Source organism: Papaver somniferum, chromosome 3 (genome assembly GCF_003573695.1).
Source record: "Papaver somniferum cultivar HN1 chromosome 3, ASM357369v1, whole genome shotgun sequence".
Classification (NCBI taxonomy): domain Eukaryota; kingdom Viridiplantae; phylum Streptophyta; class Magnoliopsida; order Ranunculales; family Papaveraceae; genus Papaver; species Papaver somniferum.
In genome coordinates this window covers 225,863,060-225,934,903 of record NC_039360.1, presented here as the reverse complement: position 1 = coordinate 225,934,903, position 71,844 = coordinate 225,863,060, and the positions used below count along the sequence as shown (strand labels likewise).

The window sequence follows — 71,844 nt, the reverse complement described above, 5'->3', positions numbered from 1 at the left end:
AAAAACGAAGCGCAGCTAGAATCTGCGTACCTGAGCAGCTGAGATATTCTTCGGTGGGGGTATAGCACCGGAACCATCCTCCTCGTCTCCCTCTACGACATCCAGGGCATAAGGAAAATTCATGCCCGCAAAGTTCAGACGCCAGGGGCAGAAATCTCCATAGCGAACAGGAGGAGATTCGCGCGGCTTACTATTCTCGGTAGGCCGCCATCCGCGGGGACCAGGAATCCAACCGTAATCCCACGGACCAACTATCTCAATAACAGTGGCGTGCCACTCGTAGTCATGATCGCGCTTGATCCTTTCTCGCGCGGGGAAGAGTTTCCGACGACTGGACGCCTCCGTGCCAGGAACATACTTCAGCTTGGCATCGCTGACCTCATTTAACAGACGAATCTCGCCTCGAGGAGCAGGGAGATTCCGAAGGCTGACACTCCACGGCTTGCGATTCCTACTATTGACGTAATCACCGAAGGAGTTATTGAAATTCTCAAGAGTATACCATTCCTTCTCCAAGGGATTGGGGACGTAGCAAGTCATCGACGTCTCCCCCTTACTCCGCAGATAGCATTCCTTCAGGGCGCGAAGATAATTCCCCGATAGTTGGGATACGGAACGGCTATGAGTATTGGTGGAAGAACCCTCACGACTAGCGAGCACGTCGTAGTAAAAGGAATCACCCGATTTGTACAAAGGCAGCATCAGACCAGCCTCGAAGGCCCCAACCGTCGTTAACAAATGAAATTCATCGAATTCGTACTTGGAGATAAGCTCATACGTAATATCATAAGAACAGGGGCAAACTAGTATGCAAGCATCAGAAAAAGTTCTTCATCACAAACAAGGAACAACAGTAGCAGAAAATTCACAAATCAACACGGCATAAAATAGTGAAATAAAGAAAAGAAAAACTCACCGGCAAAAACAGCAAGTAGAAGAAACGAACAGGGGAAGCGGGCGTGGTTAATGCTAAGATAGAGAGAATTTAAGATCACAGGTGCAATGAAGACTGACAGAATTTAAGATCACAGGTGCAATGAAGACTGACAAAGAATTTAAGGTCACAAGTTCAATGAAGGCAGGCAGGAAATTTAAAGGAAGAATGAACTGAGAGAGTGTTTAGGAAGAATGAAATTAAATTTCCTCTCTATCCTTAAAATACCCGAAAGAAAAGAGGAAATTAAGGGAGAAATAGGAAAACGTGCACGTTACATAAGCAGTTAATGCACGAATAAAAGACGTGCCCAAGTATCTAGGAGAAGTTATTAGGAGTGAGAAGAATGTGCGAAGATAGTTTTTCTTCAAGGCACCCATTAGCCATTTAAGCCCGAAGAAAAGGGGCAAATTGTGTACACATATATCTCACTATCGGACACGTGTATACAGAAAGGTACGTGGAAAGCATGCAAGCCAAAACATCAAAACATGATGCGTCACGAAGCACCAAATAAACCCCGAGGAGTTGCTTTATCTCATCCCCAGAAGAGGGGCTAAGATCAACGGTGGAGAGAAAGTTAGCTGACACGGACTGACAGGGGCAGAAGACACTTGTCTGACACGAGCAGACCCCTCAACTACCCGCATTAAACACTCTGAGCAGTGCACGTGTCGACCAACCTATGGAACGAGCGAAGATGCCTCCGCGGGATCGAGGGGGAAACGCATACCTCCGCGTGATGGACGCAAGGACACGAGAAGATAAGGTTCCAACGGTCTTCAGAGATGGGTCCCACGTTCCAACCTTATAAATACCCAATCTCCACAAAGAGGAAAGGGGATCGAAAAACATCAGGGAGAGAAGGAGAGAGAGAGAGAGAGAGAGAATAGTAAGGGTAAGTTAATCCCTTAGTGGAGAGAAACATGTAAACCCAAAGTCATTCAACTATTCGTGTAACCGTGAATAATATAGTAGAACAACAAACCCCGTGGATGTAGGCCTTAGTGCTGAACCACGTAAACCTTGGTCTTATTTACATTTCAGTACTTTACATTCATTTAGCTCCGCACGTATTTGCTTATATGTTTTGTTTTCCTTAAATACTTGTATCCCATGCATGATCGCCACGCACGGGAAAGTTGGAGAAGGCCATGATAAACCCGAAGGTTTTGAGCCAATGAATCCACATCAGGGTATCATCATCGTAATCTCTTTAGACGTTAATAATTGATTGTATGCATTCGGACCCCCACGTAGTTCGTGTGTCCACATTGTTAGTTCGGTACATAAACACAAAACAGTCTATCAACAACAATGCTCATGTATTTCTAATGGGATGGACGTAAATGTCAAGGTCAGTGCTTAGAATATGTATATGTTCATAAAATATTCCAAAACTAAAATCTTGACAGTAACTAATAAGCTAGTTGGAAATATCAACAAAAGTGGGCACTAGCACGAACCTAGGATGTCAATATGTTCCGCCTTCCATTTTCCCTTCAAGCTAAGGAGTGTATAACCATCACACTAGATCTAGTTTTTGTCCAAACAAAAATAAAACAGTTAGCAATCTGGCAAAAATAAAATCTTATCCAATTTGAGAGTAAAGTGGTAACCTTGTTCATAGTCAGTCCTAAAATTTCTGAAAACTGAGTTGAGGTCTGCTTATTCTGTTGTTTGCTTGACATCCAATACCGGCTTCCGAGGAAGACTGTAATTGATTAGTTCGTGCTCCCATGGCTTTGAAACATCAATGAAAAGCCCTATATAATCGACAGTGTGATGATAATTGAAGCTTGCAAGTTGCAACCAATCGAGGTTTATCTGCTAGCCTTAGTTGAATTGATCAGATTGATGGAGATGTATTATCTTCAATTTAACAACAAATAAGAGATACATGAATTAATCTAATGATACCAGTTTTTAGCAGAGAAAGTGAGGGAGAAGGAGATAGGAAAAGGAGAGAGCCATAGCGGCGGAGATCAGAAGATTGAATTAGGATTTTAAGTTTGTTTTTTTTTCTTTTTCTTTTTTGGTATATATAATCGTATCTTTTAGTGGCCATCTCAGTGATAACCTCAACTAGATCTAACGGCTCTAATTACTGATACGTGCATTCCGCACATCCCCTAATATTTTGTAAAGTCCTTATTTATGATTTTCATTTACTTCCGGATTAATATCTAGAAAATAAATAAAATTTCAATAAAAAACTCCGGAAGATAAAATAGATTTTGACAATCGATTTTTTCATCCGCAGCGGTTTTGATAAGCAACCATTATCTTATCTTCTAAGCTAGCTTGACGGTTTACTGAAAAACCCTTATGCTATAGACAATATAGTTGACAGTTCATAAATGTCACTGTATAGTAGGTATATTGTAACAGTTTATAGATATGCCCGTCACAGTAATCACTACCTGTGACAGTTTATACAACCATCAGGATTTATGGAATTAATTAATGACGGTTCTCAGGGAAGCGGTCACCTAACTTTTTTTCAGCGATATATAGTGACGTTTTTCACTAAAACCGTCATGAAATAAAATTCTGAACCGTCACCAAATCGCACATTTGGCCTAGTGCATATCTTAATCCTATTGTTTAACTAGAACCTTCTTTTCATCATCGTTAACTATAAGTACCATCAAAATTAGCTGAAAAGTAAGGGAGTCCATGTAGATCCCGTTCCCATCAATTTTATTAATTAACTGATGCATCTCATTCTTCTCAGTGCATGTATACACCTTTAATCCGAGGAGTACTACTATGTACATATTCCACTGACTAGGTTCAAATCCACCGGAAACTTCTGGAAGATATCTCTCGTCAATGCTATCAGTATGTTGTGTTAGATTCGCAATGTTTCTTTCGTAACTCTACTTCAGATGTTCATCTGTATGGATACTGCAAGGTTTTCTCCACCTTTTTTTTTGGACAGAAATACTGAACTTCCTGATGAACCTAGCTCAAGTGAAATTTCAAGTCGTTTCTGTAAGGAAGCTATCTACTAGAAGTTGTACACGTATCTACTTGCTGAAGATTTAAAGTTTGAAAGAAAATTAGGTTGAGTTAGAGGTAATGCTCGCCGTTGTACTAAACCAATGCATGAGAAATGTTTGAACAACAAAGAAACTGTGGCAAGTAAATTATAATCTTGGTTTTTCCTGTGAATACATTTTTTAATAATTATGTTGAACATTATTCTTAAGAAGTTCGGAAGCATTAATTTGATTGTTGAAAACACCAAATTCTTTACCGTTCAAAAGAACAAAAACTTCACCTGTTCAGTTCCGGTTCCAGTTCCAGAGTCGTTGTTCTGATAGTTACTACCAACAATATCAGGGTTAGTAACGAGAGCAAACCCGTCATCAAATATTCATTCAACTACAAGTTTAAAGTGTGTCAGCACAACACATTCTTCCGTGCCTGGTGAGTCATATCGATGTGTTTGGCGGCGCGAAACAATAGTTAAATGAAGGTGTATATTACTGAAAACAGTTGAAATATCTTTTGTTAAAAAGCATGGATTGATTAGATTTTCTTGACATCAATAAAACAAAACAACAAACTTAAACTAATCAAAGTTCAACAATCTCCATGTTCTTCTTGATCGATGATGATATAATACTTGATTCCGATCAAACAAAAAATGATTTAATACTTGATGATCAATGTTCTTCCTTTTTCTTTCAATCAATATATATATATACGTTTTAAGGATTTGGAGATTTTCCTAATCTACGGAGTGATGCAATCAAAATTACATTTGATTCACGGCATAGAAAGAGAGATCTTTTCACCATGCGTGCAAATTAACACCGCTGACTTTGAACCCTGAAACCGTTAATCAACTGCCTATAACCACCATTAATAGCAGACCTAACGGGTGAATCAGTCATAACTGAAATTTAGTGTAATTCCAATATGTACGGGTCAAGTAAATAGGTAATACTATTGCTGATTGCTCTATCGTATCTTCTTAGTTTAACAATATATTTTTTCAACGGTTGTAAGATTTGAGATGAACAGAAGAAAAGGGAGAAAAATCGTTTTATTAAGAGAATTTTTTTTTTTTTTTTTTTTGAAGCAAGAGAAATTTTTTTTTAGCCGACAATTGTTTTATTTTGAACCGTTGAATGGAAAGTGGAATTAATGATTTGATTTTGTAACGGTATTTTAACTCTCTAACTATATCAAAATTTTAACTAAAAAACTTGAAGCAAACAATAATTTTTTACAACGGTATTGTAATTCTGTGTCAAATTTTAACTATAAAAACTGAAAACAAAATCCATCGAGTGATTCTACGTGGACAAAAAGAAAAAAACGGGAAAAATCCCGTGAGGGGATCGGAAGAACGGAGAAAAGCTCTCATCATAGGGATAATAAATGGGCAGATTTGCCCCCGGCTTGAGTGGCAGTGAAAATCCCGGGATTTTCTTCCGGAATGTAAAGCATTTTCGGTGATTTAAAGTATCATCCCACCCAGTTTTTTTTTTTCACAAATTTGGTTAAAAAGACCAAAATCAATAATTTCTGAGTGAAAAAGATATTTATATTTTGATACTTTTTAAATGGACAAAAATGTAAAAATAGTCAGGATGTAAACAGTTTTATCTTACTCATTTTCAAATATTTCTTTTTATTTTTAATTTACATCAAGATGCATCCAGTTTCATCCTCGCTATTTTTTAAATTTAAGCCAAGATGAATCCAGTTTCATCCTTGCTATTTTTTTGGTGTCCATTTCACTCGTACTAATTTTTAGTAGTCTATTAGAATAATATTTTAAAAATATTTGAAAAAATGATCCATTTTCCGTTTTTTTTCTTTTAATCATAAAAATTTGGTGTCAGACCAACTCATGTGACAGGTACCATCATCCCAAGATTTGATGCAAGCCTAGGGGTAAAAGTGAAAAAGTAAAATCACAATGGTGAACAACATAAATACGGTTGCCTATCACAGTAAAGTCCTTTCCCTTTTTTCTTTTTCTTTTTACCACAAATAAGTTACAACTTCCATGTATTGCGTTTATACAAGAAAATTTGCGAAACAAATGTCCAGCTTCACTTACCATAAGTCTGCGTATAGAATTAGATGACACAAAATTAATAATGTGTTTCCATAAGTGTATCAAACAATATATGCAGGGGCGTAGCCAGCCCATTGCAAGAGTGTGTATTTGTATCCTCTGCCCAGCTGGTTCCAAAGCCCGTTTTAAGCCCTTTAAGATTTTTTTTTTTATAATTTAACCTGTTTTTGCATTTTTCCACCCTCTGAAATTTTTGGTTGCACCCATAGTAAATTTTTGCATCCCCTTCCCATGATTTTTGGCTCCGCCCCTGAATATAAGAGCAGGTTTCATCTCCAAGTCAAATGTGAAGGTCATGAAAAAAGGATAACATGGCTAAGTAGAGGTAAAGTAATCTAGACTGACCTTGGGCTTAAAGCAGTGGCGGAGCCAGAAAACAGTATGGAGGGGTTAAAAAAAAATTATTGAAATTTGGGGGACTAAATACTAATATTTGGCGGGTTAAGTACTAAATACAAGATAAAATTGAGGGTGTTTTTGTGGTTATCAAGATATTTTTATTTTTATTTTTTTGGGGTGGGGTGGGTGGTCAACCCGAGCTCCGCCACTGGTTTAAGATGCACATCATCATTTGTTTCTGAATTTAAACAAATTTGTTAGATAAGACCTTAGAAGTTGAAGATGAACTTTAGGTGAAATTTTTTATCTTTGAATTATTTTGTTTTTTTTAGTAATGACCCACCAAGAAAAACATTAATAAAACCTCTACACATGATGATCTTAAGAACATCTCCAATGGTAGGAGTGAAGGTTTTAAAAAGACATGACACCTAGGATTTAGCACTTCTCTAACCAAAAATTTATCTCCAATGTCAAGGTCAAGGTAAAGATATAAACATGACGTAGTTGTCATCTCATAGGAAAGGGTAAAGGAGAAAGTCATATCTTTATCTTCTCCATGACCCAAGGTCTTTTGACACATCATCAATTCTTTGTTCCAAAATTAATTTCATTCTAAGTTCTAGGATAATAATACCTTGGCATTGAAGATGAAATTTTAGGTAGAAAGTATAACTTTAACTTTTTTTAGCCACATAGGAATGACCGATAACAAAAAGGTATTAATAGGACCTCCACCTAGTATTACCTTCACCCCTAGCATTGGAGATGCTTCAGTTTTGTGATACTCTTAAGGTAAGATCGAATGTACTGCTTTCTAAGCTGTCACTCTTATGATTCCACATTTTTTTATTTTTCTTTGGCATCGAAGAATCTTTTAATACTCGAGGAAATACCAGTTTTGTCATTTATTAAAAGGCTATTTCTTCTAAGACCATGGGATATCATTCGGATATGATCAAAATTAATTTAAAAAAGACTAAATCACTGTCTCTGTTTTTCTTTTTTCTTCTTTTTTTCCTTTGATTTTAGATCCATTATCTCTTTAATCTTCCTTAAATCTATTTTGCTTGCCTTTTATTTCAGTCGGGTTTTTTCTCGGAATCTTTTCCCTAATAATTTTTCCTACTAATAATTTATTTGGTATTTTCTTAAATCATTTATTTTATTTTTCTTTCACATGAGTATCCTAATTTTTCTTTCTTTTCCTTTCGAGAATCAAATGTGGTAATGGTGAAGAAAGTAGTAGTAATGGTGGAAAAGGTGGTAAGTTTTGTTGTACATAAGAAAATTAGGCTCAATTAAGCACAAAACTCGTTGCACTCATCTTTAACAATATTTTCTCTTAAAATCTAATAAAATTGTTGTGAATTCTTTGATTTTGAAGAAGTTAAAAAATGAATTGTGATAACGAGACTTATAATGGATTTTTATAGAAAATAATTCATTCCATAAAACAAACCGCAGTAGAAAAAATTCAAAAGAATTCATGCTAGAAATTAAACTATAAGTTAAAAGAAAATGAAAAACAAGAAATCATATTGAAAGATAAATTGCAATAAAAAACAGTTCATCATGGAAAATAAACCGACATAAAAGATTTTATTTAGCAAAATGAACAATTAAATTATACTCTTATTTTATCTATCAAAATGAATTATAATTTTACCAGTTACGAAAATAAACATAATTTTATCATTTTCTTTTTCTTTTGTAAGCATGCATTTTATTATGTTAAACATAGACTACACTCGGGAATGTTAAACTACTATTTCCTAGTTCATCTAGCAAAACTATTTGTCATCTCTCGCCATAACTATTGACAATTAATCTATCCCTACGTGATATATTGACAAAAACATTAAGTATGGAAAGAGTACTTGCAATTCTCTTTAGTTTTTGATTAAGATTTGATTAAGATGTTTACTGCAAATATTAGATCACCCCACTTAGTTTGTCTATAAATACTTTGTTCTCTCATAACGAAACTCATCCCAACCCAACAAAAGCTTTCAAACCCAAAAAAGAACAAAGGCTTTCTAAGATCATTGATTCACTAGTTGCTATTGATGGCTCCTCTTAAAATGTTTCGACAAACCTATTCGTATTTCTTTACCTTCTTTTCAGGTCTCCTGTTCTTCATTAGTTATTGCTCCTGTTTCAATCCAAAACTGTTGGATGTGTCACTAGTTACTGAGTCTGGTTTCTTATCGGCGGGAGCTACATGGTACGGAGGTCCAAATGGTGCTGGCAGTGATGGTAAGTCATGAGGGAGTGGGAAGTTTGTATATGCACGTTAGAAACACTCAAGTACGTGCATGTACAATGTCATAGTGATACATTTGGGATTTTGGTCATCCGGAGTCATATTAAAATATTGTACCTGATCATTTTCTTACTTCCTTTTTACTCTTTTTTATCAACTTCCAAACTGAAAACTAAAATCTAAAAACTTATCCTTTTATGCATACATTTGTACCAGTAATATGCCATATTATTGCCGAAGATTATTTTAATTTTTATCTTTTATGTATTTAAATGGGTGAATTCTAGGCACTCTGACAAAACAATCTGGAAAAAATTCCGAAAAAAGATTGTGTGGTGTTTGGCATGCCCTTATAACTTTAGGATTATAAATGGTTAAAGTTAACCCATTCTCTCGGAGAGAAATTTGTCAGGGTATATTGTTGGTGCACTTGGCATTTCCATATTTAAATAAACAAATTATGAGAGATAAAAAATATTAATATATGTATTTTTTTTCCGAGTTTTATAAACTTCCTTTGTTACTTTCTTGGTGGTTATTATTTTGTTACTCGTTTCATAGTAATTTATAGAATTGGTACCAATTCTTCTTCCTGACATGGGGGAAAAATACGATCAGTTTAGATTTTGATTTAGTTTAACGTAAAGTGGAAATACTAATGATGTAGGGAAACCACCTTTCTCTTCGATGATATCAGCTGGTGGCCCTTCCCTTTTAGGTCGGGCAAAGGGTGTGGTAACTGTTATCAGGTGATGCATTTATAAATGCATTGATGACTGATTATTTGGTATATCGTCTTGATTTTTCATTGAACTGCATCAATAATAATAAATAGTAAAATTTTGCGTATATATAATATAGGTGAAATGTACATCACATTCATCTTGCTCAGGAAAACCAGTAACTGTGGTGATTACAGACGAGTGTCCAGGTTGTGTCTCACAATCAAGCCATTTTGATTTGAGCGGTACTGCTTTTGGAGCCATGGGTCTTTCCGGCCAAACGCAACAATTGAGGAATGTTGGCGTCTTGCAGATACAGTATAAACGGTCAGTGTATAGTTTTGTTTATGCAAGCTAGTTATTCCAAATGACTCCTGATTAAGGTATTAACTATATGTTATATCTGGATGGCAGAGTGGCATGCAACTACCCAGGCACCAATATAGTATTTAAGGTTGATGCTGGTTCGAACCCTAACTATTTCGCTACTCTGGTTGAATATCAAGCTGGACAAGGCGATATTGCTTCTATTGATCTTCAAGAAATATCAGTTTCTTCTAATTGGCGACCAATGCAACAATCATGGGGTGCTGTGTGGAAGTTAGACTCAGCAACCGCATTGAAAGGTTCATTTTCCCTACGTTTGAAGTCTGGTAACGGGGAAACGATTGTTGCGAAAAACGTCATTCCAGCAGGGTGGCGAGCTGGTGTTACATATCGGTCGAACGTCAATTTCAATTAAAAATAGCAAGAAACCTTGCTACTTATTGGATGAATTGTATGAAATCTATTTTGTGATATTATCTGTAATCGTGTGATCTATATTACTTATCCATCAGATAAACCATACTTACAATCATCACAAGGAGGGTTTGTTGCTTTAAGATTTTCTATTATGTATTATGTTATCACACCTATTAATGAAGTTCTCGTTTAATTAAGAATTGGGGAAGCGCATGTTTTCTTATTTTGTTTACGGCTAGGATGGGTCCTGGAGGGCGCTTGCTCACCCCGCCCTTTTTTGATTTTCTTACAAACAACCATTTTCATGATCCATTGTCCGCGCATCCATATAAGGAGGATAACTCATTCTTGTTCTGCTCCTTCTTACAATACTAAAACATATTCAATTACTTTAGTCATCTTCTTCTTCAAATCTAGATTTACTTGGATTGAATCTGATATATCAGATTTTACTAGTAAATTAGGGTTTCTAATTGTATAATTAACTTTTCATGCTTTCAATAAAAATCACTTTGTGATTGTAGGAGTGAGATATCGCACATTTTAGTAAATATGTGAAGTGAAGACTATATAACTTAAACGAGGGAGATTGCACACAGAAAGGTTGAGATGACGTAATGGATGATGTCAGCAAAGTCACGAGTAAAGTGTGAAGATCAGTGAGAAGTATGGCCTGTGCGAGAACGAGTGATTGTACATGAGCGAGTGTATCGCATAGAGATTCCGAAAATAAAGGATCTCTTAGTTGTCATCCACTATGTAAGATCTTATATAAAGTGGAGAGCTTATTACTTGTGGGGGGTTCTTTTGGTGAGTATTAGTTAAGAAATCAGAAGAGAGAAAGTACATCTAGGAGCAAGTAAGATTGTTGTAATACTTGTATCCATCTTGTAAAAAACCGAATTAAGTCTTGATAATCAATGAAGAGTTTAATGATGATTACCTAATATTGATTATAGCTATAGTGGAATGTGGTTGTGAGGAAACTTGCAACTATATTTTTGGTGCTAGAAACAGGGTTGGGGTGATAAATCATGTTAGTAAATCCATTGAATCTTGGAAAAAGCAAGATCTGAAAATTGTGGAATTTTTTTTTAATTCTTTGAAATTAAAGATGGTGAGAATCGGATATACTATTGAGCAAGGAACAACGGCTAGAAGGAGCAATAGAATCGCAGAAAGAAGAAGAATGACAAATCTTGATCACCAAGAGGAAATAATAGAAGAAACTCAAGAAAATGAACTCCAACATGAACCTCAACCCGAACAAGAGCGGAACAATGATATTAATTATGATAGAGTGAGTGTTCATACTTCTCAAACAAGTTCTATTGGAGAAGAAACACAAAGGACTGGAATACCAGGAAGAATTGATAGAAATGAAGAAGATATGACAATTGCAGAACTTAGACAAAGATTGATTACAGAACGGAGAAGAGATGACGAAGAGCGTGCGAATTTGATTCGTCAAAATGATGATCTGAGAGAGGAAAATCTTAGGTTACATGAACAGAGATCAAGAAGTGATACAAGGTCAAGATCAAGGTCAAGCAGAAGTTCACCAAAACAAAGTCAATCTAACCGTGAAAAAGATATGCAAAGACATCGCATGGAAGTTATTGAAGAAAATTCGCAAGAAAATAACAATTCACAGGATCAACAGGAGAGAAGACGTACAATTCAAGATCGAGGAACGAAACGATATGAACATCCATGTGAGCTTCTTCGTCGCACACATCATAATCTTGAAAGAGAGAAAGATGATCCAAGACAAGAGCAGATGATGTTACATGGAAGAGAGGAATCAATATGAGCGCGAAGAGGAGATTACACGTGCGAGAGATGAAAGAAATAGACAGAGAACAAGAGAAGAAATTGAAGAGAGAGAATTGCAGGAAGCGTTACGTCAAAACAATCATGACAATAGATTAAGACGACGCGAACGTTATCGCATGGATGATACAGAACAAAGAAGATATGAATAAGAGAGGCATGATAGAGTGCATAATGATATGAACATTGAGAGAGAAGGTGTAGGCGAAGAAGAGAAGAAACTTAAGAATGCGAAATACATGAGGCAGTACGTTAGAATAATCATGAGAATAGACTGAGGCAAGAAAGATTAAAAAGACCAATGCGAGAAGATTTAGATCAAACCTTAAGTGAAGAAATTTTGAGAGAAATGGCAGAATTAAGAGACATGATGACTACACGAAGAAATGGTGGAAGGAGACAATTAGAAGAAGCAGTATAAGAAGCTAGAGAAACTCCTTTTACAAGACAAATAAAAAGGGAAGCAATACCGTCCAAGTGCAGCTTACCAGTGTTTACTAGTATATTTGATGGAAGTGTGTGTAATACAACATGTGAAAGCCTACACCCGATCTCTACTGAAATGGGAAAATAATGATGCAGTCATGTGTAAATATTTTGCTGCGAGTTTGGCGGGAGAATCTTTGAGATGGTTTGAAGGGCTACCAGTAGAATCAATTGGGTCATTTCACCATTTACAAAACGTCTTTTTAGGATAATACATCAGCAATAATATGTCAAGACCAGGGATTGAGACAGCATTCAGACTTCGCAGGAGAACAAATGAGACTTTGTGTCATCTAAAAACACGCTGGAGAACCATATGTAACGAAATGGGAAGACGAATAGATGAGCGACACCTTATTCTTGCATTTATCAATGCGCTCTTTGCTACAGATTTATTGTATACACAAATCTTTCGGATAAAGGATATGATAAAAATGTCAGAATTGCACGAGTTTCAAGAAGAGTACATAGCATTTGGAGAGAAACAAAGAGATATGGAGTCGTACCCAGTTGTAATAACAGATGCGAAGGGTGGAAAAGCAAGTTTACTTCCAATATTGACAAATACTGTTGTGAGTACATCGCAAGGGAATCAAGGAAGGAATATTGCAAAAATGGAACAAAAACTGGTAGCCATGGGTAGTGCAGATCAAGCAGAGTTTGAAAAGCAACATCAAAATCGCGGAGGTACTGATACGATTCAACCAGGAAGTTCTGGAGGTCCACAAACACATTATAATAAAAAAATTGGAAGAATAGTGTTGGGGCAGATAAATTTACCAAAGTTGAATACCACCGTGGATAAGTTATGGGAAGCTACCATCCTAATGGAAGATATTCCAGAACCACATAATGCAGGAGACGAACCACCACCAGGGAGGAGGAGTAAATAATTTTGTGTATATCATAGATTTCACGGTCACACAACAATTAACTGCAGAAATGTAAGGAAAATCATATTAAGGATGATTGAACAGGGAAAGTTGAACCATTTCTTAGCACAACTAAAGAATTTTCCACCACCACCATCAAGGGGAAATGAGTATAAAGCGGATAATGGAAAGAATGTACATATAATTGAAGTAGGTTCGAAAGCGAAGAACTTGTATTGTAATTCGATTATACATTCATTCAAGAATATAGAAGATTTCCATGATAATATCTTAAGTCGGGTGTATGCGAGAGATGTTGAAGGCAAAGAGATCCTAAATCTTGTGAAAGTATCACCATTAAAAGAGTGGCAAAAACAAGTTATCTCATTCAGTGCGGAAGAAACACTAGGCGTAGGAGAATCACATGAATGTCCATTGGTGGTAAGATTAGGAATTAATCCAAATCCGAAAGTAGAGAATGATGAAGAGGATGAGGCAAATACATGGGCTATGAATAGAATTCTAATAGATACTGGGAGTTCTGTTGATATCCTTTTTTATCACATATACAAACTATGGCCGGAAGATATGACGAGTTAATTCCTTCAACATACAAAATTTATGGATTTAATGGAGTTGCAAACAAGCCAAAAGGAGAAGTGACAATGCAAATTCTCCTACATAACCTATCAGCGGACATTGTTTTCTGTGTAGTGGATGTCGAATCACCTTATAATGCTTTAATTGGTAGTCCATGGTTGCACAGTTTACTGGGGGTGGCATCGATATTTCATCAATGCATAAAGTTCCCTTTGCCTAATGGCATTGGAATAATCATAGGAGATACAATTGAAAGTAGGAACTGTCAAGAAATCGACATTGATAAGTGCGGAGAAAGAGAAAGTAAGCGAAGGAATTGGAAACAACATATCGCAGAGAGTCAAAGAGATGAGAAGTTAATGGTATATGCAACATATAAAGTTGAGGAATGCACAAACTTTTACAGAAATTAAAGATGAGAAGTTAATTGTAAACAAATAACCAGAATACTGAAGCAGAATCTTCTGCGAATAACAGTGCTAAGCGAATTAGACATATTGCTTCTATAGAAGAAGGAAGCATGCAGAGTCAGAAGTTCTATTTTCAAGACAAAAACAAAGGATACTAAGAATCTCGCATAGAGAACTCATATTCTGCAAAAAAATTGCAAGCTTAAGGAGAGAAAAAGAGTACTATGAGGAATGCACATGCTTTCCTTTATGCGACACAAAAACAATAAAAAATATTTGTACTAGAGTTGTGAAAACTCAAATATTGGAAATATGGAATGGAAAATTGAAATTTCATATAGTGATATTACATCAAAGAAAAAAGAAAGAGTTAAATCTTTAAATAAGACCTTAAAATAAGGCAACAGAAATGATATTTATTATCAGATAGACTAGGAATATGAATATGGCGTGCAACGTAGTTCGCATACATGCAAGAGGCAGAAAAGTAAGACCTACCGCACGTCATAGTTGGAGAAACCTAGAAAGCATGACTCAAGGGAAAGCAACACCGACCCTGGAACTTGAGTTATGGAGATTTTGGGTGAGAATAAACAAAAATACCCATGCGAGAGAGATACCTTAAATTTTCAGTCTAAGATAATAATCTTAGATTGAGATCCTAAGGTGATAAAGTCTCTCTCAAGGAGTGCAGAAACTCGATCAGGGCGCCGAGGTACCCGGTTGAGTCAAGAGTGCCCAAGGCGTCTGGAGCGTACCTTGCCACTCTTAACAAATCCTGACTATGATGCACTCGGTCCGAAGATACCCCACCTAGGGTGGAGTCTCGCAACCATAAACTTCATCGGTAGTGTATGCGAGACTGCGAAATCAACTGGTTGTTGAATTACCGGATGGGAAGAGCCATAACCTTAACCTGATAGAGGTAAGCTTCCTTGAAGGGGCAATCAGAGGGGAAGATAAGGACGGCACCCTCCGTTAGGGAGATGAATTGTGTCAAAAGACGTAAATGTCATGAGACTTTTTACTCACGGGAGTATTAAGACTTGTCATATTTATGCGATAAAACCTGAAGAGGTAATAATACAAGAAAAGGGTAAGACGAGATCAATGGGTCGATACACTACAGTGTAAAGACTACCTGCGATCTCGTCGCTCAGAAATACGGCAGCATAAGACCTTTACATAGGAAGGCAAAATAAGACCTAAGAGAAAAAATTATTGAAGCTAATGCGATAATGTTAGCACAAGAAGAAGTTTATGATAAATGATATAAATCATACTTGGCCTATCAAGATGCGTCAATTAACAAGAGGCAAGAATGTGAATGCAAAGGAAATGTTGATTGCCCTATTTAATAGTCTTATATACATGCGAGAAATAATATTTTCAGCATGAACACGAAGAAAAAAAGATTTGCATTAAAAGGATGAAAGTTAATATCTTCAAGATATACAAAAATAAAGAAGAATTTACAATAAAGGAATTTGTAACAATAAAAAAATGAAGGATTAATTTTCATTCCTTCATGTTCTCGCTCAGGATCAAAATCACTAACTTCTTCTTCAGAATCTTCATCTTCTCCATCACTGATTATAATATCAGGAATAGGTACATTTTCAGGAATCTCTGGAAACTTATACTTCGAGACAGGGATATTATTCTATAGACAGACTCTTTTAACAACAGCTATACGAGCGCGATTAGCGCCATTGCTGTTGTATGAAACCATACGAGTCCAGTTTTCCTTCAATTGCTGGTACCTGAAGTTGCGAGTAGAAGATTCTTCTTCTTTAGCAGTTAAGCGAGTTTCTAAATCTCTAATTCTCTCAAGATAATCCTTCTCCTTCACTGTTAAATATGAGCAAGCAAGTTAAAACGACGTAAGATGTTATTCTTGAAGTATGAACAAGCGTTAAAGAACAACAAATGACCATCATAATTGGAAACAATGTCTTCAACCAATGCGGAATGCTCAGTCTGAAGGCTCACATTTACACCTAAATTATTCCTAGCATCATTCAGAACTCTAGCATCCCAACTAAATTCAGCTTCACTCTTTATAAGCAGTTTAGAACGAATTGAATTTCTTTCTCCAATGAGTGTGTTCCTTTCGCTCAAAGCTGAATCACGTTCTTTCTTAACTTCAATAAGGGATTCTTGGAACTTTTCTAGTGCTTTCGCACCATTAAGAGTGATCTCATCTTTTTCAGTAATAAGTTTATTCCTCTTCGCTTCCAATACTCGAACTGTTTCTCAACTTTCATAAAGACGATGTTTAAAGCTATTGAATGAGGTATTTATATGGCTTTGCCTAAGGGTAGCGTATTTCAACCTTAATTCTTCCAAGCTAAGGTTCTCAAATCCTTGAGTGGGATAATTATTTAGTGAAGAATTGAGATGCTCTAAGAGAATTTCAGCATCAGGGAGATTAGCTGCTTCATCTGAAAGGTTATACAAGTCTGTGAACATAATAAAGTAAGAAGTGCGAATTATCGCATAAAAGAAGAAGAATGAAGAAAATAATAATTACATACCAATAAGTTCATTATTTCTTTCTCGAGCCTGGCGAATCAGTTTAGAATTAGTTGAGTTCTCATCTTTAAGTTTGGCATTCTCATTTTTCAGCTTGAGAAGCTTCCTTTCATAATCCACAGAAATTGCATAAGACAAACAAGCTCCCTACGAGAGTGTAAAAGAAGCATTATAAGTAAAAGGAGGGGATACTAAGGAAAAGTTAAAAATAAAATTACGAATATTACCATGGCGTTAAGTGTAAATTGGAGATCTGGGTTTATCGCAGAGGAAATTCCACGAAGAGATAGATCCTCCAAGTTAGGAGTGATACATACATTTGAGGCCATTTTAAAGGCACGATCCAATCCTTCATGATCAATAGTAGTCATCATATCCCTAGAAAAAAGGTTTGATAATTCTTTCGCATAAGAATCAATTGATGAATCTTCTTCAGGAGCGAGAATGTCATCATTAATGGATTCCGAACTTGAGGAAGAATCATATCTTTTGCGCTTTTTAGAGAGATCATCCATGGACGAAGTCGTTTTGGATGCAGACTTAGGCACGGTTTTCTTCAGAACGTTCTTACCATTCCCAAAGTCTTATCACCCAAAGATTTCACCTACGCGAATAACCAAGATAAGAAACAGAGGCAACAATATTGTTAAAATTAAAAAGGACGTTTCTTACTTTCTTATTCTGCGAAGGTGATGCATTATGTGAAATTTTGGCCTTCCTAGCAGCCTGCAGAGAAAAATACAGGAAAAGAAGAAATTAGAAGAAAGGTTATGCGAAATTGAGAATGCTTATGCGAAAAATTACATACCACTTTCTTTGTCTCACTCTCGGACAATGCGAACTTCCAAGGTTGATAAGAAGAAAGATTATCGGGAAGCGGAATATCAGAACCATCCTCAGCTTTACCAGAAATGTAGGGACCTTCTAAAATAGTGGGACAATTAAGCCAAATTGAATCATTAAATCTGCGAGCACTGTTATTGGATTTGTCATTCCAGTCAACGTCTCGCATGATTCTGTTATCTTCAGTAATGCCATTTTTTCTTCTTAAGCGAACGGCCCATTTGGTTGAATTACTTTTCATAAGCCCAACATAATAATGATTGAAGAAATTATCAAGAGTATATTCAGTGGGATCAATAACTTTATCGCGATACAATTTGTTTCGGACGTCATAAGGGTAAGAGGACTCTAATCCAGCTGCGCGACGAGAATATTCTAATGCTATTCTTATCGCATCACCACTCATTTGAAATATTCCCCGTGCGAATCTCTCATCAGCAAGAATTTTATAGAAAAGAGAAATTTCAGGGTTATACAGGGGAATTGGAAGAATTTGAAGGTTCCCTAATGAAACAATGACTCTCTGACTACTCCACTGTTCAGAGTTGATCAAATCAAAATTAAGTTTGGAGGAATAATCAGTTGATGGAGGAAGAGAAAGTGTATAACCTTTCGAATGAAGTTCGTCATTTGATTTGGTAAATTCTGTCTCCATATTTTTACCAGCAGGAGTCATTAAAGAATGGGAATGGAGGTTATTTGATAAAGAACAGTACCAGAGAAGACGTAGAAGAGTAAAAGAAATAAAAAGAATGGAAAAGAAGATAAAGGAAGATATACAGGGAAAGTGTGTCCCGTTTTTCAAAATTTCTTCTCATTAATGCGAGAAAATGAATGGATAGAAACAAGACGCGTCAAAAAATGAATGGTTAAAAAGACACGCGTAAACAAGGGAAGAAGGAATTCCGGAAAATTGTCGGCAAAGCAAAATATGAAAAGAAAAGCATATGCTATAATATAGGGTGAGAGTTTCTCATATCGCTCACCCTGTAGAATAAGCGAAATGAGAAGAGGCAGAATGTAGGAGTGAGATATCACACATGTTAGTAAGTATGTGAAGTGAAGACTATATAACTTAAACAAGGGAGATCGCACACAGAAAAGTTGAGATGACGTAATGGATGATGTCAGCAAAGTCACAAGTAAAGTGTGAAGATCTGTGCGAAGTATGGTCTGTACGAGAACGAGTGGTTGTACATGAGAGAATGTATCGCATAGAGATTCCAAAAATAAAGGATCTCTTAGCTGTCATCCACTATATAAGATCTTATATAAAGTGGAGAGATTATTACTTGTGGGGGGATTCTTTTGGAAAGAGAAAGTAAATCTAGGAGCAAGTAAGATTTTTGTAATTCTTGTATCCATCTTGTAAACCGACTTAAGTCTTGATAATCAATGAAGAGTTTAATGATGATTACCTAATATTGATTATAGTTATAGTGGAATGTGGTTGTGAGGAAACTTGCAACTACAGTGATTTTGTGTTTAGGTTTTAAAATTTACTTTTATGTTTCTGTTCTTCTGTATACAATGGTTATTTCATGCCTTGTAATACTTTTAATTCTAATCGCCATTAAGGCGTTTTATCATAGCCTCTGGGCTTTTATATTGAATTCCAAAGAGATACTCAAGTATATCTTTGAAGACGATCAATACCGAGGTGATGATGATCATGCTTTATACAAAGAATATCAATGGCTATCGGAATGGATTGTTTCTATAACGGATTTTATCTTACCGAAGAAGAAACCTTTAAATGGTTGAAGATCAATCGAAACACCATTACTCAGATTAGTCTTTTTCATTTTTCTTGGTTTCATGTAGATCAAAAAATTTACATTGTAGATTGGTTGTATCAGCGTGCAATGTACAATGATGAAACATGAGAGTGTGTTTATCTACCACTTCTGTCATGTAACAATCCAAACCTCAATTTGAATGAGGTAATCTAATAAATAAATCTAGGGGTTTTCCAAAGCCCCTCTTTCCACCAAAAAAAAAAATTACTTTAGTCATATATATTACATATTATTTGCGAACAATGTAGCTCTTCTAAGTTCACTCCAATTTTCTGAAAAATGGCTAAAATATAGTTTTTGGCTCTGAGTCTACTCTGGATGAAGATTAGTCTCTTTGAAAATTTTCTCTAATATTTTAATATTGTTTAATTATTTCCCTTTGATACTCAAGGGAAAGCATCTGGTCATCAATTTTCCAGTATCGAATCTGGTATCGAATCATATTCTTACATATCCTAGATGTTTGCATATCTTTAGTTGCTATGTTCTTTCGGACTTTTTCGAAATTAAGTTTTTCTTGAAGAACAAATGTCGTATTCATCGATATAAATATTAAACTGAATGATTTACGAATCTCGAGACTAACTTAACTTTAACGACCAAATCAATCATTTCTCAAAATTTAGGACCAGAGAAATTTCGTTGGATCATCCGTACATAGATCTGAAGTAAATGGAAAAGTTTACATTTTTATTAAAGATAAAGTAGGAATTAGAAATAAAAGTATATCTACTGTCCACTAATTTTTACACATGTACGGGTACTTCAGGTATTACAAAAATTTCTATTGGTAAGACCCAAAATTAAAAGTTTCGGGCTTTGAGAGTAACAATGTTTTAAAAATGAGGTGTTCGGAGGAAAGGATCCATTTTGTCATATTGTAGAGTCTATTTCCCAAAAACCCCTAAAGATCAGTGAATGCTAAGATAGTAATCCAAAACGGCTCTCTCTCTTTCTTCAAAAAAAAAATTCGTCTAAAGTTTTTCAAAACTCAACCTCCATGGCTGAGTAGTTTCTTAAGATTAGATCAAAAGTAATTCATAGGTTTATGAGCAGTGGGTGGGATGAATAAGGTGATGTAACTTAAATAAGACTTTACAATTGTGATTTGGTGCTAGTTCAATCTTCGTATTCGGCAAGGACTTATCTTCTCATAGCCTGCCTATTTTGCTCATCTCTTTATCTCTTCGTTAATCTTCAACGATTTTTTATCTTAGTTTTTTTCCCCTATTAATGGTCTTTAAAGCTTTTTGATCTTGGTTGGGTTGAGGATTCATTAAAGTTTCACCTTGTTGTTGATTTGTTTTGTTGTTAAGAATATTGGCATTTTATTGCTTCTATGTATTTCATTTAGGATTCTCCTTCCTATTCATTCTTGTTTTGTTTCTTGGACTAATATATGGTTTCATTTTGGATAGTCAACTTCTTTTATGTTTGCATCTTGTATCCGTTTAATTCAAGACGACCCTTCATTTCTGATATCTTATCTTTCAATTTTCCAAGTTCTTTGGTAATTTCTATATCCTCTTTTGATTTCTCTAAGTTTTAGGTATCTAACTTATTATATCTTCAGTATGATTGTGTTTTGTTTAACTCTCCTAACATTATCTTATGCCATGGTTGCTGTTCCTTAAGATTAAGGCTGTCATTGATGAATTATTTAAAAATCTTCTACTATTTCAGGGTTTGGATGTTGTCGGTTCGGATCTTTGGTTGATGCGCAAGTACCTAACGGGTTTTCCGACCACTGTACCGGTTCTTGGGTTGCCCCATTTTATCTTATTTTCTTTGTTTTTTCCTTGTTGAGTTATCGCTTTAAAGAATTGGTTTGTATTTGACTTGGAAATAGTTTCATTTGTGTTATCGGAGGCAAAGATAATAATGACTACTTTGTGTTCACTGAATTCAAACAAAATCCCCTAGTGTATTCATCTACTCATAACAAATTTGTATTCCCTTTCTTAGCTTCCTTTTTAGTTTCCGTTTTAAGTATATTTGTATTCCAACTAGTAAAATTCTCAAGATTTAGAATCTAGTTTAATCTACATTGATAACACATCTTATCATGGGAAATTGACAGCTCCTGTGAAACAACATGATATTGAAATCAATGTTAGTTATGGATGGTTGTTAGCATACGGGCATCCAACTCAAAACCAATTGGCTATAAGTAGAGAGGCTCTAAGGATTATAAACCGCGGGATTTTAGATTTCTCAGACAATGTGGGACTAATAATCTCAACACGCCCCTCACGTGAAGCCTCGTTGGGTTTAACGCGTGGACACTTAAATCGGGTGACGCGGAGTAAAGGCGCGGTCAAATGACTCGTCGCAAATATCCTGCTCTGGTACCATGTTGGAATACGGGCATCCAACTCAAAACCAATTGGCAATGAGTGGAGAGGCCCATATGATTATAAACAACAGGATCTTAGATTTCCCAAAACAAAGTGGGACTAATAATCTCAACACGCCCTCACACGTGTAGCCTCGTTGGGTCTAACACGTGGACAATTAAATCGGGTGACGCTGAATAAATGTGCGGTCAAGTGACTCGACATAAATAGCCTGCTCTGATACCATGTTAAAGTCTGAGGGCATCCAACTCAAAACCAATTTTCAATGAGTGGAAGCGTCCTAAGGATTATAAACCGCATGATCTTAGGTTGCCCAGACTATGTGGGACTAATAATCTCAACAATGGTCTCCGTACAGTTTTATAAATCATTGTCCAAAAAGTTGTATTATTTTCAGAGTACAATTTATTTGTTCCATTATCATTAAGATGACTTCTCTTTCTTGTATAAGCCTTATTGAGAATTCTATTATCATTCATGATATTTGAAGAACTTACGATCCCATCTTGATAGTTTTATCACGAGCGAAGACGTTCAATTTCTACAACTTATTTGTATCGAGATACATGCTATAATCATTACAAGAAAACTCATTGGGTACTGCAGAAAAAGAAGAGTTTCTATGTCTTAAAAAATTATTGATGTAATTTTACTTTTTTACAGGTCATTTTTTTTTTTTTTTGCATTCCCCTTGAAGTTAATGAAGAGTGTAAGACTCACATTAACTAATTGATTGTGATTGTAATTACAAAAACGTTTATTTAATGAAAAACTTGCCTTTCCTAATTAAAGTGATTAAATATCGGTTATATTTTAAAGTGATTGGCTGTGATGTCGTTGGATTATAAATGCTCAAGTAGAAGGCGAGCAAAATATTTTCTTATAGTTTGGTGTTAGTGTCTTGGTGGTATTTCTACTTCATTTGATACCCGGCCCGTCCCGGCCCAGCCCATCTCAACTCTCTCACAGATATAATCAATTCCCCCCTCATTTTCTCCCTAGCAACAGAGAGAACTTATCCTTAAGACTCAAATTCATCAAACGGTCGAATATGATTTTATGTATCGGTTCTTCATTGATTCAACAACCCATCAAGTTCCATAAACCCTTCCTAAACCCTCCCAATTTCTTCATCAAAACCCCTAGAACCCTAACTTTGATTTGTAGAGCAGAATCTTCAGAATCTAATAACCCTAACAAGCGTAATCCATTAAAGGGTAAAGAACCATACAGGAAACACCCCAGAAGATCAAAATACGGAACTTCAAGAAGATCAATTTTGAAGAAAACATTGAATCAAGAACAGCTCATTTTCACTACCCCAATTTCAGATGACCCTGTTGTTGCTATCATTGGTGGTGGAATGTCTGGGTTGATTTGTGCACTCGATTTAGAGAAAAGAGGAATCAAGTCTACAGTTTTCGATACCGGGGTTCATGGTTTGGGAGGGAGAATGGGTACCAGGATAATTGATACTCAGCCACTGGTTTTTGAGCACGCAGCTCAGTTCTTCACTGTCAGTGACTCTCGGTTTGCCGAATTGGTTAACGGGTGGCTGGATAAGGGTCTTGTTCGGCAGTGGGATGGAGCAGTTGGAGACCTTGAAGTAGGTGGGAAGTTTACTCCTAGTACATCTTCAGCTCCGAGGTATATAGGTGTGAAGGGGATGCGCCCTCTTGCAGATTCAATTCTGTCTCAGACAAGCATGGTTAATGTAGTGAGACCCTGTTGGATAAGTAAAATCGAGGCATTTAATGGAAGGTGGTACTTGAGTGAAAATGGGAAGCCTCAGGGTCAGTTTGATGCAATTGTTATTGCGCACAATGGTAAATGCGCAAATCGCCTGCTTGGTACGTCAGGTTTGCCAATGATAGCAAAGCAAATGAAAGCGCTGAATCTGAGTGCTATCTGGGCACTTCTTGCAGCATTTGAAGATCCTCTTCCTATACCCTTTGAAGGAGCTTTTGTGAAAGGAGTCGATTCGCTGTCATGGATGGGGAACAATACCAAGAAACTATTCCCCTCTCAGAGCAGTGGCCCTCAGTGTTGGACCTTCTTCAGTACAGGCGATTTTGGAAAACGTAATAAAGTTCCACAGGAGAATATCCCAAATGCCACAGCAGAGAGGGTGAAGGAAGCTATGATTGAAGGTGTTGAGACTGCGCTGGGCGCACCCAAAGGATCGCTTCAGAAACCCTTTTACACCAGGGTGCAGTTATGGGGAGCAGCTCTTCCTACTAATACTCCAGGAATTCCCTGCATCTTTGATGCTCAGGGAAGGGCAGGAATATGCGGTGATTGGCTACTTGGTTCAAGCTTAGAGGCTGCAGCATTGAGTGGGATGGGTCTTGCAAATCATATTGCAGATTACTTGCAAAGTGGGGGATCCAGTCCTGATGAGTTTTCTGTTGGTTTACACGAGGAATTTCAATCAATTGAAGGGTACGATATCGGGCAATTTCCAAGTGTAGAGACTAAAGAACAAGTAAAAGAGCCTCTGGCGTGTTAAATAAAAGTTAAAACCAAGTTTGATATCATACTTGGAGTTGGATTTGCATCAATACTCGGGAATGCTAAAGGTGGAGATGGTAGACGTGCACTTCATTTTGCTGCTGCAGCCTGCAGGAGGGAGATTAGATGTTCCTTAAGTACTTGATTGAAGAGATGAAACTTGACATTGATGTCAAAGATAATTCATTCAGGTATAATTAATTGGGGGTATTTGTTTTAACTCTTTGTTGTTGTAGTTACAAACAGTTTATATTAGTATCAAATCCAGTTCTAGGGGAATCATAGGTGCGTGTTGGTTGTTGTTGGTGTTAGGCGGTGGTGGCGGCCAGCAATCGTTGTTGTTTGTGTTGGTTGTTTCTGGTGGGATGGTGGTGGTGGACCAACTACACTTTTAATTGGTCAATCAATATAATTTATTTTCGTTTCTATTTGTTGATTCTGTTTCTGTATTAGTCATGTTATGTGTTTTCTAAACTTTCAATTCCGCATTAGTTGGTTTCTGGTGATCTTCTGTTGTTGTTGGTTTCTTCTATTTTGTCCTGTTAATAATTGTGATGAAATGAGATGAGTGTTTTTTGATTGAATAGTAGGTCTTTGATGAGCATATTGCTTAGTGGATTAATCTACTTACTTTAACGGTAAGAAAAAGCAGTGTGAGTGTATAACCGCATTATGACTTCCGGAGCTTTAGTACTGACTGAAGTTAAGGTGGTTGATATTGGAAATCAATAAATATGAATAAACGTGTAGTTTTAATTTCTGGTGATGTATTTTACAGGCGACACTCCCTTGTGCTGTGCAGCAAAAGAAGGACGTTTGAGCATTGTAGCATATCTTCTGAAAATTGGGTGCCAATCCTGAAATACCAAATGATACAGATATGATTCATATGAATCATTTGAATCATGCCGCTATGAAAGGTAGCTTGTAAATCAATTGATCTGGTAGACATCCCATATGTGTTACTCGGTCCTCTCAGAGTAGTCTAAATGAAGCCCTGATGCTTTTTTGTGTTGCAGGACATAATGGTGTCATATCCTTGTTACTTTCAAAAGGGATTAGCATAGATGTTTCAAATGGTTTTGGCTCGCCCCTGCACCTTGCTTGCGCTTTTGGCCAACACGATACAGTTAATCTTCTTCTGGACCACAATGCCTGTGTGAGTAGCATTTATTATTCTTCCCGAACAGTTGCGCCTTAATTTTTGCACTGTAAATACTCAGATACTAGTCTTAAATGAGCTACATCTTACGCTGATACGATGTTAGCTGCTTGACCATGACATATATTTATTTTTATTTCTCAATCAGAACTATCTTAAGTCAAAACACCTATGCTTGTTAGAATATAAAAAAAAAGAATTATGAACGTAGCCCAAAAAATACCTTCTTATCGCTGATGAGTTTTGTTTCTTCCTTCATTAAGTTTCTTTCTGCCAGCTGATTTGTTAGAATGCTAATCTGATCTCCTCTAGTGTACAAAGATACCTTCTCATCTCTTGGACAGAATAATAAAGAGCCATTTTTATCACCTGTACAGTTTTTCTTCTTTTCTTTTTTCTATAAGCAAGGGGGTCACTAAGTCTACCTTCCATTTTTTCTTTGCAGCCCAATTTGCTCTTCCACGAGGTGGCGACTTCAGTCATCCATCCTTTACACATCTTGGCAATGCGTGGAGAATTTACTCAAGGTTGAAAACTTCCTTTACGTTCTTGTTGGATTTTATTACATTTGTTTAGATTTAGACTTGTTTGGGTGATCCGAACCCGTAGTTTGTGAGTTAGTATTTGTTTGTTAAAACTATATTCAAGATATATCATTTTTCCCTGATTTCCGATGTATATTAGAGACCTTTCTTGTTGCTCTTGGTTCCATAGTGGTGACGGTGTATTCGTCGCGCATAACTATCTAGGGACTTATTGGCATCTGCTTGTTGCTGTACAAGGGGGGTCACTAACTCTACCTTCCATTTTGTCTTTGCAGCCCAATTTGCTCTTCCACGAGGTGGCGACTTCAGTCATCCATCCTTTACACATCTTGGCAATGCGTGGAGAATTTACTCAAGGTTGAAAACTTCCTTTACGTTCTTGTTGGATTTTATTACATTTGTTTAGATTTAGACTTGTTTGGGTGATCCGAACCCGTAGTTTGTGAGTTAGTATTTGTTTGTTAAAACTATATTCAAGATATATCATTTTCCCCTGATTTCCGATGTATATTAGAGACCTTTCCTGTTGCTCTTGGTTCCATAGTGGTGATGGTGTATTCGTCGCGCATAACTATCTAGGGACTTATTGGCATCTGCTTGTTGCTGTACAATACCTGAATAGATTGTTTATTATTGTACCTGTTTTTGGTGTGTATGTATTCCCTATATAACTTGTTCTTGTACATCTTTATCCATCTGTATAGGCAGGTGCTGATACAAATGGTGGACCAGATGGAGTCAAAGCTCTGCCACTAGCAGCTAAAGTGGGGATAATACAAATCATCAAGCTGCTAGTTGAAGCTGGTGCGGGTCCAAATTTTACGGATATGGTAAGCTATCTGTATTTGGGTCCGTGTTCATTTACTGGACCGGACTTGTTGTAACTGGCAATAATTTTAGTTGAAAGTTCTTTTGTGTTACTTGATGAGGATTTTGTTGTTATTGTGGTACGATCAAGGGATAGTCATATCTACTGCATCCTTGAGCTAGAAAGATGCAGCTTTTTTGAACCTTTGTTTAAATTTTATTGCTTTCTCCTAATGTGAGAAGTAGTGGTTTATTATGAGATTATTTATGCTACAGTTATTCCTATGTTAGTCTGGCTTATGAAAATCAACTATTTCGTGTTATAGTGTGGACTGAAGTCAGTAAAAGAAGCAGCTCTTGATGGTAACCGTCAAGGTGTTGAGATTCATTTTCCTGAACATATGTGGATGGGAGCATTGATGGGGTAATGGAGCATGGAAATTCTAAAAAGTTCAAAAAGGTAAATATAATTTGTAAATCAACTGTTAATAGCTCCTTATTTTGTATTTCATACTTTTCGTTTTAGTTGGCAATCAGCAGTTCCATTCTTTCATGCAATGGAGCTTGTAAGTGTAAATTTAATAGTTAAGTAGATATATTGTAATAAATCTTCACTATTGGCAGATGGTTCCTAAAGAGAAGATTTTTCTTGAGGCAAAATAAATGGGAAGGAGTGCATTCTGTAGGAATGATTACTGTCTGGCATTATGTTGGTAAGCAAAGGTCCTTTTCTTTAACTGAGCTTGTTAATGGGTTTAATTTATGAACGATATAGATAGCGAATGAAGGTTGAAAAACAAACACGTATGTGTTCCCCGCATGATTCTGGGAATTGCAGGGACTAAGTTCATTTATGCTAATAATGTGCCTATTTTTCACGTCATGATCTGGGAATGAAATGGGATATTAGCCTTCTTTGTTCTTTTTAGTTTTCATCGCTATATATTTAATGCACTTCTGTTATCTGTTTCATTGCACCTGTTAGTTTTATGCTTTAAAGACGTTGCCTAGTAACAGTCATAGCAAAGAGAGGCACATGTTGTCTCTCTAGTAGAGTTAAAATGAGTAAACACCCGTAGATACAATTTTCATATTGCCCTTCCCAAATTCTTTAATGGGGAAAAACTGATTTAAACATCTCTATATTCTTGGCTCATTTCATTCGAGCTGTCATGTCTTTCTGTTTTCTCACTGACGTGTTGATTGCTTAAATGATTTGTTTTACAGGCGCTGGACTATCCGACAAGAGTTTGCACTTTGTCTATTTGAGTAAAGGAGATTTTTCCTTAGAAGAATTATGATCCAGCCTAGCTATGAATTATGATCCAGTCTAGCTATAGGGTACATGCAATGTATATTCTTCGCACCAGAGCCAACTTATAACATTATTCAACTTACAGCATCATTTTTGCCTGCCCAACTCAATGTGCATTTTCTTATCCTCCTCACTATTTGGTTTCCAAGGAGTTCAAACAGTACGTATATCACTATCAAGTACTTTGCTACAACCGTTTCCTAACAATCCAAAGACACAAAATCTGCTTTGATTCGTTTGTATTTCAAAATCTGTGGTCAATTTTGAGAACAGCTGCTTCCCCCGTTCCATTCAAATCTTTGCCACCTATGCCCAATCTCATATGAAGCTAACTATAATCCCAGCTGTTAGTTTAATGCTTTAAAGCTGTTGCCTAGTAGCAGTCATAGCAGAGAGAGGCAGATGTTGTCTCTCTAGCAGAGAGGAAACACCCTGGAATACAATTTTCATTTCTTTTTTCTGTCCGCAAGTTATAACCCCAAAGGTGTCATTATCCATCCACAAAACATCCGCTAAAACAAAAATAACACAAAAATCCCAAAAAAAAACAAAATTTTGATGAAACCAAAATTTGGTTTCATCATAAAATTTGATGAAACCTCATAACATTTGACGAAACAAATTTTTGGTTTCATCATAAAATTTGATAAAACCAATTATCAAATTTGGAATTTTGTATCAATTTTTTAAAATTCAGGATTTTTATATTAATTTAATTTAAGATGGAATTTTAACAAATCCTAACCTTTAAGTGAGGTTTTTTGTACCGGTTGGTTTAGTTATTTGTTTTACAGGGCCTCGAAATTGATCCCAGTGATGCAGCTGTAGAGGAGTTTGTGCTTTGTCTCCTCCCAATAAAGGAGATTGTACGAGTGTAGGAGGAATTTTTCTTCCGATCCTATCCTTGGTGAAATTGTCTAAGAGTAAAAACAAATTAAAAAATAACCACAAGAGACGTGGCATGATCCTGACTTGGTGAGACCAGGGAGTACATACACACGAGAAGCACTAGATCCATGAAATGCAGTCTGTAATCATATTATCTCTCATCTCGAGAATAATTCTGGTTTTTTTCTTTTGAAAAAGCAGTTCAAGGCTTTAAGCATATTACTCCCTCGTATCACATATATAGGCGGACGGACCAATTCTTTTAATTAAGAAACTTTTTTTGATTTCATAAATATTCATGGTTTTTTTTTTCTGTTTTGTCCTTTGTTATATTTCCTATGTTAGATACAAATCTAATTGTGATGATAACCAAACAACATAAATAAGGGCATAATAGTCAAAAGTCATCTTGAAATTGTCATTCCGCCTATCTAAGGGTATAAAGAAAAAACAATATTCCGCCTATAAAACAGGTATGGAGGGAGTAGCTTAAGAGAAACTATGTTCTCCAACGAATAAATAAACAGATAAACAACACTCAAATAAAAGTCTGAATAGAAAACTGAGATAGGACAAAATAAACTAAAACAAAGCATAAAAACTGGGTGTTTTTCTTCCTCCTGTAAACATACATGCTGTAGGAAAGTTGTTATCCATAAAGTGCATCAGCTCATCAGCACAATCAAATTTTCTGGTTTCAGCTCCTTTAGGAATGAAGGTTTTCAGAGAAACTATGTTCTCCACTTGGGCGTGCAGCTGATAATCCATGGATGGGCAATAAATATTATCATCATCACCAATATAACGATCTAGGTCCTCATTCATCTTTGATTGAAAAACCTTAGGATAGGAGCGCGAGCATTCCACCACCTTAAGATGTTTCTCTCGCAAATTGTAGAATATAAGACGTTCCCCATTAAACCAATATAATAACACCTGATCGGAGAAAGTCAGATACGTGTAGGAGGTGTGGAAGCAGAAGTGTCAAAGTACCAACAGAGGTGAGTTGGTAGTAAACCTTTTTGATCCTTGATCTGAACATCGAAAGTCTCCTCCCTAGTCCAAACTTGCTTGTCCTTGTCCTTCAATATAAACATATGGACCTTGTAACAACAATAACAAACTCTGGTCGAAAAATTACAACGATGGCCGCAATGATCACTGTTGGATCTTATTATCGCTTCAGAACGTGCAATACATAGGTGTCCTTTAAATTCCAGAAGATGGTCCGCTACTAAATACTGAGGCTCATGAGTCGCAGTTGTCGGAGTACATTCAGTCGGGAGTCGAATGAAGTGAATCTTCTCGTTGTGGAGGTCGAACGAGAGCAGCATTTTAATCTTGTCATTATTATTACCAAATGTATTCTCCGTCCTCCAAAATAGATTACCCCCGCAAAAGGTGGCTGGTTTACATAATATTCTGGGAACTCTAGTGACCATTGGACTAGGAAAAGAAGAAGAACCCGGTGGTGGTGAGATATCAAAAGTACTAGTAATTATGGTTCTCCATGACATAGTTCTCAATGTAATGACCATACAAAGAAACTTGTTGTTGGCTTCTGAAGCAAAAATTATTACAGCCTTGTATACTTTTGATAATGAATCAAAACCAAAACCATGACACAAGTAGATGTATCCCCCGGTAGGAGTTGCATAAGAGAGGACGAGCGCTTCACACCTAATCAGGTTTAAGACAGTTATTGAACCAGAAGATATATCAGGTGCACTGACTCGTTTCATACATGCTGTAGGAGTGAGATATCGCACAAGTTAGTAAGTATGCGAAGTGAAGACTATATAACTTAAACGAGGGAGATCGCAGACAGCAAGGTTGAGATGACGTAATAGATGATGTCAGCAAAGGCACGAGTAAAGTATGAAGATCTGTGCGAAGTATGGTCTGTGCGAGAATGAGTGATTGTACATGAGCGAGTGTAACACATAGATATTCCGAAAAAATAAAGGATCTCTTAGCTGTCATCCACTATGTAAGATCTTATATAAAGAGGAGGGGTTATTACTTGTGAGGGACTTCTATGAGTGAGTGTTAGATAAGAAATCAGGAGAGCGAAAGTAAATCTAGGAGCAAGTAAGATTGTTGTAATACTTGTATGCATCTTCTAAGCCAACTTAAGTCTTGATAATCAATGAAGAATTTAATGATGATTACCTAATATTGATTATAGTTATAGTGGAATGTGGTTGTGAGGAAACTTGCAACTACATTTTTGGCGCTAGAAACAAGGACGGGTGATAAATCCTGTTAGTAAATCCATTGAATCTTGGAAAAAGTAAGATATGAAAATTGTGAAGAAAAATTTTAATTCTTTGAAATTAAAGATGGTGAGAATCAGATCTACTGTTGAGCAAGGAACAACGGCTAGAAGGAGCAATAGAATCGCAGAAAGAAGAAGAATTACAAATCTTGATCACCAAGAGGAAAGAACAGAAGAAACTCAAGAAAATGAACTCCAACATGAACCTCAGCCCGAAAAAGAGCGGGACAACGATATTAATTATGATAGGTGAGTGTTCATACTTCGCAAACAAGTTCTACTGGAGAAGAAACACAAAGGACTGGAATACCAGGAAGGATTGATGGAAATGAAGAAGATATGACAATTGCAGAACTTAGAAAAGATTAATTTTAGAACGGAGATGACGAAGAGCGTGCAAATTTGATTCGTCAAAATGATGATATGAGAGAAGAAAACCTTAGGTTACATGAACAGAGATCAAGAAGTGCTACAAGGTCAAGATCAAGGTCAAGCAGGAGTTCATCAAAACAAAGTCAATCTAACCGTGAAAATGGTAGGCAAAGACATCGCATGGAAGTTATTGAAGAAAATTCGCAAGAAAATAACAATTTACAGGATCAACATGAGAGAAGACGTACAATTCAAGATCGAGGAACTAAACGATATGAACATCCACGTGAGATTTTTCGTCGCACACATCATAATCTTGAAAGAGAGGAAGATGATCCAAGACAAGAGCATATGATGTTACGTGGAAGAGAAATGGTGAGGAATCAGTATGAGCGCGAAGAGGAGATACACATGCGAGAGATGAAAGAAATAGACAGAGAAGAAGAGAAGAAATTGAAGAGAGAGAATTGCAGGAAGCGTTACGTCAAAACAATCATGACAATAGATTAAGACGACGCGAACGTTATGTCATGGATGATACAGAACAAAGAAGAGATGAAAAAGAGAGGCATGATAGAGTGAATAATGTTATGAACATTGAGGGAGAAAGGTGTAGGCGAAGAAGAGAAGAAGCTGAAGAATGCGAAATACAAGAGGCAGTAAGTCAGAATAATCATGAGAATAGACTGAGGCAAGCAAGATTAAAAAGGCCAATGCGAGAAGATTTAGATCAAACCTTAAGTGAAGAAATTTTGAGAGAAATGGCAGAATTAAGAGAAATGATGACTACACGAAGAAATGGTGGAAGGAGACAATTAGAAGAAGCAGTAAAAGAAGCTGGAAAAACTCCTTTTACAAGACAAATCCAAAGGGTAGCAATACCGTCCAAGTGCAGCTTACCAGAGTTTACTAGTATATTTGATGGAAGTTCTTGTGCAATACAAAATTTGAAAGCATATACCCGATCTCTATTGCAATGGGAAAATAATTATGCAGTCATGTGTAAATATTTTGCTGCGAGCTTGGCGGAACCTTTGAAATGGTTTGAAGGGATACCAGTAGAATCCATTGGGTCATTTCACCATTTACAGAACGTCTTTTTAGGATAATACATCAGCAATAATATGTCAAGACCAGGGATTGAGACAGCATTCGGACTTCACAGAAGAACAAATGAGACATTGCGTCATCTAACAACACGCTGGAGAACCATGTGTAGTGAAATGGGAAGATGAGTAGATGAGCGACACCTTATTCTTGCATTTATCAATGCTCTCTTTGCTACAGATTTATTGTATACACAAATCTTTTGGATAAAGGATACGATAACAATATCAGAATTGCGTGAATTTCAAGAAGAGTACATAGCACTTGAAGAGAAACAAAGAGATATGGAGTCGTATCCAGTTGCAATACCAGATGCGAAGGCTGGAAATGCAAGTTTACTTCCAATATTGACAAATACTGTTGCGAGTACATCGCAAGGGAATCAAGGAAGGAATTTTGCAGAAATGGAACAAAAACTGGTAGCCATGGGTAGTGCAGATCAAGAAGAGTTTGAAAAGCAACATCAAAATCGCGGAGATGATGATATGATTCAACCAGGAAGTTCTGTAGGTCCACAAACACAATATAATAAAAAAACTGGAAGAATAGTGTGGGAGCAGATAAATTTGCCAAAGTTGAATACCACAGTGGATAAGATATGGGAAGCTGCCATCCTAATGGAAGATATTCCACAACCACATAATGCAGGAGACGAACCACCACCAGGGAGGAGGAGTAAAGAATTTTGTGTATATCATAGATTTCACGGTCACACAACAAGTAACTGCAGAAATGTAAGGAAAATCATATTAAGGATGGTTGAACAGGGAAATTTGAACCATTTCTTAGCACAACCAAAGAATTTGCCACCACCACCACCAAGAGGAAATGAGTATAAAGCGGATAATGGAAAGAATGTACATATAATTGAAGTATGTGCGAAAGCGAAGAACTTGTATTGTAATTCGATGATACATTCATTCAAGAATATAGAAGATTTCCATGATAATATCTTAAGTCGGATGTATGCGAGAGATGTTGAAGGCAAAGAGATCCTAAATATTGTGAAAGTATCACCATTAAAAGAGTGGCAAAAACAAGTTATCTTATTCAGTGCGGAAGAAACACCAGGTGGAGGAGAATCACATGAATGTCCATTGGTGGTAAGATTAGGAATTAATCCAAATCCGAAAGAAGAGGATAAAGCAAATACATGGGCTATGAATAGAATACTAATAGATACTGGGAGTTCTGCTGATATCCTTTTCTATCACACATACAAAACTATGGGCGGAAGAGATGACGAGTTAATTCCTTCAACATACAAAATTTATGTATTTAATAGAACCGCGAACAAGCCAAAAAGAGAAGTGACAATGCGAATTTTCCTGCAGAACCTATCAACGGACATTATTTTCTGTGCAGTGGATGTCGAATCACCTTATAATGCTTTAATTGGTAGATCATGGTTGCACAGTATACTGGGGGTGGCATCGACATTTCATCAATGCATAAAGTTCCCTTTGCCTAATGGCATTGGAATAATCAGAGGAGATACAATTGAAAGTAGGAACTGCCAAGAAATCGACACTGATAAGTGCGAAGAAAGAGAAAGTAAGCAAAGGAATTGGAAATAGCGTATCGCAGAGAGTCAAAGAGCTGAGAAGTTAATGGTATATGCAACATATAAAGTTGATGAATGCACAAACTTTTACAGAAATTAAAGCTGAGAAGTTAATTGTAAACAAATAAGCAGAATACTGAAGCAGAATCTTCTGCGAATAACAGTGCTAAGCGAATCAGACATACTGCTTCTACAGAAGAAGGAAGCATGCATAGGCAGAAGTTCTATTTTCAAGACAAAAACAAAGGATACTAAGAATCTCGCATAGAGAACTAGTATTCTGCAAAACATTTGCAAGCTTAAGGATAGAAAAAGAGTAGTATGAGGAATGCACATGCTTTTCTTTATGCGAAACAAAAAAATAAAAAATATTTGTACTAGAGTTTTGAAAACTCAAATATTGGAAATATGGAATGAAAATCTCAAATTTCATATAGTGGTATTACGTCAAAGAAAAAAGAAAGAGTTAAATCTTTAAATAAGACCTTAAAATAAGGCAACAGAAATGATATTTATTATCAGATAGACTAGGAATCCGAATATGGCGGGCAACCTAGTTCACATACATGCAAGAGGCAGAAAAGTAAGACCTATCGCACGTCATAGTAGGAGAAACCTAGAAAGCATAGCATGACTCAAGGGAAATCAACACCGACCCTGGAACTTGAGTTATGGAGATTTGGGGTGAGAATAAACGAAAATGCCCATCCGGGAGAGGTACCTTAAATTTTCAGTCTAAGATAATAATCTTAGATTGAGATCCTAAGGTGATAAAGTCTCTCTCAAGGAGTGCAGAAACTCGATCAGGGCGCCGAGGTACCCGGTTGAGTCAAGAGTCGGGGCGTCTGGAGCGTACCTTTCCACTCTTGACAAATCCTGACTATGATGCACTCGGTCCGAAGATACCCCACCTAGGGTGCAGTCTCCCAACCATAAAACTCATCAGTAGTGTATGCGAGACTGCGAAATCAACTGGTTGTTGAATTACCGGATGGGAAGAGCCATAACCTTAACCCGGTAGAGGTAAGCTTCCTTGAAGGGGCAATCAGAGGGGAAGATAAGGAAGACACCCTCCATTAGGGAGATGAATTGTGTCAAAAGACGTAAATGTCATGAGACTTTTTACTCACGGGAGTATTAAGACTTGTCATATTTATGCGATAAAACCTGAAGAGGTAATAATACAAGAAAAAGGTAAGACGAGATCAATGGGTCGATACACTACAGTGTAAAGACTACCTGTGATCTCGTCGCTCAGAAATACGGCAACATAAGACCTTTACATAGGAAGGCAAAATAAGACCTAAGAGAAAAAATTATTGAAGCTAATGCGATAATGTTCGCACAAGAAGAAGTTTATAATAAATGATATAAATCATACTTGTCCTATCAAGATGCGTCAATTAACAAGAGGCAAGAATGGGAATGCAAATGAAATGTTAATTGCCCCATTTAATAGTCTTATATACATGCGAGAAATAATATTTTCAGCATGAACACGAAGAAAAAAAGATTTGCATTAAAAGGATGAAAGTTAATATCTTCAAGATATACAAAAATAAAGAAGAATTTACAACAAAGGAATTTGTAACAATAAAAAAATGAAGGATTAATTTTCATTTCCTTCGTCTTCTCGCTCAACATCAAAATCACTAACTTCTTCTTCAGAATCTTCATCTTCTCCATCACTGATTATAATATCAGGAATAGGTACATTTTCAGGAATCTCTGGAAACTTATACTTCGAGACAGGGATATTATTCTCTAGACAGACTCGTTTAACAGCAGCTATACAAGCGCGATTAGCACCATTGTTGTTGTTTGAAACCATACGGGTCCAGTTTTCCTTCAATTGCTGGTACCTGAAGTTGCGAGTAGAAGATTCTTCTTCTTTATCAGTTAAGCGAGTTTCTAAATCTCTAATTCTCTCAAGATAATCCTTCTCCTTCACTGTTAAATATGAGCAAGCAAGTTAAAACGATGTAAGATGTTATTCTTGAAGTATGAACAAGCGTTAAAGAACAATAAATGACCATCATAATTGGAAACAATGTTTGCGACCAATGCGGAATGCTCAGTCTGAAGGCTCACATTTACACCTAAATTATTTCTAGCATCATTCATAACTCTAGCAGCCCAACTAAATTCAGCTTCACTCTCTATAAGCAGTTTAGATCGAATTGAATTTCTTTCTCCAATGAGTGTGTTCCTTTCGCTCAAAGCTGAATCACGTTCTTTCTTAACTTCAATAAGGGATTCTTGGAACTTTTCTAGTGCTTTCGCACCATTAAGAGTGATCTCATATTTTTCAGTAATAAGTTTATTCCTCTTCGCTTCCAATACTCGAACTGTTTCTCAACTTTCATAAAGACGATATTTAAAGCTATTGAATGAGGTTAACTCACTTCTATGGCTTCGCCTAAGGGTAGCGTATTTCAACCTTAATTCTTCCAAGCTAAGGTTCTCAAATCCTTGAGTGGGATAATTATTTAGGGAAGAATTGAGATGCTCTATGAGAATTTCAGCATCAGGGAGATTAGCTGCTTCATCTGAAAGGTTATACAAGTCTGTGAACATAATAAAGTAATAAGTGCAAATTATCGTATAAAAGAAGAAGAATGAAGAAAACGATAATTACATACCAATAAGATCATTATTTCTTTCTCGAACCTAGTGAATCAGTTTAGAATTAGTTGAGTTCTCATCTTTAAGTTTGGAATTCTCATTTTTCAGCTTGAGAAGCTTCCTTTCATCATCCACAGAAATTGCATAAGACAAACAAGCTCCCTGTGAGAGTGTAAAAGAAGCATTATGAGTAAAGGGAGGGGATACTAAGGAAAATTTAAAAATAAAGTTGTGAATATTACCATAGCGTTAAGTGTAAATTGGAGATCTGGGTTTATCGCAGAGGCAATTCCACGAAGAGATGGATCCTCCAAGTTAAGAGTGATACATACATTTGAGACCATCTTAAAGGCATGATCCAACCCTTCATGATCAACAATAGTCAGCATATCCCTAGAAAAAAGGTTTGATAATTCTTTTACATAAGAATCAATTAATGAATTTTCTTCAGGAGCGAGAATGTCATCATTAGTAGATTCCGAACTTGAGGAAGAACCATATCTTTTGCGGTTCCTAGAGAGATCATCCATGGACGAAGTCGTTTTGGATGAATACTTAGACTTAGACACGGTTTTCTTCAGAATATTCTTACCCTTGCCCGAAGTCTTATCACCCAAAGATTTCACCTACGCGAATAACCAAGATAAGAAACAGAGGAAACAATATTGTTAAAATTAAAAATGATGTTTCTTACTTTCTTATTCTGCGAATGTGATGCATTGTGTAAAATTTTGGCCTTCTTAGTAGCCTGCAAAGGAAAAATACAGGAAAATAAGAAATTAGAAGAAAGATTATGCGAGATTGAGAATACTTATGCGAAAATTACATACCACTTTTTTTGTCTCACTCTCGGACAATGCGAACTTCCAAGGTTGATAAGAAAAAATATTATCGGGAAGCGGAAGATCAGAACCATCCTCAGCTTTACCAGAATGTAGGGACCTTCTAAAATAGTGGGACAATTAAGCCAGCTTGAATCATTAGATCTGCGAGCACTGTTAATGGATTTATCTTTCCAGTCAACGTCTCGCATGATTATGTTATCTTCAGCAACGCCGTCTTTTCTTCTTAAGCGAATGGCCCATTTGGTTGGATTAGTTTTCATAAGCCCAACATAATAATGATTGAAGAAATTATCAAGAGTATATTCAGTGGGATCAATAACTTTATCGCGATACAATTTGTTTCAGACCTCATAAGGGTAAGAAGACTCTAATCCAGCTGCGCGACGAGAATATTCTAATGTTATTCTAATCGCATCACCACTCAGTTGAAATATTCCCCGTGTGAATCTCTCATCAGCAAGAATTTTATAGAAAAGAGGAATTTCAGGGTTATACAGGGGAATTGGAAGAATTTGAAGTTTCCCTAATGAAACAATGACTCTCTGATTACTCCACTGTTCAGAGTTGATCAAAGTTAAGTTTGGAGGAATAATCAGTTGATGGAGGAAGAGAAAGTGTATAACCTTTCGAATAAAGTTCGTCCTTTAATTTGGTAAATTCTGTCTCTATCTTTTTACCAGCAGGAGCCATTAAAGAATGGGAATGGAGGTTATTTGATAAAGAACAGTAGAAGAGAAGACGAAGAAGAGTAAAAGAAATAAAAAAGAATGAAGAAGAAGATAAAGGAAGATATATAGGGAAAGTGTGTCCCGTTTTTCAAAATTTATTCTCATTAATGCGAGAAAATGAATGGATAGAAACAAGCGGTTAAAAAGACATGTCAAAAATGAATGGTTAAAAAGACACGCGTAAAAAAGGGAAGACGAAATTCCATAAAATGTCGGCAAAGCAAAATGTGAAAAGACAAGCATATGCGATAATATAGGGTGGGAGTTTCTCATATTGCTCACCCTGTAGAATAAGCGAAATGAGAAGAGGCAGAATGTAGGAGTGAGATATCGCACATGTTAGTAAGTATGCGAAGTGAAGACTATATAACTTAAATGAGGGAGGTCGCACACAACAAGGTTGAGATGACGTAATGGATGATGTCAGCAAAGTCACGAGTAAAGTATGAATATCTGTGCGAAGTATGGTCTGTGCTAGAACGAGTGCTTTTACATGAGCGAGTGTATCACATAGAGATTCCGAAAATAAAGGATCTCTTGGCTGTCATCCACTATGTAAGATCTTATATAAAGAGGAGAGGTTATTACTTGTGAGGGACTTCTTTGAGTGAGTGTTAGATAAGAAATCGGGAGAGAGAAAGTAAATCTAGGAGCAAGTAAGATTGTTGTAATACTTGTATCCATCTTGTAAACCGACTTAAGTCTTGATAATCAATGAAGAGTTTAATAATGATTACCTAATATTGATTATATTTATAGTGGAATGTGGTTGTGAGGAAACTTGGAACTACACATGCTAAACCACTGCAAAATCCTACTAGTTCATGTGTATCCCAGATATTAAAACCAGAGAGATATTTAATTAGACAATCCGCCGTTTCTCCTAATAAACTGAATAAGTAAGTCCCTTCGATGCCACCGCCTCTCGATACATTAAGTACATTAAATACTAGAAATAATTTGCTTTTGTTTTGGATATAGTGCATCACAGAAAATCTAGAATCATTAGAGATTGAATGGGACCATAACTTACTGACAGCACACTGCTAGAGCCCGGGCCGGTAATTTCGTCAGAATATTTTCAATTATCAATTCCTCGGGAAGATAATTACTTGCTCCTCTTTCCATCACCTTCTGCTGCTGCTCCTCTTTACCCTGATCAATCTTTACTTGGAATGATATTTTTTTTAAAATTGCTCTTTTTCCTCCATTAACGCATGCAATGAAGGAATTCCAGTTAATGCATGCAGTCAAGGAATTCAAAACGGGGCGAGACATGTTAGCTGCTTTAACAAGTTGTTCCTCTTCTTCTTTATCAATCTTCTTTTGCTCTTTTAACAACAAGTTAATTGTTTCCTTCTTATTTTCAGAACTATTCCTCATGAGTTCCCCATGAGACACAGTGAAACTGATATTCAATTGTGTCATTTATATTACGCATTTACTTTCATCAATTTACTCATTATTTGCTTTACGAATTTCGCACTGGGCACTAACCATTTATGCTTCAGAAAATGGGTCATTTGTCCAAATATTTTTAAATCATGGTTCAAATGGACAAGTAAAAATTATTATGAGTGAAATGGACACCAAAAAAATAGCAAGGATGAAACTGGATTCATACTGACTTAAACTTAAAAAATAGCAAGGATGAAACTGGATGCATCTTGATATAAATTAAAAGTAAGAAAAAGTATTTCAAAATGGGTAGGATGAAACTGTTTACATCCTGGCTATTTTTACATTTTTTTCAATTTAAACAGTATCAAAATCTAAATGTTCTTTTCACCCAGTAATTGTTGATTTTGGTCTTTTTAACCAATTTTGTGTGAAGCTTCAAAGTAAATTCCTTCCCCTTGCATATCCGTTCCTTGCTTTGATGTTACTTCTGTTATTTTCTTATGTCGTATTTCGTCAAGCTCGATGCATGCAACGCCAAATGGATGTTTCCGAAGCATCTGCCTCGCTGGAAGATATTTGTGCCGAGAATCTGAACCTCGTGACCCTGAATGATTGTTATGTGGCTGAGAACGCGATTTTGAACGAGAAGCTACACCAAAACATCTAATTTGGGACGGTTGGAATTTCACCAACGCTTACATCCGTTGGAATTTCACCAACGCTTCCGTTGGAAATTGTGTGCAACCCGAAAATACGTTGGGAAAATTAATTTGTGCAACGAATAAAAACATTGGTCAACCAGTTTACCAACGTCTGTTGAGCAACGGATTCTTTAATTCGTGCAACGTTTACAATAATTTAGGCAACGTATTACTCTAATTTGAGCAAATACACGTTGCAAACTCATTTACAGGTGAAAAAAATTAAATTCCAACGATAATTCCAGCATATTTCTGCACTTCACCTTCATATACCAATGTAGATCAACTAGAAAACCGATTTTTTCATATGAACATATGGTTGGTCATCACAATCCATCGGGATAGATAATGAGAACCAAAAAATAATAATAAATTAAAGTCTGTATATTTGAAACTCCTGTATTACAAACCCCTGTTGATCAATCTTGATTTTTATAATAGTCTTACAACATTCTTTTCGGCATAATTTACATTCAAACCTAAAGGAATGCCTTAATGGTCGAAGATCAAACAAATAACTTGGAACTACAAAAATTATTACACCAAAAAAGTGCTTACTTTGCGTGAGATCCGTCCATCTGTTGTCGCATATACATCTTTTACTTCCTTGTACAGTTGGTTTAGCTTCACCGTCACCTGTTATTACACAGGGTCCATAGTTGTAGATCATATCACAAGTGAGTTGGCAGTAACAAAATTTGGCTTGATAGTAACAAACGGGTTTAAAAGTTGATTTGCCTCCAGTCAATGTTCTAACATCCTGAGGCATATATACAATGCAACATAAAATATTGTGCATGTGAACACAGAGCATTACGAGAGAAAAAAAAACGAAAATGGTTGGAAAAGTGTACATTGCTTGTTTTCGTGCGAGATCAATAACTATAATGAAATGCCGGAACAAGTTACTACCACTTACCAAAAACGAGTTGCATTTGATTCTCCACTTGTAACGATCCAAAAGGCCTGACAAGGTCTTTATCCATTAAGACAAACAAAACTAAATAATTTTACCATGGATAAGAGTACAAAGAGAAAGAAACGAAGATAAACATCCAAAATTTCTTTGTTTTAATAAAACTGGAATCTTTGAAATGGAATGAGTGTAGTTATATACCTCTTGTGCATCGTGGGAGCTGCCTTCTCAGTTTTCTTTGCAGTAGGATCGACACGGATAGTTGCTTGCATTTTATTGTAAAGAGCTTGAAGTCCCAGTGGTATGGAAACCTGCCACACGATTGTTTCATGAATTATTTTTTTTTTGAAGCACCACGATTATAAAAAGGAAAAACAAAATTTTGGTGCTCTATATTTTGAAGCACATGTAACTGGCATCAATAAAAATTGTGACAAAAGAATGAATAAAACATTATACCTGACAACAAGCAGACATGGTAGCTATACTCAACAAACTTGAAGCACGCCTGTGATAGTCCTCTAATATGACCTCTATTGCACCATCTTTTGGAGGAAGCTCAGCTACAATAGGAATTACAAGTATCCCATAAAACTAAAAAGAAACACCCAGTTGAAGCGAGTTTGGGAGAACTAAAAAACAGTACTTATCTAACCTCCTATCGTTATTGAATCCCTACAAAGACTATAAGTTTGATCCAACAGTTGCTTTTTATGAACCTTTAGCCGTCAACTTTTAACTTAGTGATCAATTATTATGAAAAGAATACAATCTTACCACACTAGGTAGATGAACACCGTCGCATGCTACACAACAATTTGTAACATAGCACATCTATCCAGCAGTCCAATCCCGGGCCTTGTCCTGCAATGCAAATGAAAACTAGCATATAAAAATTTGATCAATAAAAGAGCATCGAGAGATGGTAGACCTTAAGAAAACAAACAGGTGTTAATCAACTCAATCTTACTGCATCGCAAGGTACTTAGCCAACAACAAAGCATATTGTCTCATTATCAGCAAAAAGTTGTAGCGTGAATGTTTCATTCTCGTCGAGCATGAATCTGGTAGAGGAGGTTGTTCTGCTAGTGGTGTTGGAGTTGAACATGGTACAAGCTATGATATGTAGTGGAGGTGGTTTTAGCAGTGTTTCTGGTACTGGTTCTGGCTATGGTGCTGGAGTTGAACATGGTGGTTATTGCAGGGATGGTGGTGGTAATGGAGTGGGGGTCTGCTAATCTGCTATTGGAGGTTAATATGATAGCGAAAATAGTGGTGGTACTGGAGTTGAATAAAGGATGGTTTGCTGGTGAACATCGAAATCATTATGGTAGAGGTGGAGGTGACGATAGTGATTGTGGAGAATAATTATATATGACCTGTAAGTAGAAATTCCACAAACAATGAGCATCATCAGTTTAAATTCTAAATAATCCAAATATTATTATTAGCATTATACAAATCTAAAGTTAGTTTAGGATAAAACTGAAGGTTCAAGTACGGTCCCCTTAAGTTCCGGCCACTAACCATTCCTTACGGCCTCCCATTGTTTCATATTCCAAAGCTTTGTCCTATGTGATCGGAATATAGTGTCTTAGTTTGATTGTCTCCTGTAGGTAAATTCTGTCCATCCTCAATCGAGTTGATCCTTAGGATCCAATTTCCCATGAAAGATGCAAGAGCGGTAGCACCTCAGACTTTTTCAGCTTTAGGGACAGGACCTGCTTAGAAAAATAGATAAAATCACTAAATCCTCAATTAAAACCAACATTTAATATATGAAAATAACTAAGCTAGATTGTGCCACCATATCATGCTATACTAGTGATATACAGAGCCCACAAATACTAGTACCATTTCCATACAATTAGAGGATATACGAGATAGGATTTATTTTCCTAATGAGTACTGAAAAGACCAAAACTAACATATAGATAACATCACTAAATTAAACATAGTAAACTAGTATTTGGCCAAGAGATCGGTATTTGTGGGCCATAAGAACCATTCTAATGTAAAACTCTAAAATTAACATTTCTATACATTTAACAAGATATGTTATTTTAATCCAACCTACTTTGGAGTATTGTGGAGTGACTTCAAGTGATACTCTGGTTCTTCTTCAACAGTGTTGGACACCAGCAACAACTTATTCATTTATGGTTTACCACCTGTTAGTATTCTCCATCTAAGGCTTCCAACAACTGATTATTAAAACAAATGATGAAAATTCTTCCAGTAAGGACAAGTAGATCCTTAGCTTGTAGCTTACCTGCAGTAAATTATATTTTCTTCTGAACATAGCCTCTGACACCCCTAGTCAACTTCCTGAAGATCTGCACTACATAATACTATCAGAATAAATCAATTGCATATGTAATTCCGGAATTTTAAACCCTCTCAGGCTATTACAAACCACAAGCCATTCAGAACAGGCCTCCAAGTAAAGGACCATCAAGGTCCAACCTCGCTTCCATATGATCTCGGTCATCCTCAGGACTTCGGCCGAGAGCACAAAGCAATAGCCAATGAATAATTAATATATGTAGGATTTGCAGTTTAACCAAAAATGCTGGTTTAACCAAGGAGTTACAGTTTGAAACAAAGGTGTGATTCCCTTGGCATAACTTATTTCAATCTTCTTGCTCTATCTTTGTTTCCTTCCCTTTGAAGAGCCAATAGAAAAACTAAATTAATCAAAGACCTAAAAAATAAAATTGGAAAAAAACCCATATTTCAAAGTCATACCAGATTTAAACAGTGAAAGTACCAATTTCAAACACAAAATCAGATTAGAATGAGCTGAAACCTTAGACAGAAACCCAAATGCTGATATAGATCAAGATATTTTGAAACCTTAGATTCCTGAGAAAAATAAACTGAAGATCGAATACAGAACCAAATTAGCAAAATCAAAACACACCCCTTACTTTAAAATTACATAATACAAAAGAAAATTATCAAAACATATACATGCAGTAAGACTCCAACATCACAGAGTTAGGTCAAACAATAGATCAAAGTACAACCAACAAAATAAAAATCAAAGAAAAGCAGTAGTAAATAATGCTTTATACCTCGTGAAAATCAACAAAGCATCAACAATCAGATGAATCGATTTTCGATTTCAGGAACAAAATTGATTTTCTAGGTTTTAGATCGATATTTCTGGGTTTGATTTGATTTTATACATTTTCAACTAAAGAGATCTCTGGGTTTTGATTACGGGTGAAGGTTGTGATTCCTGAGATTTCTGGGAAATAAAAAAATCTCTAAGTTTTGAGATTTCTCGGAGAGAAATTAAGAGAAAGGGAGTGAAATATGAGGTCTGAAAATTGAAGTGCGAAAATAAAAACAAAATATTAGAAGACTAAAAAAACCAGATTACTAAAATCCCGTGAATATGCCTGATATTACGTAAATGCCATGATTGCCCAAAGTTTTAGTAATTCCAAATACGTTGCTCCAATAATTTCATTTTAATAAATCAGTGCTATTTATTTGGCGCAACGTATTTCCAGGTGAGCAACCGATATTGGCGTTGCCCCATGTTGCAACGTGTATACCGTTGCACACCCCAGAAATTGATGCAAAATCCAAGATATGGTGTAGTGAGAGACCCTCTTCTCGCAAGTGGACCGCATGTCTATTGATTGTTCCCAAACGAAGAGCTGAATCTTCATCTTCATGACGAGAACGAGAGCCTTAAGCTAGAACTTCAGAAGGGTTAACAATTACCTTATTACTTCGAAGAATCTTCATTCCTCGTCCTTATCAGCCTATCAGATACTGGAGGAAGATAACGAGCGCGTAATCGGTAGAAAAAATCAGGTTGTGGTTGATCTTCGTAAATCTTGCAATAAGATAGCTGGTTTAAACGAGGAGATTGATTGTATGAAGAAAAAGGTGAAATTTCTTCAGGATCAGGTGGATAACTCCTCACGCTCTAAGTCTGTCAAATCTTCCTAACAAACCAAGTCTGCAGATCTTCGCAAGAACAATGGTTATCTCGTCATTCGACCTAGCAAAGATACCTCGAAGTATGGCCACGGTAAAGGTTGGGATAATGCATATCACGAGCTATGTTTTCAACTCCAAGAGTCGGATCTCGAAATCTCCAGGCTGGATTATTTGCATTCTGATATCCAAGAGACTTTGAATACCACTATCTTACAAATGGAAGGTAGCTCTATGTGCAATGCGAGATACTATCGGTTATGTCAAATTTCAGGTTTCTGATAAAATCTTGTTTTGTTTTTGCAGAATAAGAAGAGCGTTACAAGAATCAAGTTCTTCACCTTTTCCACGAAAGGGATGTGTCTCGCAAAGAAGTTTCTCACCTCAAATATGAGGTTAAGGATTTGAATGTTGATATTGATGAGATGATAGAAGATTCTGGGAAAGTAGCGAAGTTAGCTCGCAAGAATACCCAGAACCACCTGGTATCTCTCTTCAACAATTTCTGCGACGAGCAAGGCATTCCTCATCCTACTTTTCTTCTGAAGGTTTTTTCCGATGACGAGCAACCAATCAACCGCGAAATTATCTCAGGTGAAGAAGAGAGTCTCATTGAGGGTGACGGGGGGCAAAAGATGAATGAGACCAAGGTCGAGAAGGAAGAGTCCAAGTGTGCCTTTGCTTCCTCGAGTTTTTCGGGGCAACCTTCGAACCTTGATGCAGATACTGGTGCTGGTTTTGGTTGGATTGGTAGTGAAATCCCTGAGACAACAGTTACTGATGGCGTTCCTCTTCAGCAACAATCTTAGTTTCCCTTCTCCCATGTTTTCAACAGTAGTTATTATAACAATTTCTTTATATGGGTGCTCCCAAGCTTGGGGGAAAAAAAACCTTGACTCCTTTCATATATTCTTAATACTTTTGTTTACTATATCGATATTATGATTTTTCATTTAGCCAAGTATATACTCGCCGAGGTAATATTTAAAAGAATAACAAATTTCAAAGTATATACTTGCCTCTTATTCTTGTTAGAGCATTTCTCGGTCGAACTCGCATGCGTTGCTATCTCAAAAATGTTTGTCAATGTTAGTGATCAAAACTATAAGTCTTGATTTCTAGTTTACTATAGCTAAGGTCTCGGACTAGGATAGAAAGTGTAGTTGAGCTCAAGAATTCAATGGCAATTATCATACAAGACGAAGGACTACTCAAGGAACTGGTGGATATTCATCGACTAAAAGGTATGTGGAGACTTGAACTTATCTATCACTCAAAAGTATATTTATCTCATATCTTGAGACAAAAGTTGTTTTGCTATATAGACTTAGATTATATACATTTGGTATTTCGAGCCGAGTTTACCTCGCCTATCTATTTATCGAAATATGTGTTGGTAAGCTTTATCTTTAGCTAAGTTCATCTTTACCTAGTGACGAAAGTCATGTTATATTTCAATCACTTTGAAAATTGCTCTCACAAAAAATGGTTTGTGAATAATAACTATATAACGTTTGCTAAGAATGTTTCAATGATTGAATTGAGAGTTTAGACTATATAACCATTTGGATGATATAAGCATTATTGTGGAAACACATATATGTATAAGTCATTATTGCTTGAACCGAAGTTTGCGAACTTTGTTGATCAAGTGAACCGGAGAAGTTCGTGAGCTAAGTATGCGAACTCAGTCCACGAAACCAGTCCGCGAACTGGCGAAGTTCTCAAACCCGACAATTTCTACTCGAGTTTGTGAACTCCATCTGGGAACTTAAGTCCGCGAACCCAGTCAGCGAACTTGAGTAGTTTATGTCTAAAAATGATGTTTAGTGAACTTATCTTTATAAACTAAGGAATGCAATCGCAAACCGGGGCTATAGAGTTCATGAACCGATTCATGTGAATCAAATCGTTTTTGCTTCAATTGTGTCTTGTGTAGTACATAAGATTTCCTTGCAATTGAACAACTCTCTAACTAGTTCATTTGAGTCATTTGAACTAGTTATGGTGAAGAAGAATATGGTTTGATATGAAAGTGATCATATGTCTAACCATTTGGTTAACTATTGTTGAACCAACTAATGTACAAGTTTGGGTATGGTTACACAAGCCCAGGAACATGCATTTCATTTGTGTATAAAAAGCTATGTTTTCGATCTAACGGTTGATAAATATTAGCTTGAATCCAAATCAGGTTTTCATATAACGGTGAATATTGAATGGTTTGTTACTAAGATAATATTGATTGCAAACCCTGATTTGAAAGACTATATAAGGGAGAACTCTAGCAACTGGGAAACCTAATCCCCACACATTTCATGTGATACTAGTTGTGCTAAGCTAGAGTCGATTCTCATTTAACCTTCGGTTTCTTCTTCTAAACCAGGTTAACGACTTAAAAACTTCATTGGGATTGTGAAGCCAGACCGATACTACTTTTCTTGTAGTTGTATGATCTGATCTTGATGTTTCTATCGTATGAGTACAATTGTAATAATTGGCTTGAGATTTTTATCTCCGATAGGCAAGATAAAAAGTAATCACAAACAGCTTCGTCTCATCGTTTGTGATTCCACAATATCTTTTTTTTGCTGCATCGATTAAGACTATTATGAGGTGATTGATAATACTAGGATGTTTTTCGGGAATATAAGTCCGGATTATCAATTGGTTCCTGTTCACCTTGATTTATCAAAATAAGGAACAAAACTCGTAGGTATATTCGTAGGAGACGGATTTATCTATTACCATAGACTTTTCTGTGTGATACAGATTTGTTTATTAAAGTCTTCGACTTTGGGTCGTAGCAACTCTTAGTTGTGGGTGAGATCAGCTAAGGGAATCAAGTACATAGCATCCTGCTGGGATCAGAGACGTAGGAGCATAACTATACCTTGGATCAGTGTGAGATTGGTTGGGGTTCAACTACAGTCCAGACCAAAGTTAGTTTGGAGTAGGCTAGTGTCTGTATCGACTTAATACAGTGTGTGTTCTATCTGGACTAGTTCTTGGGGTTTTTCTGCATTTGCGCTTTCCTCGTTAACAAATTTTCTGGTGTCTGTGTTATTTTTTTTGCGCATTATATTTGTTTATATAATTGAAATAATACAGGTTGTGCGTTGTTCAATCAATTAGAATATCCGACCTTTTGGTTGTTTATTTAAATTGATTGACACTTGGATATTGGTCTTCAGTATTATCCAAGTTTATCTCTCTTTTATTTAAATTAAGACTCGCAGTTTGCTTGAGTAAGATTTAAATCGAAAGATAGATATTTAAACTCTTTGATGTGATTTTATCTAGATTGAGTCTCACTGTCTATTTGATTCTCTAGAAAGTACATTGGAGTTTGTCCATACAGATTGCTAAGTGAAATATTTGGTGTAGTTGTTAGACCCCCGCTTTTTCAATTGGTATCAGAGCAGGCAAACGCTCTAAACCTAATAAGTTTGTATTTATTCATTCCTTAAAAATTGTCCCATGGGAAATTTATTTGGAAAACTTGCTCTTGGCATCTGTAACGCACGCCAAAAATCCTTAAATATTGCTCAAAGATTATTATGGTTAAAACCTTCGCTTTCGCCTGATAATCTCACTTTATCTAAAAGGGAAGTTTTAGATAATGAGTATCAATCTAAAGAAAAAAATAAAAAGAAGGGAAGATTTAGGAAACGTTCATCGCGCTCAAGGATATTGACCCTCACTAGATTAACTCTTTATCTATGAGGAATACTATCATAATGGATCAATTGATAAAGATCTATTCAGAGCGTTTGAAGGAGTTTTTAAATTCTTAGAAAAACTTAATTCTATTAAGTCTAAGAATCACTCCGAAAAGGGTTCTGTATAATATTGTACAACCTAGGAATTAGAAGAATATCCCTACTAGTCATATCAAACAAAAGATAGAAAGCTCTGACTACCTTGATTATCATCATTACATTGATTATATCACTGGAACTGTTCACACATATCAACCATAAATGTTGCATTAGAATTTCTCTGCACATTATGCCTCTTGGTAACAAGCCTGGCAATACCCCATGTGTAAATATCTTGAAATGGGGCAAGAAATGATTTGAGTTGTGTACAGTTTTGTTATTCAATTTTACAATACCAATTTAAGCTTTTTACTACATCCATCGTCTCTCACAATGTGTGTTATCACGGGATGCATAACCTTTGATGTGATATCGGGTGAGAACAACCCTCTTGCTTGCATGGGTCGCGGTTCACAAACGGTTCCAAGCCCATTATTGGTCTTATAAAGAAGAAGTTCGCACACCATCGTCTTCATCCCATCAGTCCGAGTACGTGAACCTCTAGGGTTTTGTTCCTTTTTCTCCATTGAAGTCTCCTTGGAGAAATTGAAATAAAGGGTATTGAAAATTCTCTCCAATTAAGTAAATTTCTCTTGTTCCTTTCAATTTCTTAGATCTCATGATGAATTCTAATGGCTCAAAAAGAAGTTCCAAAAATATCTCTAGCATGGATTTTCCTTGTGACCAAAATTCCCTTAGGATTAGGTTCGTTGATGATTCTTATGCTAGAATTTTTGAAAAGATTTCATCTAAAGGTTTTATCTTAGAAAAGAAATTGTATATCTCTAGTGGATATGAAGAGGATTTAAGTTGGTTCAAAAAATTCAAGCTTGGTAACATCTTTGATGGTCATGGTCAAGGGTTTGATTCTCTCACAAGAATTTTCTATGCCAACATTCATGATGTTGATCTTAATAAGATGGAATTCAAATCCATGATTAATATAGAAAGATTTCTTGTTGATAGAGAATTAATTTCCAAGATTACTAATATTCCTCTGGGAAATGTGCGTCTTCCTAGACCAAGTGAGGAACGTCCATCATGTGATGAAATCTCTCTTGAGATTTTTGGCAAGAAGGTAACTTGGAATCAAGGAAAGTTTCCTACTCATGATCTTAGTATTGCATTGATGGCATTTGGAAATCTTGGTATCCCCAATCTTTGTCCCTATACAATTGAGAATTCTTGGTGGAGTCATGAGTTTGCGGAATTGGTCTATTTCCTTGATTCGGGGGTTCAAAGTCTCGATATTTGTGGATTTATCATTTCTCAAATGACTTCTATGACTTCTCCCATAAAGATGTTAGGCTATCATTGCTTGATTGGTCAAATTTACCGTGATCGTGGTTTTGATTCAATCGACAACTCTCCCGGGGTTCCAAAACCGGTTCGTCCTTGTACCTTCAGGCGCATACGGGAGAATGTGTGCAAAAGACAAAAAGATGCTTCACTTAATGACTGTGATCCTACCACCTTGGGTCTTCTTCAAAAAATTCACAAGGTCTTGTGTAAAGTCAATTCTAGGGTGAAGTGTGTGCAAGAACAATTGTCATTGGTTGCAACGAAGTTTCCATAGCTCAAGGAAGAATTAAACACAATTCAAGCATCTTGGAGTATCTCCGATGAGGAAGAAGATGAGTAATTTGTGTTCCTATTTCCTAGTAAATATTCTATTTTTCTTGTTTTGTTTAGAAGAATAACTAGAGTTTGGAATATCCATTATTGTGATTACACATAACTATGTCCAACTTTTTCATTTTCATGTTTTTAGATTTATTGGTTTAAATTATAAATTTGTTTGGAAGATAATTTTTGCAGTATTAATCTTTATGGTTTTATATATTGCAATATGTTATGGGACATGTTTGTTTGCGTCCGGGAACTATTATTGTCCCATACGATGTCAAAAATTATCGCTTTCATATGTGGATATGCATGATACAAGATCGATGAACTTTTGACAAACAAAAGTTAAGCCTATTATGTCAATTCTTTTATGGAACATAGGTTAAAATCTTTTGTTTACAAGGATTAAGTCTATTATATGTCGTTATGCAAATAGTGATGGAAAATAGAATGAATCCTTATATATTCCGCAGTATTGATCTTCCCTGATCCATATTTTATGTATATACTGTGTGGCTCCATAAGTCTTCTTGTGTGAGCATTTCCAACTAAACTAATCATAAATTCGTTTGTGATTGTTTTGGTTGTGTATTCCGATTAGATTGATCATAAGTTCTCTTGTGGTTAATTTTATTGAGAATTTTTGGATAACAAAACCATTTTTTGGTTTTTGGTGTCCAAAGAAATCCTTTTTTTCTTGTAAAATTAAGTTCGTTCTTGTTGTTCTTTCGGGAATGACATCATATGGGGGGAGTTGTTTTGAACTTGTGCTTAATTGCCAAATCTTTATGGGGAGTGCGGCTGTGGAATATTTTAGAGGTTATCTTGTATCTTAATAAACTCCTTGATGAGTGAATTTAGCTTAGGCTTTATGATTGCATCTAAATAAGATGATATATGCTTTCTTTTGGTCATGAAATGTCTCTTTCGGAAATTTCATTAGGATCCTGTTCTTGTACCTTTGCCAATTTTATTGACAAAAAGGGGGAGAATTAATATGTAGTTTACACTACAAATACATATGGTTTTCGGATCATTATGTAAGGGGGAGTGGTTCCCATGTGAGATGGAGTATTGACTAATGGGGAGTGACATATCACCATAATATTGTTGTTAAAGTTGTGATACAATTGAACTTTGACGATGTGTAATGATACTATGACACTGTATAACAATGATTGAGAACTCTTGTTTTCTCATTGTTATAACTACGGATTTTCAACAACGATGATGCTAAACTTACAACCTTTGGGATCATTGGAGTACTTGGGAGTGACGAAGATTTCAAGTAATGTTGAAGATTAAGCATGTGGAATAGGAGCTACAAAAGTTTATTTATATATTTTTTGTATTCCATATGTATTGATAGTTTTGTCACTAAAATTGACAAAGGGGGAGATTGTTAGAGCACTGGTCTGTCGAACTCGCATGCGTTGCTATCTCAATCATGTTTGTCAATGTTAGTGATCAAAACTATAAGTCTTGATTTCTAGTCTACTATAACTAAGGTCTCGGACTAGGATATAAAGTGTAGTTGAGCTCAAGAACTCCATGGCAATCATCATACAAGACGAAGGACTACTCAAGGAACTGGTGGATCTTCATCGACTAAAAGGTATATGGAGACTTGAACTTATCTATCACTCAAAAGTCTATTTATCTCATATCTTGAGACAAACATCGTTTTGCTATATAGACTTAGATTATGTACATTGGTATTTCGATCCGAGTTTACCTCGCCTATCTATTTCTCGAAATATGTGTTGGTAAAGATTTCTCTTTATCCAAGTTCATCTTTATCTAGTGATGAAAGTCATGTTATATTTCAATCACTTTGAAAATTGCTCTGATGAAAAATGGTTTGTGAATAACAACTATATAACGTTCTCTGAGAATGTTTCAATGATTGAAATGACAGTTTAGACTATATAACCATTTGGTGGGTATAAGCATTGTTGTGGAAACACATACAGTATAAGTCCTTATTGCTTGAACCGAAGTTTGCGAACTTTGTTGATCAACTGAACCGGAGAAGTGCGTAAGCTAAGTCCTCGAACTCAGTCCGCGAACCTAGTCCGCGAACTAGCGAAGTTCTCAAACCCGAGAAATTCTGCTTGAGTTTGTGAACTTCATCCGGGAAATTAAGTCCGCGAACCCAGTCCGCGAACTTGAGTACGTTATGTCTAAAAACCAAGGTTAGTGAACTTATCTTTATAAACTAAGGAATGCAATTGCAAACCAGAGCTATATAGTTCATGAACCGATTCATGTGAATCAAATCGTTTTTGCTTCAATTGTATCTTGTGCAATACATAAGATTTCCTTCCAATTGAACAACTCTCTAACTAGTTCATTTGAGTCATTTGAACTAGTTATGGTGAAGAAGAATATGGTTTGATATGAAAGTGATCATATGGCTAACCATTTGGTTAACTATTGTTGAACCAACTAATGTACAAGTTTGGGTATGGTTACACAAGCCCAGGAACATGCATTTCATTTGTGTATAAAAAGCTATGTTTTCGATCTAACGGTTGATAAATATTAGCTTGAATCCAAATCAGGTTTTCATATAACGGTGAATATTGAATGGTTTGTTACTAAGATAATATTGATTGCAAACCCTGATTTGAAAGACTATATAAGGGAGAACTCTAGCAACTGGGAAACCTAATCCCCACACATTTCATGTGATACTAGTTGTGCTAAGCTAGAGTCGATTCTCCTTTAACCTTCGGTTTCTTCTTCTAAACCAGGTTAACGACTTAAAAACTTCATTGGGATTGTGAAGCCAGACCGATACTACTTTTCTTGTAGTTGTATGATCTGATCTTGATGTTTCTATCGTATGAGTACAATTGTAATAATTGGCTTGAGATTTTTATCTCCGATAGGCAAGATAAAAAGTAATCACAAACAGCTTCGTCTCATCGTTTGTGATTCCACAATATCTTTTTTTTGCTGCATCGATTAAGACTATTATGAGGTGATTGATAATACTAGGATGTTTTTCGGGAATATAAGTCCGGATTATCAATTGGTTCCTGTTCACCTTGATTTATCAAAATAAGGAACAAAACTCGTAGGTATATTCGTAGGAGACGGATTTATCTATTACCATAGACTTTTCTGTGTGATACAGATTTGTTTATTAAAGTCTTCGACTTTGGGTCGTAGCAACTCTTAGTTGTGGGTGAGATCAGCTAAGGGAATCAAGTACATAGCATCCTGCTGGGATCAGAGACGTAGGAGCATAACTGTACCTTGGATCAGTGTGAGATTGGTTGGGGTTCATCTACAGTCCAGACCAAAGTTAGTTTGGAGTAGGCTAGTGTCTGTATCGACTTAATACAGTGTGTGTTCTATCTGGACTAGTTCTTGGGGTTTTTCTGCATTTGCGCTTTCCTCGTTAACAAATTTTCTGGTGTCTGTGTTATTTTTTTTGCGCATTATATTTATTTATATAATTGAAATAATACAGGTTGTGCATTGTTCAATAAATTAGAATATCCGAACTTTTGGTTGTTGATTTAAATTGATTGACACTTGGATATTGGTCTTTGGTACCATCCAAGTTTATCTCTCTTGTATTTAAATTGAGACTCGCAGTTTGCTTGAGTAAGATTTAAATCGAGATATAGAGATTTAAACTCTTTGATGTACTTTTATCTAGATTGAGTCTGACTGTCTAGTTGATTCTCTAGAAATTAATGCTAGATTATTGAACTGTCCTCTAAGAATATAATCTAGATTATTTACTTGTTTGTAATACTTTCTTACTCATTATTGACGTTATATGCTAGATTAGATAACTTATCTGCAATACTAATGCTAGATTATTGAACTGTAATCTGTAATTACTATGGTAATATAATCATAAGCAGCAAAGCATCAACGTTGCAATGGGATGTTGTGGATTTTGATGTGTAATGGATAACCCTAAGTTAACATGTCGAACTTACGAACATGTGGTTAGGATCAATTCGATTCATAGAACATACCGGTTAGTTAACTTACACTAGAGAGCTTATTCAAAGTGGCTTGGTTGACTAGACACGAGTAGAGAACTTGTTCAACGAAGTGATTTTGGAGTTTAATGGACTTGTTGAACTTATAACTTGTCTAGAATTGTTATTAAACGTATTTTGAAGAAGATTCATGTTCACTAGTGGAGAAAGAACCCCTAATCATTCTCATCCTCATTGTTCACACTCATTTTTGCTTTGTAGTTTTTGCATTATTCATATTTTCAGAAATTAAATCAACAACCTTAGACTAAACTCTTCCGTAGGAACAAACATGCTTATCCTTATGCTACTTGTTAGTGTAAGAAGAGTAAGGAATATATTTTTGTGAGTTTGACACCTCATCGAAATTGGCGCCGCTGCCGGGGAGCAGTCGGTAGTTCTAGTTGTTATTTAATTTTCTCTTTTTTCATTCTTTGATTTTTGCTAATTTGTTTTTCTAGAATGTTATTTTCAGGTACCATCAGTCATTCTTGTCGCGTTTGAAAAATTGGAACAATAGGTAAGTCTCTAAACTAGTTGTGTGCAAGACGATTCCTTTTGAGAGTAATGCATATGGTTCACAAGACCATGCATACTATGGTGATCAATTTAACTCTCAACATTATTCTTATGGCTTCCAATATTTTGGATATGAACGATCACAGGGATGGGAGGATAGTTGTGCTTTTAATCAGTTCAATTCTAGACATGTGCAGATGCTCAATCACATTCTTTATGAGATAAAGGAAGTGGAACAACTTGGTAGACAACGAAGCGTACCTTGTTTCAATGAGTCTACCCCAACTCTTGATCGTATTTATGATCATTCACCCATTCAAATGGATGATAGTGGGCTGGAAACTATGAAACAAGTTTGGCGGAGCAATCTTTAAATAAAAAATTTGATAGTTTTGTTGAAGCTTCTGTTCCAGTGATGCAACGGTTGCTTCAAGTAACACAACAGTTTTGTGAATTTCAGCTGAGTTACAATGAATCACTCCAAGAACTTCAACGGAATATAGACAACACCATAAATGGCATGAATCAAATTCAAGAAGAGCGGAACAAGGAAGAGTTTCAAACTCATTCTAACATTCCCATGGATGCCAATATAGAGTATGATGATTCCGAAGAAGAAGAATACTTAAATGTTGATAATGATGGTGTAACTAGCTCAACTCTTGATCGTGATAATGATCATTCACCTATTAAAAAGGAAGAAGTTGAGTCTAGAAACACTAAAGTTATTAATGGTAAGACTTATATTGTGTATGAGAGCAATTATGATTATGACTTCTTTGTGAATAACACCCCTAATTCAGAGATTGTAAATACTTTGAATGAGAAGTCAACTTGTGATGAAGACCGTAAGGATTACGATGACTTACTTGGAGCAGATTTCGATTCTGATGATGAAGATTTACAAGTTATAAATATAGAAGAAACTGATGAAGAACGGTTGAATGAGAATAATGATACTTGTGATGTGGGAATTGAATTATCCAGCAGTACCGAGGATCCGATAATACATGAGGTTTTGCAAGGTTTGTCTAACCTTTTTCATGAATCTCTATCTAATGATGATCCTCCCAAAGTAGTAGTAGTTTTTAAAAGAGTTGGTAATCCATCTTTTAGGAAGATCCCTCATTTGGGGCTGAAATTGTGTGCTTCAAAAATATTATCCGAATTTCTTGCTTCCAAGTACCCACCATATTTGTTTGAGTCTAAGACCATGCAGGTTATCCAAGAGGAGTCAATGAAAGTTCCTTCCACTTATGTTTTGTATACACTTTCGGATGTAGAAAAGACTAAGTGTGGGGGTAACTCTCGTGGGATGATAATTTCACTTTTCCCACAATTTGCTAATATTTTTGTGAAGCTATTGCTATATATGCAGATTGTTTTATGGGTAGACCCCCAAATTTTCAGATTATTGATATATGGGGAATCTCTTTTGAACATTACTCGTATGCGTCAATCAGGTGAACAATTCCAATTCTTACTTCCATGTAGTTTTCAAGTATTCCTATTATTCTTTTTGCAATGGTTTGAAACATTCAGAACAATGTTTGACTTAAGTGTGGGGGTAGGGTTCTATAAGAAAAAAATTGACGTATACAAAACTCTAACTTTTAGATATTTTTGAACAATTTAGAATGAACACTAGCCTTTCTAAGTAGATGGAATTTTTTTTTGACAATGATATATATTTTAACTGAGTCGGGATTAGATGCCAACTAAATAGCTTGTTTAGTGTTTTATCCTCTATCGTTCAAAAATAGCTATGAGTTGGAGTATAGGTTTTGTGGGTATATCTCAAGTAAGCCCTCACGAAACTATAACTCGTCCACTAGGGACACTTGGGGGTTTAAAGGATTGTTATACATGCTAAGTGTAACCGTAGCCTCGACGAAACGGAGTTGTTGTATTTTAGTTTTTTTTTTTTTTTTTGCTCGAGGACTAGCAAAGATTAAGTGTTGGGGAATTTGATAGGTGCCTAAAATATATCATTTGAGTATCAATTTCGTATAATCTTCTTTGCTATTTTCTCTTATATCTTCAGGTATTAGGCTTGTTTTGTATTTCGCAGGCATTTTGGAGTCATGTTACATGAATGAAGAGAAATCGGAGCTTAATTCGTTACTTTGCAACTTTGGAGCAAATGTCTCACATACAGAAATCACTGAAGACAGACTTTCACTTCTTTTTCTTTTGTTCTTTTCCGCCCATGAACCAAGAGGACGTAGCTGTATGCAAATCCCCGCCGGCTAGCCATAACCTCAATATTTCGAAGACTAACACGAGTTTAGAAGATGGCAATCACATGGAACCACTGTACGAGTCTGTGATAATTTTAGGTGTTGTTTTGTGCCGGAAATGCAGGGGAGAAGACGAGTTCACTGCCATTATTAATTAATTGTGGATGAACGAATAGTCCCTAAAGAATAATGAGAAGTGGGTTTGTTTTCAGATTAGTACTGCCAGGAAATAAGAAGAATTTTGGGCATACTTCTGCCGAGAAACAACCAGCAAGAGGAGTTGTTTCCATTGATTTATGATGAAAAATGATGAGATAATGAATCTTTATGTGAATGGATTATGAATGTGGATTGTGCTTGTATCGATTGCAGGGGAGGAGTTGTGTGTGATCTCCATCCAAACAACATATAGCCTTCATTAGTGAGCGAAATGCACACATGATGTTCGTTTAAATGACTGAACCACTCCTGCATTAGTTGTTTGCAGCTACTAGCCATGGTTTGATGTTTGTGCAAGAAGGATGTTTGGAAGTGGCTAGAAGATACATTTGACATCAATTGAGGCACATAATATGTGCAGTATTATCCATGGGTTTTCTGGCTTTGTTTCCAGGGAGGAGGTCAGGTAGCAGTTCAAGCGCAACAGCTGAGGTGCTGCCGCAGTTTACAATGGGTTAAGACTGGATTTAGAATACACGGCACATCGGGTACGAATTGGAGAAGATTTTGGGTCTGTTTTGGCAGCGAGAATTCAGTCCCAAGTTTTGTGTTTCTATCGTAGATATAATGGATGAACAGAGAGGATTTACTGTAGTATTTGAAATCTGAGTAGAGAAAGGAATTATGTTCGAACTGTTTAAGAGTTTTGGGTTAAGTTAACGGCGAGAAGTCAGGGAAGTACATGTAGTTCTGCCGCCACATAGTGAATCTGCTGCCATTGGATTTTTGGTGGTCATTGATTGAGATTAAGCGGCTTTAGAGTTTATGCTTGATTAGGAAAGTTGGGTCCTTTCCCTATACGGAATTGCATGAAGGTTTTAAACTATAAAACAGAGCTGAAACCTACAGGAAGGGAGATCATCTTAATACCCCTCACGACTGCAGCTACCCTAGTTTTAGCGAGCTTTTGCTCGCTGAACAACCACCACCACCATATGCATCTCCATGCACCTGTATCCAGTTCACCACCTTTGCATCTTCATCCACCTTCTCATACCACCTCCATACTGAATACAACATCATCCATACCACCTGATGGTATTCTTCAATGATGTTATAGTAAGATGGTTCGTTCAAGACTTGTGAAAGCAGATTTTTCTAGACTTAAATTTTACAAATGATAATAATAAACTCAAATAAAAAGGTGATGTGAATATTGTGGTGAGACTGGGGCTAGGATTCCACCATTGGTCGATATTAGTGATTTAATAAAACAATAATTTCGCAACTCAACATTCAAATTGATTCTAATAGTATTGCCTAGACATGTAGATTTTTAAAAGAATATATGTTAATCCAAGCATAGAATATCAAAACTCTAAAGCAAGCATATTCTATCAAGAGAAAATACACCAAACTAATCAAAATCATATAATCCATTTTTAATTCAATGCAAAAATCATAATAGAATTGTTATAATTAATTTAAAATAAAGATATATCACTTTTACCGAAACAACAGCTTCCTCCATCGCCCCAAGGATTGGGTTCATCTCTTCATCATGGAAACACGCTCAAAAGTTGATTTCATTTATGCTCAAAGATGGTTTACAAATGATGAAAGTGTGAGAATTATTAAAATTATAGAGAACGATATATGTTGACTGTCGTTGTTACTATAGCGAATAAGACTGTCGTTCAACAGTCGCTGAGACTGTAGATTCTAAGACCCACGGCTGTATGTCGTTATCACTGTTGATAAACGACTGTCTTGGTTGGTCTGTTCTTCGTCTTCTTCAGCTATGCAGCAGCAAAAATGGCGTTTCCTGCAACTTTGATTTCTCGACTCTCTGTTCGTTCTGACTGCTCCCCAAACTCTCCGTCCCCCTATATGCTACTCCAACGTCTTATTTATACTCAACAGGTCCAAGAATAACACCTCATTAATTCAAAATCTTCTCCATTACTCGGCAATGAAGAAAAATATTTTTGAGAATATTTTCTTCCCGGATTTAACTCCATACGTTGTTATCTCGTGCCAAAATAATCCCAACACGTCCAGTCATCGTCCAGAAGTGGTCAATCATGCAGCAGGCACGCGAAAACCCCTTAATCACATACTCAGAGCTCGGAATAGACTAACCAAAACCCGAGATGCCCTCATTTCTTCAACGCGAGAATCTAGCCAATTCTATCCGACGAAATAAGCCATACCATGCCCGTTATGAGCTGTCACATCATCCCAACAAATCCCAGCCATTGAGTCTCTTCGATTCCCGACCAAAATGCAAACACTAAATCTTTCTTCCATGAATATCCAGTTTTCCCGCCAAGCTCTGATTTTTGAAACGATGAAGATGGGTGCTAAAGATGAATTTTGGCTACACATAGCCATGGGTTCCCCTTATCCAAACTTGGAGTCCGCTTAGCAAATGTCCTCCGGGGGTGCTCCGAGTGATTTTTCGAGCCGAATTTTCCAAAAAATTTTATTTCCCAAAAATACCTACAAACACATAAAACACCACAATAAGTACAAAATCGAGTACCAACAATATCGAAAATTAAGGACAACTAAGACACAAATATGTGTCTATCACCACCAGTTCCCAGTACCACCTGCATACTACCGCCATATTTCCACCTTATCTGCATTCAATACACTACCAGCACTTCAGGGCCAGCAGTTCACAGACCATCACAAGTTACAACACCACGCCAGCAACAGTTCCTACTTCGCAGTCACCATTCCATCCACCAAAAGCAGCAAGCACTCGCACCTGCAGTCCATACAATACCACTCCATCTGTTCGCCGCAACAATACCATTCCACCAGTCCACCTGCTGTTTATTTGGGTTTGCTTAATTGGTTTTAAATTTGTGTTTTGATTGTTATTGCTATAAACTCCAGTAGATAAATATTTGTTTGATTAGGGATATTTTGAAACTATGTGACTTGTTTTGATATTTTATCAATTTGATCTTTCTTTCCAATATGCTTTATTGCTTGTCTTTTACCGTGCTTATGACCATGAATTGTGTTCAAGTTGTTTGAGTGTCCAATTAGATAACATATTTTGAAGAAGATTCATGTTCACTAGTGGAGAAAGAACCTCTAATCATTCTCATCCTCATTGTTCACACTCATTTTTGTTTTGTAGATTTTGCATTATTCATATTTTCAGAAATTAAATCGACAACCTTATACTCAAATCTCCCTTAGGAACGAATCTGCTTATCCTTGTGATACTTGTTAGTGTAAGAAGAGTAAGGAATATATTTCTCGTGAGTTTGACACCTCATCACTTCTGAGCAGCTAAAGCAATAATAATACGTATTGTATCCAATCTTGCAACTGGTGCAAACACTTCTGAGTAATCTATTCATTGTTTTTGTCTATATCCTTTAACAACTAATCTTGCCTTCAATATATCTACTTCTCCATCTGATTTATATTAGTCTTGTAAACCCACTTAACACCTATTTCTTTCTTTCCTTATGGAAGTTTATTAAGCTCCCAAGTATTATTCTTCTCAATAGACTTCAACTCTGCATCCATAGCTTGTATCCACCCTTGTTCTTTGAAAGCTTCTTCATAATCTTCAGGATCACAATCTCCAAACAAAGCAAAGTTAATCACTTCATCATCAGTATCATCATCATCTTTTGTTAACACATAGTCATTCATTCTTGCTGGTGCAACGATATTTCTTCTTGGTCTTGTATTTTCTTCTTGTTGTGGTGCAGCATTAACTCTCACTTCTTCTTGATGTTCAACAACATCATTCTCAGTTCTTATTTCTTCTTCAACTGTAACTGCTACTGTGCTGACAGTTTCTTTTGTTGTTGTAACATTCCAATCCCATTGTGAATCTTCACCAAAAATCACATCTCTGCTAATGATTATTTTTCCTGTTTCTGGATTATAAATTTTGTATCCTTTGGTTACTGAGCTATAACCAACAAGAATACACTTCTCACTCTTATCATCTAATTTCTTCCTAAGTTCTTTAGGTACATGTCAATATTCAATACACTCAAAAATTCTCTAATGTCTTACACTTGGTCTTATTCCTCTCCAAGCTTCTTCTGGTGTCTTATTATTCAAGTTATTTGTGGGACATCTGTTAAGTAAATACACTGTTGTATCAACTGCATAACTCCAAAAGTTCTTAGGTAAATCCTTTGTTCTTCTTATAGTTCTTGCCATCTCCATAATAGTTATGTATTTCCTCTCAGCAACACCATTCTGTTGAGGTGTATATCTGGATGTTAACTGATGTAGAATACCATGTTCTTCCATGAAACTATTGACAATAGTATATTATGTTCCTCTATCAGTTCTCAATATCTTGATGCTCTTACCAATTTGTTTCTCAGCATATGCTTTAAAACTTCTAAAAGCATGAAAAGCATCAATTTTTTGTCTAAGCAAATACACCCAAACCTTTCTACTAAAATCATCAATGAAAGTTATGAAATAGTTATTACCTCCATGTGATGTAACTTCAATAGGACCACACATGTAACACCCCGTATTTTTTAGCATGGTACATTCTAAAGGATGCGTCATGACCCGAGATGAAGCTTCTTCCAAAGCTTCCGTTGAGTAGAAAAAGGAACATTGGCCCTTGGCCAATGCGTTGGAAATATTCAGCCAACGTGGTTGGAGATTGGGTTAGCATCGGACAGCCAACATGGCTGGACATCGGGTTGGAAGCGGACAGCGAACACAACCAACATGGTTGCAGATCGGTTTGGCAGCGGAAAACCAACACAACCAACATGGATGCACATCGGGTTTGCAGCGGACAACCAACATGGCTGGACATCGGGTTGGCAGCAGACATCCAACACAACCAACATGGATGCACATCGGGTTGGCATCGGACAACCAACATTGCTGGAATATCGGGTCGGCATCGGACAACGAACATGGTTGGACATCGGGTCGGCAGCGGACAACCAACATGTCTGAACGCCGGGTTGGCATTGGACAACTAACACAGCCAACATGGATGCACATCGGGTTGGCAGTGGATAGCCAACATGGCTGAACATTGGAGTTGGCATTTGCAGTGGACAACCATCTTGGTCGCTTATTCAGAAATATATGGAAACGACCATGAATAGTAAAATGGGGAGTCGATGAATGATTTTTGGTCCCCCAATTCAAGTTGTAAAAGTGTCAAGTTAACATATATAGGGAGGGGTACTTGGTTGAAGGTACATATACAGACCATGCACCAAGTGAGATAGCCGTAGAGATGTACAACCATCACGGATGGACATTGGAGTGGCCTATGGGCCAAATACGGAAGTACAAATATCACGACACTTCACGGGACATGGCTCAGTAAATGTTCAACCATCATGTCCAGACATTGAAACTGGTATGTGAGCCAGAACTGAATGTACAACCATTACGGACGTACATCGCAGTTGGCCAGAATGGTAAGGTGCATCCATCATGGCCTGGGGAGTTGATGAATGATTTTTGCTCCCCCAATTTGAGTTATAAAAATATCAAATTAACATATATAGGGAGGGTAGTTGGTTGATGGTGCATATGCGGACTATGCACCAAGTAAGCTTCATAGCTTAGCCGGAAGAGTATAAATGATGCTTAGGCCTCATTTATAGATGCGTAGCCTTACCAATGGAGCGTCTTCAGCATGGGAATCACTATGCCATGTCGCAAACCAAGTGTTCATCACTTGGATGCATTTTGACGGAACGGCCTATACGGAATAGGCCATTACTATTATAGCTTGGCCACAGACATGCAAACGAGTTGACTTAAGTTTCTGTCCCTTAGGATGAACTACGGTCTGTGCTTGATCCCTTTAGAGTAGGGAAGGGTACGCAGGAATCCGTAATGAGTTTCAGCATTACCGGTCCAGCACTTTGTTGGTCATATCATCTAATTGCGAGATGATTGCGACATTGTGTCTTATCATATCATTTGTCTCGGTATGGAGATGCAAGAGATGATTGTGGACAAACTTGATGAGGCAAGTTGCAGTCCATTCACTGGGTGCTCATACTTCCTATCAAGGCGTTCGACATAGGATAAAAACCCGAGTGTCGTAATTTAACTCAAGAGGGGTCCATTTTGATGGGAAATGGCCCAAAGATCAAGAAATGTCGATCTATAGATCCACATGGACACCAGAATTTATCCAAATTCCATCGTTTAGGGCCTCAAAAGGCCGTTTTTGCCGTTTTAAGAAATATCTTATTTTCTTGATAAACCCTTCGCAGAACAAGGGTAAGTTGGAAAGGTGTGGAAACTAAGTTAGCAGCATCATGCTCCACGAGCATGCTTGCAAGGGAAAATGGACGTGCATTTGCCTAGCTTTGAGGCCCGGATCGTAGCTTCATCATGGTGCATCGGGGATGTTACGGACTGCGGGGCAATGCGCCAAAGGCGAAATTTTCCGGTCCGTCATAGTTGGTATCAAAGTAAGTTCCGAGAAAAATCTAAGGACTATGCGGAGTGGACTTGTCCAAGAGTATTTTCCTTAATGAAAACTTAAAGTTGGAGAGTAGGACAACTTTTGCGCGGAAAGGAGTTTTTAACTGCTATGCCAGTTACTTTGCAAATCGAGTTGAGCTTGTTTAAGTACTGTGAGTTTGCCTGACCTAAGTGGCACCCCACTTACGAGTGGATATCCGGAAGACCGTCAGGGACGGTGGGTAGACAATGAGACTGATCATCCCCACACGTTGACACTGGCCAAGGATGTGCGTTGTTAGGCCCGGCTAGCATCCCACTTACGAGTGGGAACCTGGATGACCGCCAGGGACGGTGGGGAACTGGAAACTGTTCCACACAGTTCTGTGCTAAAATCTTGTCATTCCGATGACACCTTTAAACTTTTGAAACTTAGGGATTCCTAGGTGGTAATATGGGATGCCATCTAGGATACCTGGTCGAGATATCATCTTGGCACTGGCTAATTGCGATTCCTGGTATTGTTGTGGGCACTTTTGGATTCCTGGACAGGCGGTATGGAACGGTTGCTCAGAAGGTCTAAATTTTTGTTCACGATAACTTGAAGAAACCCGTGATTTATGAGCATCTGATATGGGACTTTTTCTCAGGAAATCCAAACCGAAGAGATTGCCCACAATAGCTTTGGTTTTGAATTTCTAGGACGAAATTATTTGAAGGGTGTGGTAATGTAACACCCCATATTTTTTAGCATGGCGCATGCTAAAGGATGCGCCATGACCCGAGATGAAGCTTCATCCAAAGATTCCGTTGAGTAGAAAAAGTAACATTGGCCATTGGCCAATGCGTTGGAAATGTTAGCAGCGGACAGACAACATGGCTGCACATCGGGTTGGTAGCGGACAACCAACATGGATGCACATCGGGTTGGCAGTGGACAACCAACATGGCTGCAGATCGGGTTGGCAGCGGATAGGCAACACAGCCAACATGGATGCAAATCGGGTTGGCGACGGACATCCAATATGGCTGGACATCGGGTCGGCAACGGACAACTAACATGGTTGGACATCGGGTCGGCAACGGACAACCAACATGTCTGAACGTCGGGTTGGCAGTGGAAAACCAACACAGTCAACATGGATGCACATCAGGTTGGTATTGGACAACCAACATGGCTGAACATCGGAGTTGGCATTGGCAGTGGACAGCCATCTTGGCCGCTTATTCAGAAATATATGACGACGACCATGAATAGTAAAATGGGGAGTTGATGAATGATTTTTGGTCCCCTAATTCAAGTTGTAAAAGTGTCAAGTTAACATATATAGGGAGGGGTACTTGGTTGAAGGTGCATATACGGACCATGCACCAAGTGAGATAACCTTATAGATATACAACCATCACGGCTGGACATTGGAGTGGCCTATGGGCCAAATACAAAAGTACAACCATCACGACCATTCACGGGACATGGCTCAGTAAATTTTCAACCGTCATAGCCGGACATTGAAACTGGTCTGTGAGCCAGAACTGAATGTACAGCCATTACGGTCATACATCGCAGTTGTCCAGAATGGTAAGGTGCAGCTGATGGTATTTTCAATTGAGTTGTAGTAGTGGTAAGTAATGCTTCGTTCAAGACTTGTGAAAGCTTCTTTTTTAGACTTAATTTTTATAAATAAAAATAAAAACTCGAATAAAGGTTCACCAAATAATGGATTATCAAAATAGTGCCGGCTAAAGGATCAGGAACTAGAGTGCTAATCATGTTCACCACTTCTAAATCATCTATCTCGAAGACTTAATGACATTAAATACATTTAGCTCAGTATTCATATTACCAAAAGATATGTTCATAAGTCCAGTTCTACAATTGATGACAGCATTAGATCTGGCTAATATGCGACCTAAAATCACATGTATTTGAGCACTTGGGTTCTGAACAGGCTGGGTATGTAGAACAACAAAATCCACCGGGTATATGAACCTATCAACATCAATAAGAACATATTCTATGACACCACGAGGCACTTTGACAGACCTATCAGCTAATTGAAGTGTCATTTTGGTCGGTTTCAACTACCAAGTCCTAGTTGGGTATACACATGGTTTGGGAGTAAGTTAACACTAGATCCTAAGTCAAGCAATTCCTTATCAACTACATGCTCACCAATCACACAAGATATGGTGGGGCATCCAAGGTCCTTATACTTAGGGGGTGTTTGGTTTAGAAGAATTGAACTTACTTGACCAGCTAAAAAGGCTTTATTATGGACATTCAGCTTACGCTTTCGTGTACAAAGATCTTTAAGGAACTTGGCATAAGCGGGCATCTGCCTAATTACTTCTAATAATGGAATGTTGATGTTCACCTGCTTAAATATTTCCATTATCTCATTGAAAGTCGACTCCTTCTTTGTTGGGGCTAACAAATGTGGATATGGGGCTGTAGGCACATAGGTAGTCCTATCAGGAATTTCTTGGGACTCCTTAGAAATTGTTTCAGTTTCCTCAGCTATGGGCTCCTCTTCGGAAGTAGAAGGTGGAACTACAGTATGTCCACTAGGCGTGGCTACCTTATTGTCAACCGTTTTACCGCTCCTAAGGTTTGTTATTGCATTAACATGATCGGATGGTCTTTCACCTATTTCATTAATTCGTCTAGGGTTGGGTTGAGTTTGACTAGGAAACTTACCTCTTTCTCTTAAAGACTCATTTATCTGACTATCCTGGATTTTCAACTCGGAAATAGCCTGAGAGTTAGCATGACCTATTCTCTTATTTTCTTCTAAACCATGAGCAACAGATTGCTGAAACTGAACAGTGTTACGAGTTAACAAAGCAAGAGACTCTTATAAACTCATAATCTTCTTATCCGAAAGGTTCTGAAACTGTGCCGGAGCTGAAGGATTCTTAGTATAGCCAAAACCTGGGGGAACCTGAGAGTTACTAGACTGACCTTGATTCTGGCCCTTAAACTAAGAAAGGTTGGGATGGTTTCTACAAATAGGGTTATAGGTTTCTGAATATGGGTCAAACCTATAACGGTTATCGAATCTAATGTTGTTATAAAGAGCATTGGCTTGCTCCTCAACAGTATGGCCTTCCCAAAAAGGTTCTATTCTACCATTAGTAACACTAGAATGACCTAATTCTAAGGCTTCTAACCTTTTGGCTATGGATGCTATTTTAGCATCTGACTCATAAGATCCTTCTACCCTATTGACATTTCCTCTACTTAGAAGAATTGTTTTCTGGGGTTCCCTACTACTTTCCCATTGTTGGGTCTTATCGGCGATTTCATTCAAAAATGTCATCGCCTCATCAACAGTTTTATTCTCAAACCCACCTGTGCATAAGGAGCAACCATGGTTGTTGTTGAATAATCTAAACCCTCGTAGAGGATCTGAACTAACCTAACCATCTCTAAACCATGATGAGGACATTGAGATATTAAGTCATTGAACCTTTCTAAATACCTATATAAAGATTCTCCCTCTTGTTGAGCAAAAGTACAGATTTGTGTCCTAATAGACGATGTTTTGTGCCTTGGGAAAAACTTATGTATATGGGCAGATGTAAGTTGGTCATAGGTTTCAATTGACTCAGAAGCCAAACTATACAACCAAGATTTGGCATTATCTTTTAAGGAAAAGGGGAATAACCTAAGTTTCAACGCATCATCACTAAGATTTTTAATTTTCATAGTACTACAAACTTCCTCAAATTCCCTAACATGAAAATAGGGGTTCTAATTCTTTTTTCCTAAAAATATTGGGAGCATCTGTAAAGTCCTAGGTTTGAGTTCATAATTTTCCTCGGTTTCAGCTATCTTGATACAAGACGGATTAGAGGTCCTAGTTGGGTTTAATAAAGCTTTCAAAGTTGCCATTTCTGGCACTACCAAAGGACTAGGAGTACTTTCTTCACTAATTGTCAAGTTTTCAAAGCTGAAATTTCCAAAGACAAGGCTCTCAAAAGAAGAGTCTTCGAGCTCCCCGCCTTCACAAGAAGAACTACTAGGTTTATCACTAATCAAACGACCTAGAGTGTTTCTTTTCCAAGTACTCTCTCTAATAACCTCGGGCATACACTAGAAAAACAAAAGAAAAATAAAGGAATCTTAAAAGGAAGGGAAGTTCTATGCAAACGCAAATAAGGCTGACTCCACCATAGCAAACCTACTGATTTCTAGCAGACAAAAAGCATGATGGATCCACTTAGATTGTTTCTAGACCAGCTTCTAATCCTTCGAAAGGGAATTCGTTACAATTTAAGCAAACCCCTATGGAATCAATTCGAGTTAAAGTAACTTGAATCGAGACGAGTGAAGCTCAGTGGAGCTCTGATACTCAAGGCCTCACCGGCGTTACAAGGTGGCTTATTCAACTCACAGAAACCATCATGAACTTTGAAGCATGCTTAAAAGAGTAACCAATATTTTTCGAATAACTTTCCTATTAAGCTCGTTACCCTATAAGTCTCGTTCTAGTCAAATTTTAGGCTTAGGTTCGCGTTTGGTTTCGTTTTCCTAAGGCGGGCAAGAATGGGACGGTGATGAAATCCGAACCCTTATCTTGTATGGCCAGTCCTTTCCCTTTACTAGGAAATTAAAGCACCCGTTTTCAAATCCTCAGCATATATGCAAACGAAGTAATACAGTAACTCGCTGACATGGGATTCACGAGTGTTTCGACAAACTTACCTCCCGTACCAGATGGGGGATGAACCGCTGAAGTCGACTCGGGCCAAGACTCCTATGTCATGTACGAATCCGAGGGACCAAGGCGATATCGTAATCGCCGTCCTTCTCTGCAAACAATTTATATATAAACTACCCTTCTGTAGGGTTAAAAAAAATCCCAAAGTCCACAGTCCAAAGTCCAAAAATAAAGTGCAAAAGAAAAAGATAATCTAAAAAAAATAAAAATAAATGTTTCTCTCTCTTTTTTTTTAATTAATTTTTATTCTTCTTTTCTTTCGCTCCTTTCGCTTTGCTTTTACTCCAAATCTTTAAGTATTCACCAAAAGTTTTGGCAAATTTTTCTTTCGCTCCAAACTCCAAAATCTGTAAGAAAAAGACAAAGAGCCAAAAACGTAAAGAAGAACAAATAAATTTAAAATGAAAAACAAATAAAAACCTAAAAAAAAAATCTAAAAACTCTAGACTAAAGACAAGTCCGCGTCGGTGACGCCAAAAATTGATGGTATTTTCAATTGAGTTGTAGTAGTGGTAAGTAATGGTTCGTTCAAGACTTGTGAAAGCAGCTTTTTTAGACTTAATTTTTATAAATAAAAATAACAAACTCGAATAAAAAGTGTTGTGAGAATTATGGAGAAACTGGGGCTCGGATTCCGCTATTCACCAATTCCAAAGTGATACTAATTGTAATCATGCAATTTCACACGTTCAAATTGATTCTCAACTATTGAAAAAGTAGGTTTTTAGAAACAACAAATGTTAAACCCAGCATGAGACATCAAAACCCTAGGCTAAGCATGTTCCATCAAAAGAAAATACAATTGTTTAACAAAAATCATAAAAACTATTTTCAATTTAGGAAAATAATCATAAACAAAAATTGCACAAATTAAATAATTAAGAATTACCACTTTTTCATTGGAAAGATAGCTTCCTCCGTCGCCCCAAGGATTGGGTCTAGATCATCATGATGAAAACACACTCAAAGGAATTTTCCATTGCTCAAAAAGGTGTTCACAATAATGAAATAGGAGAAAAATAATAAAAACCGGGTTGTAACACTTATATTTGTTACAAACTCGATTGTTACAGAGAACGGTAACTATTAGTTGTCACTGTCACTGTAGCAAAATGATTGTTGCGCAACAGTCGCTGAGTCTGTAGCTTCTAAGACCCACGGCTTGTGTCGTTATCCTTCTTCATAAACGACTATCTTGGTTTGTCTGTTCTTCGTGTTCTTCAGCTATGCAGCAGCAGAAATGGCGTTTCCTGCAACTTTGATTTCTCGACTCTCTGTTCGTTCTAACTGCTTCCCAAACTCTCCATCCCCCTCTGTGAGTACCTAGCAACTTATTTATACGCACAGGACCAACAATATATCCGTGTTAATGCAAATAATCTTCCATTAATCAATATTATCCTCGGCTGCCAGTTAAGGAAATATCTTATTTTTCTCATCACTTTCACGCGTCAACTACAGCTTGCGTACTCCAAATTCGTGGATTACAAGTTCCGGAAGAAGTCAGATTCCCTCTTTCCTCAAGAAAACCTCCAGTGATGCACACAGAATGCCGATAATATCTCTTGACTTTGTTTTCTTTAAACTCGGTGATACTGTTAGCTGTCAAACTCCAATAGAGATAGAATGAAATCTTCATAGTATATCCTCTCCCATTTTATCCACGTACTGCCAATGGTAAACACCTAAAGAAACTTCAGTGACTCGAGTATTTCTTCATTCCCTGTTTCGAAAAGGAAAGAAAATCTTCCCTTATCTCATGTAACCAAAGTCGTTACCACACCTGTATTGATGTATCAAGGTGATATCAAATCATTCCTGTGACTGAGTCCCCTAGAATCTCGTCCAAAACCAATTTCACAAAATACGCATGTGCATGGAATTTTTCCCGCCATTTTTTCTATATTCAAACGAAGAGGAAGAAATCCCCTTAACCAGAACTGGGGTGCTGATAGCAGGTAGGGTGGAAAAAAAAAGGAGGTACCCCTTATCCGTGAGGTGCCCCTTAGCCAAAACTGGGGTCCATATAGCAAATGTTCTTCAGGGGATGCCCATGAAAACTTTTCGAGTTGAATTTTTCAAAAATATTTATTTCCAAAGATACCTAAAAATACATAAAAACACAAAATTAGTACAAAAATCGTGTTCCAACAATATAGACATTGAGGACAATTCAGACACAAAATAGTGTCCATCAGCAGCCGTCATGGCCTGGGGAGTTGATGAATGATTTTTTCTCCCCCAATTCGAGTTGTAAAAATGTCAAATTAACATATATAGGGAGGAGTAGTTGGTTGATGGTGCACATGAGGACTATGCACCAAGTAAGCTTCATAGCTTAACCGGAAGAGTATAAATGATTCTTAGGCCTCATTTATAGATGCGTAGCCTTACCAATGGAGCATGTTAAGCATGGGCATCACTATGCCATGCCGCAGACCAAGTGTTCATCACTTGGATGCATTTTGACAGAACGGCCTATACGTACTAGGCCATTACTATTATAGCTTGGCCACGACCATGCAAACGAGTTGGCTTAAGTTTCTGTCCCTTAGGATGAACTACGGTCTGTGCTTGATCCCTTTAGAGTAGGGAAGGGTACGTAGGCATCCGCAATGAGTTGCATCATTGCCGGTCTATCACTTTGTCGCTCATATCATCTAATTGCGAGATGATTGCGACATTGTGGTCTTTCATATCATCTGTCTTGGGATGGAGATGCAAGAGATGAT

General features: G+C 36.9%; 4 protein-coding genes, 1 long non-coding RNA gene and 1 pseudogene across 23 annotated transcripts in view; 4 read left to right on the top strand and 2 right to left on the bottom strand.

Moving 5' to 3' along the window:
• Positions 1–2,925, bottom strand: part of LOC113362187 — a 13,517-nt gene extending 10,592 nt beyond the window's left edge. The window contains exons 1-2 of the long non-coding RNA XR_003365597.1: positions 2,554–2,925; positions 2,401–2,470 (exon numbers count right to left, since the gene is read on the bottom strand). This is a non-coding gene — a long non-coding RNA (uncharacterized LOC113362187). The remainder of the gene's footprint in view (positions 1–2,400; positions 2,471–2,553) is intronic.
• A 5,518-nt stretch (positions 2,926–8,443) lies between these two features.
• Positions 8,444–10,104, top strand: LOC113360747 (annotated as a pseudogene).
• Positions 10,105–11,220: 1,116 nt separating this feature from the next.
• LOC113360746 (pre-mRNA-splicing factor 38B-like) lies at positions 11,221–11,919 on the top strand. The gene has a single exon (XM_026604214.1). It carries the CDS (start codon positions 11,221–11,223, stop codon positions 11,917–11,919), a length of 699 nt encoding a protein of 232 aa, XP_026459999.1.
• Positions 11,920–22,856: 10,937 nt separating this feature from the next.
• LOC113358816 (renalase-like) lies at positions 22,857–28,500 on the top strand. Of its 3 annotated transcripts, XM_026602519.1 has the most exons (9): positions 22,857–24,543; positions 25,131–25,272; positions 25,372–25,511; positions 25,960–26,041; positions 26,335–26,416; positions 26,764–26,889; positions 27,193–27,326; positions 27,491–27,579; positions 28,094–28,500. In XM_026602519.1, the coding sequence occupies exon 1, from the start codon at positions 22,893–22,895 to the stop codon at positions 24,348–24,350; it is 1,458 nt and encodes a 485-aa protein (XP_026458304.1). In that variant the 5' UTR covers positions 22,857–22,892; the 3' UTR covers positions 24,351–24,543; positions 25,131–25,272; positions 25,372–25,511; positions 25,960–26,041; positions 26,335–26,416; positions 26,764–26,889; positions 27,193–27,326; positions 27,491–27,579; positions 28,094–28,500. The 3 variants fall into 3 exon arrangements, with proteins under 3 accessions (XP_026458304.1, XP_026458305.1, XP_026458306.1); XM_026602520.1 differs by lacking the exons at positions 25,131–25,272; positions 25,372–25,511; positions 25,960–26,041; ... (3 more) ...; positions 27,491–27,579; positions 28,094–28,500 and adding an exon at positions 24,940–24,957; XM_026602521.1 differs by lacking the exons at positions 25,131–25,272; positions 25,372–25,511; positions 25,960–26,041; ... (3 more) ...; positions 27,491–27,579; positions 28,094–28,500 and adding an exon at positions 24,665–24,780.
• LOC113360745 (ankyrin repeat and SOCS box protein 13-like) lies at positions 25,233–29,059 on the top strand. Its single transcript, XM_026604213.1, has 6 exons — positions 25,233–25,272; positions 25,372–25,511; positions 26,764–26,889; positions 27,193–27,290; positions 27,393–27,432; positions 28,976–29,059. Exons 1-6 carry the CDS (start codon positions 25,233–25,235, stop codon positions 29,057–29,059), a joined length of 528 nt encoding a protein of 175 aa, XP_026459998.1.
• An 11,913-nt stretch (positions 29,060–40,972) lies between these two features.
• On the bottom strand, positions 40,973–44,938 carry LOC113358814. 17 transcript variants are annotated; one of them, XM_026602505.1, is made up of 10 exons: positions 44,684–44,938; positions 43,879–44,485; positions 43,684–43,794; positions 43,134–43,327; positions 42,577–42,985; positions 42,384–42,470; positions 42,066–42,200; positions 41,808–41,917; positions 41,610–41,656; positions 40,973–41,326 (listed from the first exon to the last, which is right to left on the bottom strand). In XM_026602505.1, the coding sequence occupies exons 6-10, from the start codon at positions 42,438–42,440 to the stop codon at positions 41,064–41,066; spliced, it is 612 nt and encodes a 203-aa protein (XP_026458290.1). In that variant the 5' UTR covers positions 42,441–42,470; positions 42,577–42,985; positions 43,134–43,327; positions 43,684–43,794; positions 43,879–44,485; positions 44,684–44,938; the 3' UTR covers positions 40,973–41,063. The 17 variants fall into 17 exon arrangements, 14 of the variants coding, with proteins under 14 accessions (XP_026458290.1, XP_026458289.1, XP_026458291.1 ...); XM_026602504.1 differs by having other exon boundaries at positions 43,684–43,777; XM_026602506.1 differs by having other exon boundaries at positions 43,684–43,754.
• Positions 44,939–71,844: the final 26,906 nt, after the last annotated feature.

Excerpts from the sequence above, each read along its gene's own strand:
- LOC113358814 (XM_026602505.1), bottom strand. The coding sequence starts at position 42,440 with ATGTGCTATGTTACAAATTGTTGTGTAGCATGCGACGGTGTTCATCTA. Across the intron at positions 41,918-42,065 it reads CCATGTCTGCTTGTTGTCAG|GTTTCCATACCACTGGGACT; the intron begins GTATAATGTTTT and ends ATCGTGTGGCAG. Across the intron at positions 41,657-41,807 it reads GCTCCCACGATGCACAAGAG|GCCTTTTGGATCGTTACAAG; the intron begins GTATATAACTAC and ends AGACCTTGTCAG.
- LOC113360745 (XM_026604213.1), top strand. The coding sequence starts at position 25,233 with ATGATTCATATGAATCATTTGAATCATGCCGCTATGAAAG. Across the intron at positions 26,890-27,192 it reads GTCCAAATTTTACGGATATG|TGTGGACTGAAGTCAGTAAA; the intron begins GTAAGCTATCTG and ends TTCGTGTTATAG. Across the intron at positions 27,433-28,975 it reads TCTTTCATGCAATGGAGCTT|GGCCTCGAAATTGATCCCAG; the intron begins GTAAGTGTAAAT and ends TTTGTTTTACAG.
- LOC113360746 (XM_026604214.1), top strand. The coding sequence starts at position 11,221 with ATGGTGAGAATCGGATATACTATTGAGCAAGGAACAACGGCTAGAAGG.
- LOC113358816 (XM_026602519.1), top strand. The coding sequence starts at position 22,893 with ATGATTTTATGTATCGGTTCTTCATTGATTCAACAACCCATCAAGTTC.